General features: G+C 29.5%; 4 protein-coding genes and 2 pseudogenes across 11 annotated transcripts; 4 read left to right on the top strand and 2 right to left on the bottom strand.

Annotated features, from left to right (window-relative positions):
• The first annotated feature begins 6,384 nt into the window (after nucleotides 1-6,384).
• LOC111316134 (lanC-like protein GCL1) lies at nucleotides 6,385-9,883 on the top strand (annotated as a pseudogene). The gene is made up of 5 exons (XR_016333234.1): nucleotides 6,385-6,703; nucleotides 6,905-7,104; nucleotides 7,579-7,678; nucleotides 8,466-8,935; nucleotides 9,124-9,883. The product of XR_016333234.1 is annotated as a lanC-like protein GCL1 (transcript).
• A 20,487-nt stretch (nucleotides 9,884-30,370) lies between these two features.
• On the top strand, nucleotides 30,371-33,307 carry LOC111316984 (serine/threonine-protein kinase SAPK1-like). Of its 2 annotated transcripts, XM_022919264.2 has the most exons (9): nucleotides 30,371-30,730; nucleotides 30,885-30,959; nucleotides 31,708-31,809; nucleotides 31,908-31,961; nucleotides 32,059-32,151; nucleotides 32,230-32,322; nucleotides 32,420-32,524; nucleotides 32,612-32,710; nucleotides 32,797-33,307. In XM_022919264.2, the coding sequence occupies exons 1-9, from the start codon at nucleotides 30,611-30,613 to the stop codon at nucleotides 33,076-33,078; spliced, it is 1,023 nt and encodes a 340-aa protein (XP_022774999.2). In that variant the 5' UTR covers nucleotides 30,371-30,610; the 3' UTR covers nucleotides 33,079-33,307. The 2 variants fall into 2 exon arrangements, with proteins under 2 accessions (XP_022774999.2, XP_022775000.2); XM_022919265.2 differs by lacking the exon at nucleotides 31,908-31,961 and having other exon boundaries at nucleotides 30,455-30,730.
• Nucleotides 33,308-37,294: 3,987 nt separating this feature from the next.
• Nucleotides 37,295-39,116, top strand: LOC111316983 (small ribosomal subunit protein eS6-like). Of its 4 annotated transcripts, none has more exons than XM_022919262.2 (6): nucleotides 37,295-37,380; nucleotides 37,493-37,557; nucleotides 37,862-37,919; nucleotides 38,027-38,135; nucleotides 38,236-38,508; nucleotides 38,661-39,116. In XM_022919262.2, exons 1-6 carry the CDS (start codon nucleotides 37,375-37,377, stop codon nucleotides 38,897-38,899), a joined length of 750 nt encoding a protein of 249 aa, XP_022774997.1. In that variant the 5' UTR covers nucleotides 37,295-37,374; the 3' UTR covers nucleotides 38,900-39,116. The 4 variants fall into 4 exon arrangements, with proteins under 4 accessions (XP_022774997.1, XP_089609530.1, XP_022774998.1 ...); XM_089753404.1 differs by having other exon boundaries at nucleotides 37,998-38,135; XM_022919263.2 differs by lacking the exon at nucleotides 37,493-37,557.
• A 634-nt stretch (nucleotides 39,117-39,750) lies between these two features.
• On the bottom strand, nucleotides 39,751-41,829 carry LOC111316982 (peroxidase 17-like). Its single transcript, XM_022919261.2, has 3 exons — nucleotides 41,552-41,829; nucleotides 41,254-41,445; nucleotides 39,751-40,538 (listed from the first exon to the last, which is right to left on the bottom strand). Exons 1-3 carry the CDS (start codon nucleotides 41,750-41,752, stop codon nucleotides 39,945-39,947), a joined length of 987 nt encoding a protein of 328 aa, XP_022774996.1. The 5' UTR covers nucleotides 41,753-41,829; the 3' UTR covers nucleotides 39,751-39,944.
• A 5,517-nt stretch (nucleotides 41,830-47,346) lies between these two features.
• Nucleotides 47,347-57,667, top strand: LOC111316417 (uncharacterized; annotated as a pseudogene). Its single transcript, XR_016333120.1, has 11 exons — nucleotides 47,347-47,520; nucleotides 47,603-47,691; nucleotides 53,729-53,795; nucleotides 53,893-54,008; nucleotides 54,573-54,639; nucleotides 54,763-54,811; nucleotides 54,924-55,009; nucleotides 55,223-55,399; nucleotides 55,934-56,870; nucleotides 57,117-57,349; nucleotides 57,418-57,667. The product of XR_016333120.1 is annotated as an uncharacterized LOC111316417 (transcript).
• Nucleotides 57,668-58,116: 449 nt separating this feature from the next.
• On the bottom strand, nucleotides 58,117-60,332 carry LOC111284087 (ras-related protein Rab11A-like). Of its 2 annotated transcripts, none has more exons than XM_022872822.2 (2): nucleotides 59,880-60,332; nucleotides 58,117-58,767 (listed from the first exon to the last, which is right to left on the bottom strand). In XM_022872822.2, exons 1-2 carry the CDS (start codon nucleotides 60,110-60,112, stop codon nucleotides 58,353-58,355), a joined length of 648 nt encoding a protein of 215 aa, XP_022728557.1. In that variant the 5' UTR covers nucleotides 60,113-60,332; the 3' UTR covers nucleotides 58,117-58,352. The 2 variants fall into 2 exon arrangements, with proteins under 2 accessions (XP_022728557.1, XP_022728556.1); XM_022872821.2 differs by having other exon boundaries at nucleotides 58,117-58,797; nucleotides 59,880-60,330.
• Between the last annotated feature and the right edge of the window lie 11,757 nt (nucleotides 60,333-72,089).

The raw sequence follows: 72,089 nt of genomic DNA, 5'->3' as shown, positions 1-72,089 counted from the left end.
CTCGGCCAAAAAATGAAAAAAATTAATAAAGAAGGCTAGTAGCCATTCATAAAATTCTTGATAGAGTTTGGTATAAAAAAAAAGAGATAATATTTGCATGTGTGAAATTTCGGTAATTATTTATTATTATTATCATGTTAAATATCAATATTTGTTGGTCCGAATGATAAGGAATTCGATTCTCCTTAAGTAAAGTTTCAATTTCAAATCTTATGAATGAAAAAAATAAGCGCTGGGAGAGCTTGCCTTCTTATAGGGTCCAACTCGACTCGATTCCGAAATAGTAGGGACCTAAAGTAGCTATTGGACACCAAAAAATCCTAAATCAAAATGAAATGCATCCTAAAAGGGAAGCAGTTGAACCTAAAATTTGTAAAGACATCTTTATTGAATAATTCCATTAATGAAGCTTTTCCTCCTATGTTTCCACTTCATCTAAGAGTTCAAACAATGAAGTGAAAAAAATCGATGATAATACTTTTTAACAATTCTTTTTTGTAATTTTAAAAATTCATTTGAATTCAAATGAGCTCTTAATACAATTTGATCGTATCATTTTTTAATAAAATTGTATTACAAAAAATTATTTAATCCAAAATGAACACATTCAAATCTTATCATACTCGTTTTATTAGGGGAACCGTGCAAATAATGAGCAATCTTAATCTTTTTCATTTGAATGGATGTTAGATTTCCCAATAATGTATAGGCAAAATGGAAAGCGTAAATTGTTGCATTGGATGATAAGTACGTGAAAAAAACACCAGCTTGGAGAAAGGGATTATCAAGTCAAATCAAGAAACAATGTGCATGCGTCAAGAAAAATGATGTCAAATTTAAATAAAATACATTAATTTGGTTTTATCAATTCATTGAAATCTTACCTAATTTAACTATATTATTCTTATCCAAATAAATTATTTTCATTATTTATAAGTATTAAATTGCATATTCGGTTTATGTCCATATCACTTTATTTATTTATTTATTTTTTGTGTTCATTTCGTATCCTCTGGGATGCTTCCCCTAATTGGCAATATTAAATAAATCAAAAATAAAAAAGAAATGTCAAACATTCCAAACTTCTTGAGTTTAAAATAGTTGAAACCGTGCCTGATAAGGGAATACCCCTAACTTTAACAAAGTTACTCTTCTTGCCATTTGCTGTTTCTATTTTATATTTTTTTTACGATGAAATTAAATATAATATCTAAAAAAAACAACCACAATTAAAAATCCTTTTATTTTATCAAATTTATATTAAAACAACTAATTGCTGGTTCACTAATCGTTTTACCCTCTAATTAAAACTGAAATAACAGTAAATTTTTTTATTACCAAATGATAAAAAGAGAACCATGGGACTGGGTGCACGTTAAAGAAAAGCTCTCAGCTCACGTTAGTAGGACTTTTGATTTAAGGATTTTCTTTTTTGATCTCTAACTTTCATATTTTCTTTCTTCAATATTCGTGCTGTCTCTTTTCAAATTTTGTTGTAGGAACTAACTCCTTTTGTGGAATAGATACTGAGGATTCAAGGAAGAACAGATTGAGCAAAATCTAGAGGGCAATTCTCAAGAACAAAAAGGGACAAAGTTAGTTACAATCGTCGTAACCAACAAGGAGAAGCATTCGAGGGTTACTGATTGGAAGAGTCTATTTACTTCAATCCTTATAGTTTTTTCCACCACAGTGGGAGAATGGTAAAATATTGGTAAAGCCTTTAGATGATGTGTTTGAGGAAGGGGTTCTCCAATTGCAAAATTCCTTGGTGGCCCAATTCATAGGTAAGGTTCCAAATTTTAGCCAATTTCAATGACTTATTACAATGCTATAGGGAAAAAAAGAAACTGTTAACATCATACCTGCTGGGTCTAATTTGTTCATTATGCAATTTTCCTCCAAACAAGATCGTCATAGGGTTTTGGAAATAGGAACATGGCATGTTTAGAACAAACTAATTATTGTTAGGAAATGGGAACCAGGGATGAAAACTCTGAAATTCGAGATGAATAAGTTATTTGTTTGGATATAATTTGGTAATGTTCCGTTAGAGTTGTACTCAAAGAAAGGATTAAGCTACATTGCTAATGCTATAAACATACCTTTGTATATGGACAGAATCACAACCAATCGTGAACGGCTTGCTTATGCAAAAATATGTGTGGAGATGGAGGCTTCAGTGGAAATTCCAAGATTCATTAGGGTTCTTTAACATAAAAGAAGAGACCTCCACCATTGGTTTTTTGGCAAAAAGAAGTGCTTGAGTTGAGAAAAGATCCCAACCAGCCCTGACCTTTGTATTTTAAGCTATTAGAGAGTGCTGCACTTAGGGGTTTACAATCTTATCCCCCCTGTAAAATGAGGTCCTAAGCTGAATTTTTTTAAGCCTCTTTTAGGCTTCGGGCATACTGGTACAAGGCGAAGTCAAAGTTGTCATTGGTAGAGATCTCTGTAAAACTAAGCTAATAGTTAGATAAAAATCAAATTAAAATAAAATCATATGAAGTGACCTCAATCTTACCCCAATATTTCATCTCATTTTTTACTTCGAGGAAGGTCAATCTGTGGGCACTAATAATGAGCTCCCTTTACGAGTGTACTCTATTATTTTATCCCAATCTGACATATCCAGGATAGAGAGAGCCACAGTGCATCCACAAAAATGCCAAGCAAATTTATTATTTCTCATGCCTTGACCTTGGCAATGCCCTCAACCTCAATCGTGCTATCTTTGTTGAATTTTTTTAATGGCAAAAGAAGAACAACTTTTAATTTTTTATTGAGCTTGAACAATCAACGAACAATTTTTTATTGGGCCAAGTTGTTATATAATACCACATCTTATCATTGCAGTATGTTTTAATAAAAAAGAACTTCTTGAATAAAGAGAGAGAAAAAAGAATGTTTAGATGTTGATAAAAAATGATGAAAACAACTATATACTATATAGAGTTAGGAGTGAGCTTAGTGATAATCAAATTGTAAGAATTAAAAATTGAAACAAACCAGGAATGAAGTGGAAATATCAGACCAGCCATAAAGGAATCCCAATATACATAAAGTCAATATGGCTCTAGTTTATTAATAACTCGGTTTAAAGAGTTTGACATTATTATACTATATCCCTTTTTAGAAAAAATGAATGTTGTTAAAATATGGATGTGATAAGCTAAACACATGGTAGGATAGTCTTCAAGATATGTCTTACCCTTTAGTTCACCTATCACATCTTTGGGGATCATATCGAGGTCACAATGAGTATATACAGGGACTTTGGCTAGTTCATCCTCTTCTACAACATTTCTTTCATCGTCATCACTTTCTTAAGCTGAGGTATTCCTTTTTTTCTGTTCTTCCCTAAAACCTTCCACATTGCTAGAATCTCACTGCTAGAAGACTTTGACTCTTGAATAAGAACAAGATTTTGAGGCTGAACTATAGTTATGAGCAACTCAACTTCGAAGAAAGAAAGACGAAGTGGAGATCTTTTGAAAAAAGAAATGATCTAAAAAAAAATTGATTGAGGGGGAATGGAAGTGAAGATAGTAGCATTGATAGAAAGAAGAGTAAAAGTAAAAGAAAATTGATGAGATTAAACCCTAAAAAAGGGAACAACCAAAGATGAAAGAAGTTCGACCATAAAAGATAGACCAACTTGAAAGATGAAGAAAGGAAGTGGATTTTACAAGTCAAAGTCTATCTGAGCACATAGTTTTTCTGTGCTCAAAACTCATTCTTCTCTTGTCTAAGCATTTTTTTCATTTTGTTGCTGTCTTTCCTTGAACATCAAGTTGAACTAGAAAGCCATCTTCTCACAATTATGATCCCCGATGAATGGTGAAATCAGATCATCCTCGTTCTGCCTAAACTAACCTCTTCTAGGTTCCACCTTAAAAGTCTTGGCCTCCTTAGAACTTATACTAGAAGATATGGTTAAAAATACATATCGAAAAAAACAAAAAAAAACTTTAAGGCTTGAAAGCTTTTGAGATCGTAAAATTCAAATCGAACTGAGAGCAAAGAAAGTAGAAATGTGAAAAATGAAGCCCTACAACCTTTTATATAGTTATGTAGTAGATCAAATGAATGGTACAGACCATGCACATGTCAGAGTGAAGATAGGAATATGTTTTTTCATCTTTCATCTTTAAATTTTTTCGCTCAAACTACCTCTTTTCTTATTTAATGTTGTTAGACCAACCGACTAGATGAATCTCAGGTCAGACCGACCAAACCAGATAACCCCACGGGATAATTAGATGCCCAATTCATCACTATAGTTCAAAAGAGAGACTCAAATGCTAACTCCTGAAATAAAACACAAGTCTCACATTTACTAGATGAACTCCACCACTAATCTTGGACCATTTTGAACAATTAACACCTCGCTAAATTTCATACTGGCTATGCACTCAACCTAAGACATATGCACGAGATCAGTCCTCATTAGATGGGACCACAACTTAAGGCTAGTTATCTCTCAGTATCGATTTCCTCTATGACGTCAACTTCGAAGAACCAAGTTTCACGTCATTTTCCTTTATTTACCTGATCTATATGGAGCGCACTGAACATACATTCAATAGTTTGATACACAAACTACTTGATGGGAATACAAAATGTTGGGGGTATTTAGCTGTCAAAAGGACATAGTGATCTTTTTTAATGTTAAAAGCCTTCAGCAGACAATCATAAATAATTCTATCATTTATGTCGACTTGACATGTCAGATCAGTCTGATACATCCAGTGCCTAATAGCTTGGCACTATCTTTATTGTCTTTTAATAGTCCCCCATAAATATGAAGGTCTAGACAAATTAAGATAAGTTCATACTACTCATATTTCTTTTTATTATTCTCTTTTCGACCTCACCCATTTTGACTTATATGTCGGAGTATAAATGCAAAAAATACTTTCAACCTTTGCCTTTAACTGTCCACTTTTTTTGTTTTTTCAAGACCACCTTAAGATCAAGCTCGGCATAAATACCACCTTATCCTATTGTTAGATCTGATAATTTTTTTTAAAAAAAAGAATGAACCCCGTGCAAATCAACATTTAAATATTATAATCTTAAGAATTCCCTAAACGTAAGCAGCATCAACCAAAACTGTATCTAGCTGTTGTACCACCATTCCATATAACCACAGCCTAAAGATTTATATAGCGATTGGATAGCGATATAGTGGCCGCTATTTCGCAAGTTGCGCCACTATCTACTACCGTTATTGAAGAAAAAATGGAAAAAAATTTGAATCTTGTCTATAGCAGACGAATCATGGTCGCGAATTGTGACGTAACGTTGAATAATGGCAATAGCGATCCGCTATTGTCTGTTACTCTATTTTTCATTCAAAAATTGAAAAAAAATGATTTGATTATGTTTAAAAACTTAAAATAAAAATAGTAAAAAAAAAAAAATATTAATTTACAAATTTAGGAAAAAAAACCCACAAAGCTTAAACTTTAAAAAATATCAGTTTTTTCAAATTCAACTTTAATCAAGTCAAGAATATGCAGCTTAACGTAAGCAATTAATTCAACACTCAAATTATCTTTTTTTTTTTTTAATTTCCAAATTTGTCGTGATTTGTGTGTTTGGGATTGGATTGGGCTATGGTGCATTGGTAGAATAGGGCAGGAGTTGCTAAAATTTAAAATGATAGACAAGAGATGAGAGTGAGACTTGAAGTTGACAGAGACAACAGATAGCACACATAAAAAAAAAAAAAAAGAATTAAGAGATGGAGATGAGGATGAAGGGTTGGAGACAAAAATTATTGAATGCAAGGTGAAGAGTTGAGAAGTTGCGTAAATCTGTGTAATTTAGTCAAAAGGTAGAAGAAGTAGACTTGGGGTTATTGTTGTTGAAGATTGTTTACAATATAGAAACTGCCAAGTTTGATTTATTATAAGCTCATAAAAAGTAATTCTCTTGGCTCATAAATAGTAATGCTTTTACTTAATTTATAGATGTCTAATAACTTATTATTTAATTTATGCATAATATAATTTGATAATAATTTGATAAGTACGATAATTAAATAATTAAATATATCATTCGTTATGATTATTTTTTTCACATATTTATTTATCTCTTGTTTTTTTTATTATCATATAAATGATTTTTTAAATATGAATATTTTACTATAAATATTTTTTTAAATAAATAAAATATATGATATGATATAAATTATTTTAAAAGTTATAAAATAAAAAATTTTATAATTAATAATTAAAATTATTATGTTTTATAGTAAGTTGAATAAAATTTTAAAAAATTCATGATAATTATAATAACCACGAAAATTTTTATTATATTCATATTTGTGACAAACATAACGTAATTAAAAACGTGATTACTATCACAATTTAAATTTCTGTCACAACCCAACACAACTAGAGCAACGTTTTTTTTTTTTTTTTTCTCTCTCTTTGCCTACTTAAAGTCTTATACAGCATCTGCTTCTTCTTCCTTTACAATTTTGTCTCCTCTTTCTTTGCTAAAAAAACCAACCAAATTAAAGAAGAGAAAAAAGCCAGCAATGTCTTCGGTGGTGGAGTTAGCAGCTGCATCTCAAGAAGAGGGTAACAATGAACGGTTAGATCATTTGCTTAACATGGATCCAACGGTTTCCAATAATTTGTCACTCTCTTCTGATACTTTCCTCGAAGTTGCCATAGCTCTCAAGAACCAGGTAAGTCGGTTGTTTTGATGCTTTTTTTTTTTGGGTTTTTCTTATGACAAGAAAATTCTTACATTTAAACCTCCAAAAGATACAAATATCGTTTACTTGAGAACAAGTTTTTTAAGGTTGTCTTGATTTAGGGAGAACTGTGAAGTTTAAGCTAAAGGGGTTTTTTTTGTTTTTTTTTTTTTGGGGGAGCTGGTGGTGTAGGTGGTGGAGGTCACGTGGAAAGAAGAAGGTGATAATTGTGGCGGGTTGGGTACGGGCATAGACCCGAATGTGTACACGGGTCTGCTGGGGACAGCTTTCACTTGCTTGAGATCGTACGACGTGACTGGCAACCAGCAGGACTTGCTATTGTCCGCCGAGATCGTTGACACGTGCGTCTCTTTCACACGTGTCTGCACTAGGTAAAGTCTTTTTTCTTTTCTTCTATGTTGTACTTGTATTACAAAAGATGGAGATAATTTAGAAGGTGGAAACAACATCTGGATAGTGTTGTGAGAGTGACCGTACAGATTTTTCGTGGTCTAAAGAAGCTGAAAGTGTCACTTACTCCATTTACCCTTCTTTTATTATTTTTGTGTGAAAAATATCTTAAAAGAATCAAACTTATACGTATAATAAAACTTCAGATTTTTTTGTACGGTATTTTAAATTTTAATCTAAATGGGCTTTTTTTTTTGTTTAACTTCGGCAGCATTAATGTGATTTTTAAATTGTGCTTTCTACAATGAGTAGGGAGGACAATTTGTTCTTTAGGATGATACTAAAAGTGAAAATGGTCCATCAAAATCTTTTTTTTTTTCCCTTGAAGAATCAAAATGAAGAATCTTAAATGTTTAATGTGAAGAGATTGATAAAATAAAATCATGTTTATGCAGACATGTGACATTTTTGTGTGGTAGAGGAGGGGTCTATTCACTCGGAGCTGAGGTGGCTAATTACATGAGGGACTACCAGAGACCCGATTGAATGATTGAGGCATGATTGAGGGACTACCAGAGTCTGGGGATCCATGATTGAGGCATGAAGATTCGCTTTGATTGAATGTAGGGCGGTCCACTTGATTGATATTGTTGGGCCATATCTCTTCTGGACAGCACTAGATATTATCAAAGCGAATCTTCATGCCTCAATCATGATCCCCAGACTCTGGTAGTCCCTCAATCATGCCTCAATCATTCAATCGGGTCTCTGGTAGTCCCTCATGTAATTAGCCACCTCAGCTCCGAGTGAATAGACCCCTCCTCTACCACACAAAATGTAGGGCGGTCCACTTGATTGATATCGTTGGGCCGTATCTCTTCTGGGCAGCACTAGATATTAGGCAACAGACTAATACTGCAATTTCTTGTTTGATTGTAGTAGTTTCTTTTTTTCATCTCTAATTGAGTGATTGCCAAATTAAAATTGAATTGGACCCTAAGAAATAACTTATTCTTGTCTTTCTATTTTCCTTTTCTTACATATTAAAGAGCCACAAAACGTAAAAGCTTAAGCTGTTAAGTGAGAACCCAATGTTATTACAAAGTTCTTATATGCAAAAAGTTTAGTATTTTTTTACCCAAAGTTGTTCTTCTTGACACGAAAAATATACAACATTCACAAAGCCATTTCTTTATATTGATATATAAATCTGTAAAGATTATCTATAATCCCCATCTTTTGACTATGAATCTCTTAATTGTAATGTTAGCTTCTTTAAACATTGTGAGGTTTGTGGAATATAATAGTATCTAACTTCAGTATTTCAATTAACAAAATATAGATAGCACAAGAGAAAGCCCTGCCAGTAGGACGTGAAGAAGGTGGCTTTGGAATGTCATATGATCTTCTTTATGGGCGAGCTGGATTTTTATGGACTGCTTTGTTCCTAAACAAACATATTGGGAAAGAGACGATGCCCGATGATGTTCTTATGTCAATTATTGATGCCATATTAGCTGGGGGCAGGACAGGGGCTTCTGATCACCCAGCCTGCCCTCTTATGTATAGATGGCATGGCACAAGATACTGGGGTGCTGCGAATGGCCTTGCTGGAATCTTGCAAGTGCTACTGCACTTCCCTCTTTCTGAAGATGAGGCTGAGGATGTCAAAGGAACTTTGAGATACATGATGGGTAACAGGTTCTCCGAAGTGGAAATTACCCCTCAAGTGAAGGGAACCCAAGGGACAAGTTGGTGCAGTGGTCTCATGGTGCAACTAGCATGGCAATCACTCTGGCCAAGGCGTCACAGGTTAGCAACTCTGGCACACTTAATGCAACTTATTTCTGAGGTAAATTTAACATCAACAGCAGGGTTTTAAGTTATACTAATGAGGGACTTAAAAACTGGGAGAAGTTGAGATACCTGTATTCTTAACACAGTTCCAGCTTCAAGCTGTATATAATTGAGTTTTTGGAACTTTCACTTTGTTTGTGAAGGTGTATCCAAGTGATAGAGAATTCCGTGATGCTGCTATAGAAGCAGGGAGTTTGTATGGAAGAATGGGTTACTCAAGAAGATTGGACTAGCTGATGGTAATGCTGGAAATGCCTATGCTTTCCTTTCCCTTCTTCGCCTTACAGGAGAGACCATATATGAAGAACGGGCAAAGGCGTTTGCAAGCTTCTTGTTTCATAATGCTAGGAAGCTTGTAAATGTGGGACATGCCCGCGGAGCTGATCATGCCTACTCCCTTTTCCCAGGACTTGCTGGGACAGCTTGCCTCTGGTTTGATCTGCTTGCACCCCAGAACTCTAAGTTCCCAGGTTATGAGCTTTAAGCGAAGATGAAGGGATGTCAAATATTTTATAACTATGGCGGGTATAACTTTTAATTTGTATACAAGGGCATGACTTAGGCTTAACAGGAATGATGGAAAGGAGCAAGATTTGTTAATCTAACAGTCAAGCTATAAAGTAAAAAAGTTATTATGAATTTTAACCATTAAATTAACAAAATTTTCATTTTCAACTCTTTTCATCTTTCTTACAAAGCAAAGCCGTTAATGAGCGCCAGCTATAATGTCACGATATGATTAGCTATATATCTTTAATTACTAATTTTGCGTTGGGTAAATTGGTGGTGTTAGTGCTGAGCTTGACTTAAAGGTGTCTAATGCAAAAGAGAAGAACGGTTAGAGGTAAAAAGTAAGATGATGTTTTTTGTTTTCGTACTTTGACGTGTAAGTCAATAAAAATAAAGTCGGCAAAAAAATAAGAAGGAAAAAGATAAATTAATGAGATTTATAGTGCCTGAGTTTATAAATAAACTAAGGGTCGTAAGGAGATAATTAAGATAGAATCCAATAGAGATGGCACTTATAAAGATATCTTTGATTATTTGCTAAAAGTTTTGAGAGATAAAAAAATCACTACATTTTTTTTATCATTAAATGTCCTATCAGGTGAGAACCTAGATGGTAAATATTAGTTGAGGTAAAATAGAGAGTATAGATTGATTGAATTATGTAATTACTCTTAAAATATGATATTTATTAAATTTTGAGTTCCAATCTTAGTACTTGTAAACTCTATTTTTATTTTCATAACTGTAATTTCTTTGTAATATATATATATATATATATATATATATATAGTTGAAGTAAAATTTGCCGTCTAACATCTAGAGTGACATTCATTGGTAAAGTTAACTATTGTTGGTGAGAGAGGGGAAAATTGGACTGTTATCGAAAAGCAAAAGCTTGGTATACTGAAATACATTTCTGCAGGTTATGAGCTACTTGTGGACTCTTCAAATCAGGGAGTGCTTTTGTCATTTATCCTGTAACATAATCTGCAAAATTTATTTGGTTATGGAAAATTGAAAATCATACATTTGATAACAGCCCGAGTTAAAAGCATGCAGATCGGTTTGGTTTATTTGATGATGATTTGTCAATGACGTGATTGAGCCCCATGCCCCCATTTGAAAATCCTATTATCCATGTGGGCTCTAGTATTCTGATTACCAGGCAATGACTCTTGCTGGTTTGGGAATTGGCAGTGTGGTCAAGGAAAATGGCGTGACCGTGTCATTGATGTAAATGAAGAGCTAATCCCTGGACCATAATTATATCTTTTAAGATTGGAAAAAGCTAGAAGGCACACGATGTTAATGGCATAGCATATCGGCACATGAATGTGGTTAGTTATCAATCCAATTAAGGCTATCGAATCATCAGTCATGTAGCTAATCCAAAGGGTAAGTTATTCCATCGTAAAATTTAAATGTAATTTTTTAAGCGAAAATTATGAATTTTTTAAAATAAAAAAATTTAGATTATAGATTGATATAGTTTAATATGAAAATCAATAATATATAAAAAATTATTTAAAATATTTTTATAATTTAAAATTAATAAACATATATTCATTCATAAAAATTATGTCAAAATTTTTACTAAAAATATATCAAATTTTATTTGATTTTATTTAAAATTTTATACATTTAATCTATATAATTAGATTTTTTTAATCTATAAATTTTGATTTTAAATTTTAAATTTTATTTAATCATTTTTTATAAAATTTTTCTTTTATAAATTTCATTTAAAAAACTTAAAAAACTTTCATATAAAGCTTTTTCCATTTCCATCACCCTTGGCATCTAGCAAATCAATTGAGGTAGATTAGATTGAGCTGGCTATCAATGTTGTAGGGAAGTTTGCTAATGGCCGCACCAGCATGGCATCAGATCCAGTTTGATTTATCTGCTGGGGACGAAATAAGATCAATTGCCCAACCTACCAAAAGGGACAATATATATATATATATATATATATGCATTTCAGCCATGACTAGCAGAACCACACATGTTGATGTACTATGATCACTCTTAATTTTTTTTAATGTATTCAGAGGTTTTTTTTTTAATATAATCTTATAAAAAACTTCATTTTAGTTGGTGATTGAGGACATAAATACATTATTAAAGAATAAAGGTGTTTTGTAGGGTTTAAATATTCATTCAAATGTTTATTAAGGCATTTCTCTAACTCTATGATTGAATGATATTAAGACATGGCATCCATTAAAAAATTAATTCAAAACAGATGTTTGAAATTACTTCTCTAATTTCAATGGTATCAATAAAATATGAATTCAAAATCAATTATATCAACTTAATTATTATCATTGAATATCGATTATTGAAATTTGTTTTTTAAAACCCAAAATTTAATTCAATTAATTCATATTATCATTTTTAAAATATCACATATAAAAATTCAAATCTCAATCCAATGACTTTTTTTTTCTTTCTTTTCATAATGTCATTTCCTTTTTTTAAAAAAAAAGCTGTTTTTGTGAGGCTATTTTAGCTTTGTAGGAGTTTCACGCGTGTTTGAAAACAAGTTTAGGATGTCGGTAAGAGTTTAAAGATCCCTAATGCAATGGATAAGACATCACAACTTGCAAGTTTGTTAGCATGTCAAAAGGAAACACTAGTTCAAACACGGGAATTGAACTTAAGAATTTCTTTTCCTTCCTCATTGGAGACACAATGCCTTTAAAAGAAGTAAACTGAGCTTATTATAACCCTTCAAATCCTGCAACTTTTCCTTCTAGTTCGACTTCGCCAAAAAGTTTTGTACTTGAACTTAACCATGTGCTATTACTTACTATAATTTTCTTGGTAAATAATCAAAGGATTTCAATTCAAAGAGACTATATTTGTCTAAGTGAAAATTACATATTGCCATAAAATAATGTTAAACATATACTAATTAGGGTTACAATTATTGCATTAAAGATCACTTTTAATATAAAGGAAGCTCCGATTGAGGATAAGAGAATATCATATTACAAATATTAAATTTTGAATTCAGATTTGTTAGATTTCAATTTTTAAGAGTTATTGTATGAATTGATTGAATTAGATTTTAAGATTTTTTTTTAATTATTGAGAGAAAATCTTAATAATTACCATATAAAGATGTTAATTGTTGTCCAATATCAAAATTTTCAATTATAAGTAAGTACTATTAATTAAGTTAAACAAATAACCACTACAAGAAAATGAAAGGTTAGTGACAATTTTGTAGCGGAATTTTACTTACAAATGCCACTAACTTCTTTATTTTTATAAAACTTAAGGCGTTTATTATCAAAACGCCACTAAATATTCAAATATCAGCATTGTTACTTATAAATGTCACACAAGACTTGATATTAACGATGTTTATAGACTAAAACGCCTTGAATAATCCTATCTTAAAAATTTTAGTGAATGCTAAAGGCTTTTTTGACAGAAAATGACTTGAATAATCCAGTTAAAAAAATTGATAGGGAATTACTAAGGAATTTTTAGTGGACAATGCCTTGAATAATCCCCTCATAAAAAATGTATGCAATTATTTAAGGCGTTTTCTGTAAGAAACGCCTTTAATAATTCTAGGAAAAAATTTCAAAAAATTATTGAAGGCGTTTTTGATCATGTTTTTTGTCAAAAACACCTTCAACAAAAAACCTATAAAAATTTTAGAATCATACGAATGTTAACCATAAGGTGGTAGGTTCGATCCCTCCCTTTAGCCTTTTTTTTTAATTTTTGTAAGGATTATTTGTAATGGATTATTCTAAGTGTTTTCTTGGCAAAAATTTTCGCGAGAATATTCAAGACGTTTTCGACAGAAAAACACCCTTAATAATCCATAGCCAAAATATGGAACGAATTCTTGAAGGCATTTTTGGTCAAAATCGCCTTCAATAATTCAATCAATAAAATTTTTAGTTGAGCTTATTTAAAGCGATTTTTGTCAAAAACACATTCAATAATCTATACAAAAAAGTTTCAATGGATTTTTAAAGGCGTGTTTGGCCCTAAATGACTTTAATATTTCAAACAATAAATTTTTTGGTGGAATTATTGAAGGCGGTTTTGGTCGAAAATCCTTAAATAACATTTTATTAGGGATTATTTAAGACATTTTTTTGCTAAAAACGCCATTAATAATCCATAGGAAAAATATGAAACGGATTCTTAAAGGTGTTTTTGATCGAAATAGCCTTCAATAATCCAATCAATAAATTTTTAGTTTGGGTTATTAAAGGCGATTTTATAAAAAAATACCTTCAACAATCCATACAGAAAAGTTAAATGGATTCTTGAAGGCATTTTTAACCCAAAACGCCTTTAATATTTCACACATTAAATTTTTAGGTGAGATTATTGAAGGTGATTTTGATCGAAAACACCTTTAATAACATTTTGTTATGGATTATTTAAAGTGTTTTCTTGCTAAAAATGCCCTTAATAATCCATAGGAAAAATATGAAATAAATTCTTGAAGGCGCTTTTGGCCCAAAACGCCTTTAATATTCCACACAATAAATTTTTAGGTGAAATTATTGAAGGTGATTTTGGTCAAAAATGCCTTCAATAACGTTTTGATAGGGATTATTTAAGGCGTTTTCTTGCTGAAAATGCCCTTAATAATCCATAGGAAAATATGGAATGGATTCTTGAAGGCGTTTTTGGCTGAAAGCACCTTTAATAATCCAATCAATAAATTTTACTTGGGATTATTGAAGGCGATTTTGGTTTAAAACGCCTTTAATAACATTTTCTTAGGGATTATTCAAGGCATTTTCTTGCTAAAAACGCTTTCAGTAATCTTATAAAAAAACTTTTTTTTATTGTATATGTGAAGTCAGTTGTAAGTTTATGCCCAAAAAATATTTAATTTATATATGTGATACTATGAATTATATTTTAGAATTTACATTATGAACATTATTATATTTCAATAAATTGACTACTCATCCGAATTTAAAACTGATAATATTGCCATATTAATATACTTTTTTCAAATAATCGTACTCAATAATATATTGAGTACACAATGTATTCATATAAAACAAATATATACCAATAATATTAAACCAATACCCCAATCTACAAACTTAAATTATCCATTCAACATGGCATGTTAAAAGCATTATAACAATTTGTTCCTCATATATTTACATTCAACCAACAGTGTCCAACCTCAAAGTTTATCAACAAATGATAATACATACTCACACCATTCTTTATATACTTTATCTAGTTTTTTTACCGTGAAGCTTTCTTTACTCTCCCACTAAAAAAAAAATCAGAAGTAAATGTTAATAAATGGGAACATAATTTAGCTTTTCATTTTTTTAAAGATATAACGAGTTTATGAAATTTATACTAACATTGAATGGTGTGGTCATAAAATCATATAAAACTATTTCTCGTATAAAACGAAGGACATAATATCCACATTTAGTATTTTTGGGTTAATGAGGTACTTGAAAATTAAATTGAATGGGTTTAAGAAATATTTATCTACACAAACTCAACAGAAAAGAATAAATTTCACATTTATCAATAATGACACCCATTTTTTCTTTGTCTTCTTATCGAATGTAGATATTACTCTAAATTGAAAAAAAAATTAATTAATACATAAAGAAAATAACTTATGAAGAAACAGAGATATATAATATAATAAGAAAGTGTAATACTTCTTTATAAAAGCTTGAATTTTGGGGTTAGGCATCATCGTTGGATTAACTAAATTAAGTAAGTATGGCGTTAAGGATTTGCTATCAATCACAATAAGCACCCAATAACAACTGCAAAATAATAACAATGATATACTCAAATTAGGCATTATATCAAATTCGAGTAAAGTTAGAATAATTATTTGTATGAATATAACTTACTGTGCATTGTACAGGAGCAAATAATAATCAGTCGGTCTTTTTATGCATTCAATCACATGATTAGCATGATAAGCGATTGTGCCACTCTGTACTAATGAAATTAAGATCAACGAATCTAAATCTATTGGTCAACTATCTGGCTTTGAGCTCTTTATATAGAAAGCTGCATGATAACAATCAACAATACTAGTTAGTATTACACCATAATATAGATTAATACATATTAAGTGTGCATATTTTGTATTATAATCTAACATCATATAAGCAATAATATCAACAGCTGAAATTTCATCCAGTTCATAAAATTTTTTCACTTTATCCATACCAATGAAAGAAAATGATGGTTTATCAAATAACCCTTCTTCAAACTCAATGGTTATAAAGTTTCCTCCAGATAAATGCTCGAGTGAATACTTAGATAACTCATCCATGGTAGCCTAAGCAAGGATCATAATCTGAGTCCCAACATCCTGCTACAATATTTAATGAAATATAAGTATTAAAACTAAATCAAAAAATATAATAAACAAATTAATATTAAACTTATAAACAAAATCATACTTCATGGCTGGTATCGGAGGTTAGGTTCGCTGCCTAACTTGCAACGAAAGCTTGTCCTACGTGTACAATGCTTTCTGACTGGCCTACAGGTATGTTATGCTATATTGCTACTAATATGACCTCCAAAGTAGCGAGTATTTGCTGTTGCTCATTGAGGCGTAGCTTCTGATCATCAATTCATTGTTGTTGTTGCTCAATAATTGTTTCATATTGTGCATTTCTCATTCACATGTTTTGGGTTGATTATGCCAAAAGTTTGATGGCAACACAAATTTATCAATCCCACAAACTCGATCAGGCCTTTCTTTAGCGCCTAATGCTAAAGACAATGGATCTTCTCCATACTGGGTTATCAGTTCATCAGATTTAACTTTTTCAGCATAATCATCCTAAAAGACAATAATAAGATGGGTTGTAACAACAAATCTATACAAGCTAGTATAAATTCATTCATACAACCACAATGCCAATCATACATGATATTAAACTAGTTATACATACAATTTTTTTAGTCATTTCTTCGGTTGCTTCATCTACAAAGGATCCATCCTTCTGTAAATGTCTTTGTTTTAAGATATCTCATCTAGAAACTTCAATGCTAGAGCTTGCTGATTTCTATTAAATTATCACAATATAAGAATCAGAATGTAAGAAATGAATGTTCATAAATATTCATTAATGAGTATAAAACAAGTGTACGAATACTTACAAGCTCCTACTTCACATTTGCAAATCCCTTTCTCGCTATCAAATGGTGATATTATTGTTTGGCTTGAATGTTCCATTGTGTTTCTTTGATTTTCTACAAAAGAAAGAAATTATATCAATCACATAAGAAGATATCAACTATATTGCATAAAATCTTATACTATTTTTTTGGTAATGGGTCTGCATACTGAGAAATTTTTTGATAGCTGATCTCGAATAAAATTTATCCAATCTTCAATACTTATTACATCTGCATATGACATAGGTGGAATAACCAATACATCACCTTGATCAGCCATCGGTAAAATATATTGGGTTGTGAATCTGCTTTTAAAATCTCTGAATATTTTCCCAGTAGATTGCAATGCAATCTTTTTACAGTTAATTGGGATGTCGAATCATTCCTAAATAATTTAACATAATTAGTATGAACACATTAAATTTTAATTAAATGATCATTTAACAAATTTTATGAAATAGTTAAATAAACATACCACAACTGACTGCCATATACCATCTTTTAGATCATCAGAAACTCATTGTCAATTGGTGTATGCAATTAAAATCTTACTATGGACAACGACACCAATATGAGAAGCCAATTTGGCAACTCATTTAGACATATACTACCTACTTGAATTGAAGTTAACATAAATTTTTGTGTCACTCACTTTAATTTGTTTATTTCGTCCCCTTTTTTTTTTGCCTACAAGTATGTCTTGTGCATGTTCAATAGAAGCAAAATTATGTTGTTTGGAGTCTATAATACTTGTAATTTTGATCATAATTATACGAAATATACCAAAATGACCATATAATTTAACACTATACGTAATTAAATACAACCAATACCATACTACATACAAAAACACCATTAAGCAAACCAATCAACAATGTGTTTAGAAACACCATTCAGCAAACCATTCAAAAATACTATTTAGCAAAACATTTAGCATATAATTCAGCATACCAATATCATACAATACCATTCAGCAAAACAATATCACACAATATCATTCAACAAAATAATATTACACAATAACATTAAGTAAAACAATATAACACAATACCATTAAGCAAACCACAATATTTAAAGAAAACTACACAGAAATAGCATACATGCAATGAAAGGTGCTTGGATGACTATAGTTATGTTGAAATGAATAAAAATATATATATGCATATGTAAATAGTAAGGAACTGAAAAAAAAACCTCTATCGAATAATATAAATAATATAGTAAACAAAAAAAATAAACATATCGATAATAAAAAAAGGTGCGCACCGTTGATTTTTTGAAGGTATGTAGCAACGATAGAGATAAAGAAAACAAAAGTCTAATAGAAATGTGTTTATGGGTTTGGTTTGGTTGATTAATGTAGCTTTAATCATTTTCTTTACTAACAATTTATGATTTTGATATTCAAGACAGGGGAATGAATAACAAAATTATAAGTGAAGTCATTTTTTTGAAAAAAATACCTCTAATAATCCCCTTAAAAATTTAGTTGAAGATTATTAAATGCATTTTTTTTACTAAAAGACGCCTTTAATAATCTCAAAAAAAAATTTCAAATGAAATTATTAAAGGCGTTTTACCTCAAAAAATGTCTTTGATAATTGTGAACAAAAATTATTAAAAGCATTTTTAGTAGAAAATCACCTTCACTAATATTCTCGTGATAAGAATGAAGGAAATTATTGAAGGTATATTACGCAAAAAATATCTTCAATAATTTCCTTCAAAAAATTATAGCAAATTAGTTAAGGTGTTTTTCTGGTAAATACGCCTTCAATAATCCCCTTAAAATTATTAAAGGCGCATTCAGCAAAGAACGCCTTCAATAAATTTCTTAAAAAATTAAAACAAATATTGAAGGTTTTTTTTACTAAAAGATGCCTTTAATAATCTCAAACAATTTTTAAAAGAAAAAAATTAAAGGTGTTTGTCCTAAAAAAACGTCTTCAATAATTTTGTATAAAAATAATTAAAGGCATATTCAGCAAAAAACATCTTCAATAAATTTCTTTAAAAATTAAAATGAATTAGTGAAGGCATTTTTTTGGAATAAATGCCTTCACTAATCGTCTTGTAATTTTAGTAGTGAAATATTGAAGGTGTTTTTTACTAGAAGATGCCTTTATTAATCCCAAATAATTTTTAAAAAAAAATTATTGAAGGTATTTTTTTCTCAAGAAATACCTTCAATAATTATCTACAAAAATTATTGAAGGCCTATTCAGCAAGAAATGCTTTTAATAAATTCCTTCAAAAATCAATATGAATTTGTGAAGGCGTTTTTATGGAATAAACACTTTCAATAACCATCTTAAAATTTTAATAGTGGAATATTGAAGGCATTTTTATAGAATAAATGCCTTTAATAACCATCTTAAAATTTTAGCAATAGAATATTGAAGGCATTTCTACTAGAAGACGCCTTTAATAAACCAAAAAAATTTTTAAAATAAAATTATTGAAGGTGTTTTCTCTCAAGAAACGCCTTCAATAATTCTGTACAAAAATTATTGAAGGCATATAATGCAAAAAACACCTTCAATAAATTCTTTCAAAAATTAGAACGAATTAGTGAATGTATTTTTCTAAAATAAATGCCTTCACTAACCGTCTTGTAATTTAGTAGCGGAATATTAAAAGCATTTTTTTACTAGAAGACGCATTTATTAATCTCAAATAATTTTTAAAAAGAATTTATTCAAAACATTTTCTCTTAAGAAACACCTTCAATAATTCTGTACAAAAATTACTGAAGGCGTATAATGTAAAAAATGCCTTCAATAAATTCCTTCAAATATTAGAACGAATTAGTGAAGGCGTTTTTCTACAATAAACGCCTTCACTAACCGTCTTGCAATTTAGTAGTGAAATATTAAAGGCATTTTCTACTAGAACATGCCTTTAATAATCTCAAACAATTTTAAAATAAATTTATTCAAGGCATTTTTTCTCAAGAAATGCCTTCAATAATTTTGTACAAAAATTATTGAAGGTGCATAATGGAAAAAACACCTTCAATAAATTTTTTTAAAAATTAAAACAAATTAGTAAAGGTATTTTTCTGGAATAAACGCTTTTAGTAACCGTCTTGCAATTTAGTAATGGAATATTGAAGGTGTTTTCTACTAGAAAACGCCTTTAATAATCTCAAATAATTTTTAAAAGGAATTTATTCAAGACGTTTTTTCTCAAGAAATGCCTTCAATATATCTGTACAAAAATTATTGAAGGCGTATAATATAAAAAAAAGCCTTCAATAAATTCTTTCAAAAATTAAAAAGAATTAGTGAAGCTGTTTTTCTGAAATAAACGCCTTCAATAACCATCTTGCAATTTAGTAGCAGAATATTGAAGCGTTTTCTACTAGAATACGCATTTATTAATCCTAAACAATTTTTAAAAGAAATTTATTCAAGGTATTTTTTTTTTCAGAAAATGCCTTCAATAATTTGCTTTTAGAAATTAGAGAAAATTAAAGGTGTTTTTAGTAGCAAATCGCCTTCACTAACATTCACTGATAAAAAATGAGGAAATTATTGAAGACATATTATGTAAAAAATATATTCAATAAATACACCATAAAAATTAGATGAAATTAGTGAAGGTATTTTTGGGGCTTAAACACCTTTAATAATCACCTTAAAATTTTACTATGACTCTATCGAAGGGGCCTATAATATATTCAAAAATTATTTAAGAGAAAATTATTGAAGGCATTTTACTTAGTAAACACCTTTAATAATTCGATCTAATTGAATAGTCCTCAAACTTGGTGCATCCAATCACAAACTTTAAGTTTCATCTTCATTATTATACTATTTCTCTTTCCAAACTAACTACAATTTACTTTTCCTTTCCTTCAACTTTTAGTATTTAAGCTTTGTTTTTTAAAACACTATTCCTACTATCCATTAGTTATTTACTTTAGCTTTTATTTCATTTTACTATTCCTTTAGCTTTTGCAATTTGTGATTTTTTTTTATTTAAACAATTTTCTTCAAAACCCACATTCCTCAAATACCTATTTGTAACCCATCATCCACTTCCCTTTCCCTTTCATTATTTTTTTATGAGTTTTCTCTGTACCTGGTTTACCTTATTTCAACCCCAACTACAAATACTTTAAGGTACTGTCTACATTAGCAATAGAGTTTTAACATTCATAATATCAAGTAGCTGATAAAATACTTTACAACAAAGAGTTCTGGTATTCGTAAGTACTGGTCTTATTATTATTTTTTGTTTAAAATATAGTAAACTTAAGTATTTTACATGTTAATTTTCATATAAATTATTTATATACATTTGGTCTGATAATGTAGCAAGTACATAATAGATAAGAGTTGGATACAAAAATCAAGATTAAGTCAAAAATACAGAGATAGAGTAAAAAATTTTCTTAATTTTGCATTTGAGAATACAAGTGAAGATAACATGATATTATGCCTATGTCTGAAATATGCTAATATTGATTGGCAAATGTGTGAAGTTATTTTTGAATATTTAATTTATTTTAGATTTATCTCAGGATATGTTAATTAGTATTTTCATGAAGAGTTTGTACCTTCAAGGTCTTCCACTAGAGTTTCTTCATCTTCAAGGGCTCCCTAATACCAACATAATCATTTTATAGCAGATGACATTGAAGGCATATTACGAGATGCTTTTAACATTTATAACCAATATTTTCATTATCCGTCTCTCCAAAATGATAAATTTAATCAGTCCAATATTGAAATGAATGAATTTGGTGAACTTAGGATAGGTGTAAGTCACCAATAACTTAGAGAAGAAGCATTAAAGTTTTATAGATTGCTTAAGAATATGAATGAAGAACTTTATGAGGGATCGAAGCATTCAAGGTTATCTTTTTGTGTTCATCTTTTTCATTTGAAATGCTTATGTGGATGATAAAAAAACTCTCTGACTTTATTATTAGAGTTTATGAAAAAAATATTTTTTTTACAAAAATTTCCCAATCTTGTAAGGAATCAAAAAGATGATCAAGGATTTGGGTCTCGGATATGAGAAAATTCATAGTTGTCTCAAGGATTGCATGTTGTATTGGGGTGATAGAAAAAATCAAGAATCTTGTCATTTATGTGGTATTTCTCGTTGGGTGGACAAATACCCCGATGAAAGGTTGAATGAGGATAGTGATGAGATCTATGTCAGAAGAAGTCTATTAAGGTTTTACGCTATTTTTTATTAATACTAAGACTTTAACGACTCTTCAAGTTTTTTAAAACTACAGATTCAATAAGGTGGCACATAAGAAATGGATGAATGATGGATCATTGAGGCATCCTGTAAATTCTTTGGCATGGAAATCATTTCATTCTAGGTTTTCAAACTTTGCATTTGATCCTCGAAATGTTATGCTTGGACTAGTATCTGATGGATTTAACCCGTTTAAAATTATAAGTACTTCTTATAGTACTTAGTCAGTTGTATTGATTCGTTACAATTTGTCATCATGGATTGCTATAAAGCAATAGTCATTTATATTATCTATGATAATTCTTGAAAAAAAAAGGTTCGAGTAATGATATAAACATCTATTTACAACCTCTTATTGAAAAGTTAAAGCAATTATGGGAAGAAGTTGAGACCTATGATGCATAAAAAAAAAAGAACTTCAATATACATGATATTTTATTATGGATTATCAATGATTTTTTTGCTTATGTGAATTTATCTTGTTAAAGTACAAAAGGTTGTTATGCTTGTCCATGTTATGCTACACAGACATGTTCGAAATGGTTATCTAATGGGGGGAAGTTCTGTTATATGGGACATCGTCGATGGCTAAATGGTAATCATCGATTTAGATTCTAAAAACATCTTTTTGATGGAACGGAAGAGTTGAAGAGATCATTTTTACCAATTAATGGGTCAATATCTTGTCAAAGTTAAAAGATTTCAATTTCATTTATGAAAAAAATGACTCCATCAAAGAAAAGAGTGAGGGACATCTTTGAAGATGTCTAGCCTCATATTATGTAAGTTAGTGATACTGATACTCAAGTTGATGATCTTGAAGTTTAAAGTGATAAAAAAGATGATGAAAAAGATGACCCCAATAAGTTTGAGTTATGAAAAAAAAAAGAAGTATCTTTTTTTTATTTGCCTTATTGGGAATATAATTTATTACGCCATAACTTTGATTTGATGCACATAGAGAAGAATGTTAGCAAAAATTTTATTTGGACAATTCTTAATATGAATAGAAGATTAAATGATGACTTAAAGAGTTGGCTTGACCTATTTGATATAGGGATTCGACTTGACCTTCATCCGAAGTTACTTTCTAATGGCAAATATCAATTGCCTCCTGCTGTTTTGAGATTTCTAAAGCTAAAAAATATATGTTTTGCAAGGTTTTTAAAAAATGTCAAAGTTTCAGATGGCTATGCGTCAAATATATCAAGATATGTGAATCTGAATGAGTAAAAATTTTCTTCATTGAAGTCACATGATTATCAAATTTTGATGTAAGACTTACTTCTAATTGCTTTACATTTATCAATGTCAAAACAAGTCACTTCTGTGGTAATTGAATTAAGTAACATATTTAAATCTTTATGTGGGAAATGTATGAATGTGGAAGGGCTTGACAAACTTCAAGATCGAGCCATGATTATTTTATGTCATTTAAAGAAGATTTTTCCTTCAAACTTTTTCACTATTATGATGCATTTGGTTATTCACCTTTCATATGAAGCAAAAGTTGGTGGGTCGATTTATTATCGATAGATGTATCCTATCAAAAAGTATTATTTGTTAATAGATTGATTAGGTTGTTATTAATGATCATGCCACTCTAATTAAAAAGATATACGACTAATGTTTTATGCGATAGGTTTTTTGGGAGGTTAAAGTCTTATTGTCGCAATAAACGCTGTCCGAAAGGTTCTATTGCTGAAGGATATTTAGTAGAATAGTGTATGATATTTTGTTTTCGTTATTTGGAAGATGTTGAAATGAGATTTAATAGACCATCGAGAAATGTTGGTATACAGCATACTGACTTTGCCTATAATTATTTTTTTGAAAGTTTTGGACAACTAATAGGTAAAGCTAAAATGGTGGAGTTAGATGATAAATCTTAGGCATAAGTACATCGATATTTTTTTTTTTATCATGACTCAATTGAATCATTTCGCATGTAAGTTTTTTAGCAAGAAAATTATTCATTCCATTAAGCATAAGTTAATGTATTTTTTTAATTGTTAATACTTTATCATGATGTTTTATAGTAAGTATAAAAATAATTTGAGAGCTCCTACACATTATCGATGATCAAACCCTTGAGAGCTTGATAAGTTATTCACCAAAAACTTTTATGAATGATTAGGAGCAACTGTAAGTAATGTCATACTTCCCATTATGAGAAATCTACATAGAATGCTTATGGTATAACTAATATTAATAATATATATTTATTCTACCTTTATAAGTTTAGAGTGAAAAGGCTTGTCAGTGAAGAGGTGAAGTGTCTTTCATAAGATCCATACAGGATTGTGAAACGATACAAAGGTTTCATCATCAATGGATTTGGATTTCACACTAAATCCCATGAGAGATTTAGAATTACACAAAATTCATGAGTTGTTGTTACTTTATCAACTACTAGCTATGCTAGTGTTAGGGACACAAACTCTTTAGAGAGAAATATTAACTATTATTGCATGATTAATGACATCATTAAGTTGGATTATTATGGCAAGTGGAAAGTTATTTTATTTCGGTGTGATTGGGCTAATGTGAATAGTGCGATGGATATTAAGAAAGATTAGTATAAATTTACAATTGCCAATTTTTCTTGATTAATTCATACTGGACAACAGCTCATTGATGAACTTTATGTTTTTTCTCAAGCCGAACAAGTTTTTTTTTTTTTAAAGATCCTAAAGAATTTGGTTAGTTTTTTGTTTTTTGAAATACACTTAGAGACTTATTTGATATGGGGTTAGATACCAGAGATGATGTTGAACATGGAATTGAATGTTATCCTTTTGTTGAACAAAACTTGAATAAAAATATCTCCAGTACCTATGCTCAGTGGGTCCGCGAAGATGTTACTAAAGACATTTATGAACCATGATTGATCATCTATATTTTATAATTCGAGTGTTAAAGACATAATGTAGTAAATGCTTGTATATAATTAATGTCGCATTTGTTATTGTATATTTATTGTATTGTAAATCATACATTATTTTTTGATGTAATTAAATCGATATGTTCTTTATATATTGTAGGTTATGATTTTTTAACTTTTCAATGTCTTTACATATGTTCTAAACTAATATATTTTATATATTCAACTTTATGATGCAGGTAAGCTACAATGTGAATGAGTAGATTGAAAGGAATACATATAAGATATATTAGTTCAAAACTGTTTATGGCACCTGTTGATATTGGCTATGGATTGAATCTTTTGAAGATGAATGAATGTACTGTCAGATCTAACTCAGTCACTTATAATCCTTCAACAGCTATTGGATCTGATAATACAGGAGGTCTAAGTTTAGATAGTATCCTGTCAATTGATTATACTTTAAATTTGAATGCAGGTATCATATACCCCATATTTAGAATTCAATTATAATGATTAAAGTATTAAGATTTTACAAATTGATTTTTTATTTTTTTGGTAGTTGATAACAATGGTCAATGGAAGACCAGAGGCCAGACAATCTTGAAGGAATTATTTGCACTACCTTCGAACAAACGTATTATAGTGTCTGCAAATGCGAATAGGCAACCAATTGGTGAAAAAGCTCAATTGTTGGCTGGATTTCTAGGTATGCTTGCCCGTAATGGAATGAAATTGCCTATTCATTATAAAACATGGCATAAAGTTTCAGCAGAAGTTAAGGCCCATACTTTAAACTTTATTGAGGTATTAGTATAATTAATCATATATAAAAATATAATTATTTTACATTTTGTTTACTTATTCAAAATTTTTTTATTGTTTGCAATCAAGATTTGTACTTGAAATACCAATTTCATTTGTGCTTAAGTCATTAGGAAAGAAATGGAAAGATTATAAGCATAGTTTGAATAATAAGTATTTTATCGAAATACTACTGTAGAGGCGACAATAAAAAATCTACCTCGTAATGTGATTAGGTAGCAATATGAATAATTAGTTAGATTTTGGTTCTCAAGAAAAAGAATGATACTACTTTATAACTTTATATAGTAGAAGGAAATAATGAAAGTGTTTTATGCTTTAAATTGGTAATATTTGTATTTCTACTATATACCCAATTATTTTTTGTGACAAGAAAGAAAACAGATTGGGATTGGTAGCAGAAAGCAACAAAAATATATCCATACAAGTGGATCAAAAAATTTTGCAAGAAAGCAAAAAGAAATAGTAAGTTTATGATTTTAAACTTATTTCAATGAATGAACTTTTTATGTCGTTAAAAGATAAATATACAAATTAACAATTATTGTTCTGTTTTAATAGTTTCAATACAGGATATTAAACTTATTGAAAGTATTGAACTTAGTTGACACGAATGATATGTATGAAAAAGATATTGTTTACATCTATTTAGGTAATAATATAGATTTATTGTTGTTGTTCTATTTTAACAGTTTGGATAGCTTCAATACTTGATATTAAACTTGTCCGATAGATTTAACTTGGTTTCTACTATTGATATGAGTGAAAAAGTTATCATTTATATCTATTTGGGACTATTTTTGCCTTTAAAATCCAAAAATACAAATTAAGCGTTTGGATGGCTTTAAACAATTTGAATGGCTTCAATCCATGATATTAAACTTGTCCAAATAATTGAATTTGGTTTCTATGATCGATATATGTGAAAGGTAAAAATGCTTTTATTGTTTGCGTTTGTTTAAGACTATTGTATTGTTAAGGGCCCAAAATATAAATTTACGGTTATATTTATATTTTAACAATTTTAGATAGATTAAATACATGATATTAAAATTGTTTAAAAATTTTGAACTTGATTGACAGGCTTCATATGCATGAATAAGTTATGGTTAATATGTATGTAACAATAATATATGTTTTTGTATAAGATATTAAGATGGGTGGTAAAATTAGATCTGTGAAATTTTTTTGCTTAACACACACAAAAAAAGATAAATCTTACATGAATGTCAAAACATAAGAAATTGTGATAATTTGTAACATCTATTTTAATAGAAAGTAAATATTTAGTCTTTTTAACATATTATCAATTAATCATTAAACTTGATAGTGGTATATAACTAATTTATAAGAAAAAGCGAAAGAGAAAATGGTTGCTAAAATTGAAGTAGTATCTGAGGTTCTGTTAACATGTAAGAACTGAAAAATTGAATATTCATAGAAGTTGTTAGAAAAGAAAGGCATGGACGAGTCCGAGGCCTTAGATTAGGTTCAACACCATCTACCTACTATGGATGTAGCTCTCAGCAATTTATATTCTTAGCAAGTTAGTCTTCATGAGATATTTCGATATTGAGAGAAGAGTTGCAAACTATGCAACAAAGTTTCTAGCAAATAGAAGCAAAAAGAGAATAAGAGTGTGTCAAAATTGAGGAAAAATGTGCTAAAATTGAGTAAGAGCGTGCAAAATTTCAGCAGTTGCATGATCTATTTGATAATTTTATGAATTTTGTGCAACAACAATTTTCAGGAACTGATTTCGGTGGTCCACCAACTCAGGTATTATATTTACTAAATATTTATATTATTTTAATATAAAAAATGCTTACTATGAAGTGTTAAAAATTATATAGTATTATTTAGTATGTTCTTGAGCACGCTAGTGACTAAGGTAAAAAAATTCTTTCATCAATTGGCAGCCTTCAAAATGTATACAGTCATCAATTTCATACATTTTAATTTTTTTTGTTAATGTATTAAAAAAAATTGAATGTTATTATACTAATTATTAAACTTTGTGTTAATTAGCTGCATATTTGAACGTGAATTAAGTGTTTATTAATTTCAGTTTTTGAATTTAAGTTTATTTTTATTTTATTAACATTTCTTGTTAATGAAAAAAACTAAATATTAACAAGAATTTTTTAACTAAAAAGAAAAAATAAATTTCTTAATTTCGTGGTGTTCACGTTTTAAAATGTCGCTAAATGAATAATTTAGTGGTGTTTGTATCATAAAACGCCACTACAAGTAACGACGATCTTATCAAAAAATTAGCGGCATCTTATCATTTAAACACCACTATAATAGCGATGTTTTTATGATAAAAACGTCACTAAATTAGCGGCATCTCAAAGATATAAACGTCATTAAAATAGTGATATTTTTCAAACACAAACGCTGCTAATTTAGCGGCATCTTATCATTTAAACGCCACCATAATATCGATATTTTCTTTTATAAAAACGTCACTAAAATAACGGTATTTAAAAGCTACAAATGCTGTTAATTTAGTGACGTTTATAGAAAACACTGCTATTTTTTTTACGCGTGTATAACGAACACTCTGACTAACGTTTTTCATAAATACTGTAAATCTTTTAGTGACGTTTATAAACGTCGCTAAACGTTAAAAAAAAAGTCATTAAAAACCTAAATCCCTGTAATGAACAATCGTGTTAAGTGCAAGTATTTTTAAACTTAATCAAGTATGAGTGTGCATTTTAAATTGAATGTAATTAAATTATTTATAACAAACTCAACCATCTACAAATATTTTGTCAATTAAATTCATATATTGTAGAGCTTTTTTGTTGAAAATTTTCTTCTTATAACCCAATAAAATTTGTTTAATGTGATTAATCGTTTGTATTTTCATTATTTTTTATTTGATCTTTGTAATTGATTTTTAGCAAAATTTCTTGCTCATTTTTATGAATAAATAATTAATTCATTTATTAAAAAATTTTTGTTTAATGTTCATACAATCAGTTGTCCAATTAATTTGATTAAAACTTGATCACCACAATCAACTTATTGGAATGCTTAGATAATGTACACCTTGATTGTCACATTGTTAGTACTTAAAGAAACGGCTTGCCCTTTGTTCAGAGAAGGACTTGCCCAACATTCTACTGACGTCGCATCAAAACATCATTTCAGAATTGAACATATAATTTTTAATTTATTTAAAATTATTAAATATAACTTATACATATTCGATATCATTAAATACGATTTATAATTATTCACGTGAATTTTTTTAATATATATATCCTATCAACTGTTAATTATTTCAATCAAATTATTATTTATTATTTTATACATAAAAAAAAAAAAAACTTAATTACTAAAGAGAGAACACTTTTACTTCATACTTTCCTTCAATTGAAATTTTCTACATACAGTTTTATCTTAATCCTCATTCTTCCTCGTATACTTTATTGACTTTGAAAACATATCTTGAAAAAATAACTTGGACGCTTTCTAATCATGTTTTCTAATTACAGGTTGAGGCTACAAAACTCTCGACAACTTTTTCTAGTTAAAATACCCAAAACACCATAATAAATCTGATTAAATTTAATGTAGAGAGCCATGGGGAATAAAGTTATTTGAAAGAAACAAATTTTCGACTTATCCCATAAAAAGAACATACCGCTAATTAATAAATTCAAAGGGCAATCACAGTCAATTATAATTGATGGTTGATAGATACTTTGTTTTTTGTATCCTTTTTCTTTGCTATCTTTTTCAATTATTTTCTTTCTCCCAAGATGAAAATGAGACCTAAAAATAAAATAAAATAAAAAATAAAAAATGAGAGTAAAAACCCAATCAAGATGGGGACCACAATTCCAGTTCTCTCTATCATCCCTCCTCCACCGTCCACGTCATTCTTCTGTTCCACCCTCTGTCACTTTTCCTCTCCTCGTAATGAGAAAGAATTTTCTACAATTTCTCTTCTAAATTACACCCCTACTCGCCTCGATTATCAATACATCATGTACTCGCTGTGTTTATCCCTAACGATAATGGGTTTTGTATTTTTCTTTTTTAGAAAAATTAAACCATATCAAAATTTACCCTTTACACTCCACGTTGAAAACATTTAGCATCAATTATAAAATGATTGAATTTCAATACATAAAATGCAAAATAAATTCCAAACTTTACAAATGATTATTATTATTAAATTTTAAAAAAATTATAATTTATATATTTTTTCAATCCAATTTATACTTTTGTATTTAAAAAATTCTATCAAATCTGGTTGAATAACTACTATTCTAATTACTAAAAAAATTATATTAATAAATTCATACAACTATTTAAAAAAATAACATTATAAAATATAAATTTTAATATTTATAATTATTCTTTATTTTAAATTATGATTTTTTTATATAAAAAATAAATTTTTAAAAATTTATATATAAGTTTTTAATTGAGTTCAACTCAAAACTTAAAAATGAGTTTTAATCTTTTGGATATTATTAAATTATTAGGATTTTTAAAAAGATTTTAATAAAGTATTTAATAATTAATAGTGATTTTTTTAATATATTTTTACCAAGAAAAAAGGGCGACGATATTTTGCCACGATACAGAAGCAGGAAGCAAGTCGGTTGAGATAACCTAAACGAGAGGATAACCCAAAAAGCAAGCTACGTCCTGTGTACAACTTGTTCCAGTTCTGGTCCAAATTCTGACCTTTAATTATGTGCCACGTGTAATGTCTGCTCTTCTTGTCTCTGTGGCGTTGACACCATTTTGACAGGCTCATATCATATCATCGTGGCCTTGGCCTTTGCTTTCAGCTATCCCACATAATCAAAAATAAAAAAGGCCTTAGAAATCATGGAGATTCTCCAACTCTAAACCAAATATATATTTAAAAAAACAACACGAGAAATTTTATTCCAAGTTATAAGAAGAAGAAGAAGAAGAGGAAAAAAAATAGAAGATTCATATAACTGCTGCTTTTTTATTTATTTTCTGGGAGTTGGCTTTGGAAAATGGAGCGTTACGAGATACTAAAAGATATTGGATCAGGGAACTTTGGTGTTGCCAAGCTGGTTAGGGATAAATGGAGTGGGGAGCTTTATGCTGTCAAGTATATTGAAAGAGGCCCCAAGGTACCAGATTTTGTTTTAGCTTCATTTCACTATTGATCTCCAAGGTTCATGTTCATGATCTTGTATCTGTTGCCTTTGTTTATTCATAAGCTAATTTGGGTTGTGTCTTTTTTAGTTTGTGGATTGATTTCATGAGGTTTTTTTGGCTATGCAGATTGATGAGCATGTACAAAGGGAGATTATGAACCATAGGTCCTTGAAGCATCCAAATATAATAAGATTCAAAGAGGTAAATATATACTGCTTTCGTACCTAACATTTTTCAGTTGTGTGTAGTTCCTTGTATGATTCAGGTGTTCAATACAAGCATTACTTGTATAAGTTTTATAGCTCCTGAATAGAGGAGTGAAGGGTTTTACTTTTTCTTTTCTCCTCAACTAATAGAATGAACTTTCAAAGAAAATCAGTTGTCTCTGAACCCTCTCAATTCTAATATATGGCCCTAGTAGAAGTAGGACGGTTGAGATAATCTCCAGCTTGTAGATTTTCCGTAGCTTTGCTTGAATAGCAACCTAGTTTCGGAGATTTAGCTTTCAATTTATCTTTGGCTTCATTCTGTAAATTAGGTAATTAAAACTGTAAAAAAAACAGTTGATCAGAATCTCATTCTTCGCCAATGTTTGATTGAATTTAAGTTTACTTGACAAGATTTAAAGAAAGGACATGGGGGTTTGTGATCTACTGATAGTGGAACAATGTCAATTTTTTTGCTCTGCCTTGGCAAATGAACAGGGCTAAAGTCAATGGTTTCTTTATATGATTAATGCAATCCCAAACAGAAAAGATATATTTGAATGTTTCAATAACTTTCGAAAAGTAAAAAGTGTAAGATAAATCAATTGCTTGGAGTGGTCAAGTTGAAATTGTTTTAGTCTTGCTGTCTATGACTGAGAAATCATTTCAAATTACTTCTTAATTCTTCTATTAAGCAGCAGTTCTAAGTGAGCTTCTTCCTCTTCTTTTTTTTTTCTTTGCAGGTCCTGTTAACTCCAACTCATCTTGCCATAGTCATGGAATACGCTGCTGGAGGAGAACTTTTTGAAAGAATCTGCAATGCTGGTAGATTTAGTGAGGATGAGGTATATTTTATAAATAATTTCTGATTTTCACATGTTTAGTAGTGTTTTATTGAATTGCATTCTTTTTCTTTTTTACTGTCATTACTTTACTGCATCAGGCAAGGTTTTTCTTTCAACAACTGATATCAGGAGTGAGTTATTGCCATGTAATGGTATAGCCTTACTGCCTACTGGATCCCTCTAATTCTGAACATAGTTTGCCATTTTTGCCTATCTAGCTAAATTGAGATTCTTCCCCCATTTACACAGCAAATTTGTCATAGAGATCTTAAGCTGGAAAACACACTATTAGATGGGAGCACTACAGCGCGACTCAAAATATGCGACTTTGGCTACTCTAAGGCAATGAACCTACTAATTATTCAGCATCTGATCGACTTACTATAAAGTCAATTATTAACTTTCTACAACATGTTTCAGTCAAGTGTGTTTCATTCCCAGCCCAAATCAACTGTAGGAACCCCAGCCTACATTGCACCAGAGGTCTTGTGTAGAAAAGAATATGATGGGAAGGTAAATTCTTATTCCCTTTGTGAGGTTGGTATCACAGTAAGACCTAGTTTTGGGCACAAGAAATCCATGATCAGTGATTTATCTTTGAAAATTGTAGATTGCAGATGTTTGGTCTTGTGGGGTTACTTTGTATGTCATGCTGGTTGGGGCTTATCCTTTTGAAGACCCTGAAGATCCAAGAAACTTTAGAAAAACAATTCAGGTTAGTTGGTAGCAACCCTCTTCCATAGCTTGTAGATTTGATAGTTTTTCATGTTCAGATTAAAATATGGTAATTGGATTATGACAGCGGATTCTGAGTGTGCACTATTCAATTCCCGACTACGTTCGAGTTTCAAAGGAATGTAGACATCTGCTATCCAGGATTTTTGTTGCAAACCCTGAAAAGGTAAATACTGTTTTTCATGTTTCTGAATTCAAATATTTTAACCATTTTTCTTTGAGTATATTCACTTTCTAGTGCATGTGTTGTAGAGAATAACCATACCAGAAATCAAAAACCACCCCTGGTTTTTAAAGAATTTGCCTGTAGAATTCGTGGGAGGAGAGGATGGCAACGTGAAAACTGAAGAAGAAAATGATCAATCTCAAAGTATTGAAGAAATATTGTCTATAATTGAAGAGGCTAGGAAACCTGGTGAGGGTCCCAAAGTTGGTAGTCAATTACTTGGTAGCATGGATCTTGATGACATTGATGATGCAGACATAGATGACATAGAGACAAGTGGTGATTTTGTCTGTGCATTACAAGTGTGAGTCTAAAAATCATGTAAATTTTACAAACCAATCTTACTGAAAACTCAAAAGAGAAAACAGTTCGAAGATAAGGCATTCTTTTCATGGCTAAAGGGAATCTGTTCAGTGGATAGTGTTGCATTTCCTTGGCGTGAAAGCCTGCTTTCTGTAAAGGAGTGGAAGGGGATTAGAAGTTATGTTGGTTCTTCTAAAGTTTAAAGTCTCCGAAGTTCTAAATGTTTCTGTTTTCCATTGTTGATTAACATGTCTGCCCGCTGGCTTCTGCTCGCCTGCGACACAACCAATTCCATTAACAAATCTCCAATGCGTTGACGTTTGATTCTAACCTAAGTAATGGCAAATATTGTAATATAGATTATGTAACGAATGCCATGATCATTAGAAAAAGTACGGGCACATACCTCCAATATAGACAAAAAGAGTGATATAATTGTCAATTGTTAAATGCTGTCAAGCTTCAACACTGCTCGGTGGATAATATTTCAATTCATAGTTGCGTTTGGTGGGATATCGTAGGATGAATGAAATTTGAAAGAACTTTTTTTCTGTGTCTCATCTATGTTAAATATTTATTTTTTTTTTATTTTTTAGTTTTATATTCCAATTGAGATTTTCCATTGTTAATTGGTTTTAATTCATAGTTAGAGTTATCAAAAGAGTCGTGTTATACTGACATAATCAATTTAAATGTTAACTCACATGTTAATGAATTGTGCTAATTCAACACTAAATTTTAAAGACACGTGTTAACATGGTCAATAAAAACTAAAAATATGACCCAACATGGCACATAACATGTAATTCACATAAGTCGTGTTGAGCCAGGTAGAAAGAACACTATTGTTGAACCGTGTCAAGCACGATCTATTAATTTTTTTTTTAATTTGTATTATTTTTAAAATTTTTTCATCTATTATTAAAAATAACATGTAAGATAAATAAAAGTAAAATAAAATAAAAATTACACATAATCGACATAGTTTGGCAAAATGTCTACATCCACATAGAAGAGTAATAAAATTCACTAAATAAATATATTAAAATTTAACAAATATTTCAAAACATACAAAAAAGAGATTATAAGACACAAGATTCTTTTTCTATTTCTTATTTTTATCATCTAATAATTCACTTATATAAAGTAGGCTTGTGCTCCGACTTCTTCATCTAACCAATCTTTAAGTAATATGCAAATTTTGATAGTATTTTGCTCTCATCTTGGTCCTACCAAAGAGGAAAAGACTTAGATAAAATTCTTAGGTAAATTTCATAAAATTTTTTATTAAAAATTATTAAATAAAAATAAAAATCGAAAATCAAAATTTATAAGTTAAAAAGTCTTATTATATAGATCAAGTGTGTAAATTTTGAAAAAAATTAATAAATTTTGATATTTATTTAGATAAGTATTTTTAGTGAAAATTTTAATAGATTTTTTACGATTGAATAAGCACCGATTAATTTTGAATTATTAATAATATTTTTAAAAACAATTTTTTTACCTATTATTAGTGTTCATGTTGAACTCTGTCAAATTATTAGTTTTAATTTTTATTTAAGTTTTTGTTAAATCAATTTTCTAAAAAAAATTCACAAACTTCGCTTAAAAAATTTCATCTAAGTTTTTTTCTACCAAAGATATCTTAATTATTTTTACTACCTATAGATCAAGTGCCATTTTTTTCTTTTTTACTTTTAATAGTTTTTTTTTAATGAGTTTTAATTAACTAGTTGTGTAGCGTTTATGAAATCTTTTTTAGTAAAAAAGTGAGATATCATATATTTTTATATTCAAAATGAAAATATTATAAATTCATCTAATAATAATTTAAATATTAATATAATTTTATTTTTATAAATTATCAACAAAATATCAAAAATAAGTATAATTTCACCGTCAGATTAAAAATATGAATAAAATTCATTTAGACTTGTGTGTTGTGTAGTGCTTGCTAACGTGTCATTTGGGTTTATGTGTCGTTTCGTGCTAACCCGCGTGTTGTGTGCTGATACTGCCTTTAATGAGTTGTGCCGTACCGAACCATAGACTTAAAATCCTGTGGCCTAGCATGGCATGTGTATATGTGTTGTCCGTTGCCCAAACCAGTCACTTAAAAACAAGCCATATCATGCATGGCTCACACTATATCAAATCGTATTATGCCATGAGCCATTCAACCTATTTTACACCTTTAATCGTAGCTCAAGTTTTGTTCTATGATTCCTGCTTTCTACCTCTTCAAAATTTGTCACATGATAATTACGATTATACGTGATGGAATCTTGCCTTATACCTTTTCAAGTTTATCAAATGTTAGGTTTATCTCTACATTTAAACGAGATATAAGCATGATAAAGTTATATTATTTTTCATTTATTAAATTATAAATTTTTTGTGATCTTATATTTAAATTAAATTTTTTTATATATTATCAAATTTTAAATTGAAAGTTTAATATTATGCACAAGAAAAAAGATTTTAATTTTGTGAATTACCTAGTAGGATTTTTCACTACTTATTAAATTACTTCAGGTTTAGAATAACATTTAGCATAAGTTGGTTGGCTTGGCAGCCTAGAACAATTATGTTGGTATAGATTTTTTTCATGAATTGAGCTAATTTTAATATATTTTTTCATGCATCATCAAGGACCTTTTATTTCCTTTATATGCTTCAGTGGTGAATTTGAATTATATAAAAATTTGATAGTCAGGAAGATGAGGGCAGAGTGAGATGGGTGGGCACTTGAATTGATAACATTTTTATCAATAAATTTAATAGAGTCAATCCCATTTAAAAATTATATCCTTTGTGGATTCCATAACTACACACCTGTTGAATTTGTTGGATTTCTAATGTACTTTTTGTGTAATGGGCCTTAAGAGTGCGATGAGGAGTCACATCCAATATTTTTTTTTTCATTAATTTGATCTAAATTTATCACTTTTATTTAAAATGAAAGATTAAATATAACACTTCTCTTTAAAGTGATGCACATTTGTGATCAAATCCTACGTATTTCGCATTAGATGGAGACAAAACAAAAGGAAATTATGCACTAAACACAAAAAACTAGTAGTAGTAGTAGGTTGGAAATAAAAATATAATCGAACGAGTTTGAATCGATATATTATTAAATTTAAGTTTGAGTTTAATTTTAAATTTGGGATTCAAAATTCAATTCGAACTCGATTATTTTTTTTTTTTTTAAATCGAGCTCGACTCAATATAAAAATTGAGCTATTCGAGTTAATTCTATTAAGTTTGATTAACATGTGAAAATAAACTTAATTTTTTTATTCAATAAAAATTTAATTATTTGTACTTGAACTTGAACTTGAGTTCGAGATATTTTATCAATTAAAATACTTAAATTATATTAAATTATAAAAATTTGATTAAATTCATGAATTTAATGAATTGAGTATAAAAATATTCGAATTCAACTCAATCGATAAGTTAAGCTATTCGAATTTGAATTACTCGAATTTTCGAATTCAAATTTAAGCTCGACTCGATAATAATTAAATCAAATTTAAATTTTATTTGAGTCAAATTTAAATAATTTATGAATATTAATGTATTATTTACATCCTTAATTAAAAACCAATACAAAAAGAAAACCAAAATTTGAGCCATCTATAGTCTATAACATCATTTAAAATTCAACCCAGTTGACACTGTTTATAAGCCGATACTCTTTTACCTCACACGTGTGACTTGTCTTGAACATTTAGATGATTTTCAAATGCTTTTTACCATTTTCGTAATTTGAAAATAGATTTTGACCATTTTGATTAATAATTTTTTTATTGCATAATATTTAAAAAAATAATTGTCTTTGCTCCCATCGATTTTTCTTTTTTGACAAAAAAAGCCATAGCTTCATAATTTAAAAATAAAAAATAATTATATATATTAAATTTAAATTTCAAATCAATTAAATATTATTTTTACAAAATATTATATAAATCTATCAAATTAAGTTTAGTTAAGAAATTAAAAACCATTGAAATCTTTTTTGGGCAATCAAAGATCTTGGACCATGCAAGCCCACTTAACAGATAAAGGTCAAGCCCAAATTACAAAATCTGAACCACAAAAATCCACGTGTATGAATCCAGTTTGACTCAGACAAACTTATATTCTTCCTTAGCAACACCAAACAATTCCCCTTCTATATATAATATTCGTAAAAACCCTAATCGCTCTTTTGCGAGGAAGCCTTAAGCCAGCTAGAGAGCAGCAGCGGCATTTCTCCGCAGGGCTATAGCCTAAAGACCCATCTAAGAAAAATGAAGGTTTTTTTTTTTCTTCTCTTTCTTTCTTTTTAATAAGGAAAAAGATATTTCAATCCTCTTTGGGCTTTGTTTATTCTCTTCATTTTTTGAAATTTTTTGTTTGTTTGTTCAGTTCAACATTGCAAACCCTACCACTGGTTGCCAGAAGAAGCTGGAAATTGATGATGACCAGAAACTGTATTTTCCTTTCTCATCTACTAAATTTTATACTGATTATTTTGTTAAGTAAGGTTTTCTTTTGGCACCTGTTCTTTTCAAAATTCCCATCTTTGTTTACCCAATGCAAGGAAAATGGAATGGGAGTTCAACTACACAGTACCTTTTCACCATAGTTGTTTCTTGCTAACAGTGTGCTTATACATTTTGCGGCTTGGTGTGACTGTGATTGTATTTCCAAGCATTTATTTATTCTCTCGATGCTATGCTAATTGTAATGTTTCTGAAGAAGAAAAATTGCTGACCTTGAACTTTGAAATTGCAGCCGAGCCTTTTTTGACAAGAGGATCTCCCAAGAAGTCATTGGTGATGCCCTGGGTGAGGTATGTTTCCAAGTTACTTCTAGCTTTGCTTTCTCTATCTCAAATTTATGCTATTGCATCTTTCCTTCTTAACTGCAGTTTGCTCTCCCTTTATTATCATATAATAGGAGTTTAAGGGCTATGTATTCAAGATCAAGGGAGGCTGTGACAAGCAAGGTTTTCCAATGAAGCAAGGAGTTCTCACCCCTGGCCGTGTTCGTCTTTTGCTTCACAGAGGTCTGTCAACTGCAAGTTTGTTTGCTTTTTGTTATTTGTGTTGAAACGTTTTTCTTGTCTGGATTCTCGGTTCACTGAATGACTGTTTTTCTTTGAACAGGTACCCCCTGCTTCCGTGGGTATGGTAGGAGAAACGGAGAGCGTAGGAGGAAGTCAGTTCGTGGATGCATTGTTAGTCAAGATCTTTCAGTTCTGAACTTGGTTATTGTGAAGAAGGGTGAAAATGATCTTCCTGGATTGACTGACACTGAGAAGCCAAGAATGAGAGGTCCAAAGAGAGCATCAAAAATCCGGAAGTTGTTCAACCTCTCTAAGGAGGATGATGTTCGGAAGTATGTTAATACTTATCGCCGAAACTTTACAACCAAATCTGGTGAGTACAAAATATTTATTAGTACTTTATTAAGTTGCCACGGGAAGGAAAGTTTTATTTGGTTATTTACTTTTTGTAAAAATATTCCCCAATAAGTTAATGACAGGAGCTGCCCCCAAGTTGAAGATAAAGATCACTTTTTTGGAATGCAGGTAAGAAAGTAAGCAAGGCTCCTAAAATTCAGAGGCTGGTGACTCCTCTGACCCTGCAGAGGAAGCGTGCCAGAATTGCGGAGAAGAAGAAGAGAGTTGCAAAGGCCAAGGCTGATGCTGCTGAGTACCAGAAGCTTCTTGCCCAGAGGTTGAAGGAGCAGCGTGAGCGCAGGAGTGAGAGCTTGGCCAAGAAGAGGTCCAGGCTCTCTGCTGCTTCTAAGCCATCCATTGCAGCTTAATTGTGCCTCTAGGTTTGGTATTTTGGTCAGTTGTGGATGCTGATTCTAAAATCTTATTATAGGTTGAGATAATTTTAATTTTTCAAGAGTCAACACTGTCTTTTTGGGTTATCTCATGAACAACATGCTTTAAATTTTTTTTGACATGTCGTGGGTGTTTACCTGTTTTCTGTTTACTTTACGAATGGTTAATTACCGATCAGATTACATTCTGACATTTCATATCTTAATCTGCAAAAGCATGCTAACTCAAGGTTCCCAGTAGCGTTGGATTTTGTGGGGGTTGCCAAATTGACTTTCCCATACCGTTCGCCTCTAATAGTTTTACTACGTTGGTCAAAGCTAACGGGTTGAGTTTTTAGCATGCATGTGAAGTTGCTGATCTTGTTTTCTTTGGCTTTTGAAGACACCCTTTATTAGGCCAAATAAATTAAGAAAATTTTAATGGTACTTTCGGTTTTGCTAATAAATGTAAATTGCTCTTGCTTGTGAACACAATTTCAATCCTACATTCAAGCTCGGTGTTTGTGCATCTTTTCCTAGATCATTAATTCTGCAATTTCCCCTGAAATCGGCAATCAAGTGATCTTGGTTCAAATTGTGAGCAATATGACACTTGGTCGTTGGTCATTTGATAATTATATGATTTAGACATGGAGATAGAGGCTGATCCAAATTTTACAATTGATTTGTGTCGGAATATGGTAGCAAGTGCAATACATACGCTTGTATGTCGGATGAAGGTTGCCTCAGCGCACGTCCTTTGCCTTGGATTCGTTGAAGTGGAGTGCACGAGTGTTGATCACTCCAAGTTTTTCTAGGTTTTTGGGTGGAAATGAAGATGGGTATCCTTCATCAGCAGGGATTATTTGATTGGGCATGAAATTTTCCATGATAGGCGAGGAAACCTTATCTATAAAACAGAGAAAAGCTACACGTGATATGACAAGTTTTGAGTATATGAATTCTCTAGCTGTGTCATATTCTCAATTCTCGAAATTTTCTATTTCTATTCATGGCGTCAAATGCAATAAAATTTCTTCTTTCAAGATTCAAGTAATACATCCACAGCCCGGCTATTGACCACCCTGCAATTGGTTCTTACCTCACCAGGCTGCCCGGACTGCAAGTCACCCATCTTCAACATTCCCTCGACGAAGGCATTGAAAAATTCATTTTGGTCATTGCTAAAAAGCTTTACATATTCTCTAGTCTGAGGAAATGTGAAAAGGGTTTGATCCGAATTCAGAAATCCTCTTCCTGCAACCAAGTCTCTGAAATATTGGTTATCAAACAATCTAGGTGTCGCATCAAGATCTCCGGTTACATTCTCGTCTCCACAAAGTGGACAAAGCTTGTCAAGCTTTTCTCTAAACCCTGGTTCGATGGCAGGGTCTGGCTTGCCTGAGCCAGATTGGTTGTAGAGCCTGAACATGATTGAGAAGCACCTTGCTTCGCCAATAGAGTGTGATCCTGACAGGGCTACGAGATCCTTGACAGATAGATTGAATTGGCTGAAGAGATCAATGAGAGAACTTGCATTTGCTCTTGGGCTTGGCATTATATTGTTTGAGTCTTCTTGACTGGCTGTTAAGCTATCTTTTCTTCCTAGCCTCACTACCCAATCTGGTCCTCCAGTCTGGATACAAAGACAATAAGAATCACATCACTTTTTGGTAAATTACACAAAAAGGAAACACTTAATTGTAAAGCAAAGCCTTTTAAAACTTTTAAACAAAGTAAGCTTAAACAAAACACAGTTAATTAATAATATCTGCTGTCGAAAACCTCGAAGGGTTTTACTCTACCTAGAACTAGAATTCATTACTTGTAACCCAGAAAGAAGGATTAAGAAGAAAAAGCACAATAGCAATTAGCAAATAAAACATGGACTTAACAGCTGCAACACTAATAATTACTTCATGGCCGACAACTTTGATGAATAAGTGAAAGAAATGAATGCATTACTATCATTTTTTAAGCTTGGTTGGACCAGCCCGACGGGCAAGGCGATGTGTTTGGCAAAGCCCAAAAACCTCATGCTGCTAAATATAAACATATATGTCTATATAATCATCATTTTTCATTTTATAACACTGGTAATCTATGCACTTTTTGAATATTATGGGGAGAAATGTTCTTTTTAGAAGCTTGGATGGGAGAAAGAATAAAATAATCTAGGCAAATATTATAAGTTTATAAACGGTCCTAGTTGACAGACAAAAAGCGTCCATTCTGAATTTGAAGCGAAGAAATCACTCAGCAAATGAGTATCCCAATTATGTATGCTACCTTATGGCAAAATGTTGAATATAGCTTGTTTTTGAATTGGAAATAGAGCTAAACATAGTTACCAAAGCAACGGCATCTCTAGCGGCCATGATTATGATATCTGCACAAGAAACTATTCCTGGACAGGCCTTCTCCAAGGCTTCCTTGACCTCATCGACAACCTCGAAAGATCTTAGCGAATTTATATTAGAAAGAGCTAGTTTTTCCCCAAGCATGTTTGGTGTATCATCTAGCAGCAAAGAAGCATCACAACCCTGTAAAAAAGGTAAAAAAAAATAATAATAATCATGTACAAAGTGACAAGAAAAGGTAGACATGGAAAATATATGAGCTAGGTCTTTGCTTTGTTAAAAAGTATACATTAACAAAGCAATCATGGAATTGAAAGCGCATGACCGAAGCAACGCTTCTTGGTTCCCTAATCATGGCCTTCCTCATCACATCTCTGACTATGAATTCCGCTGGTGGACATGTTTCAGAGTAAAACCCTGGCCGGAGTGGGTCTGCAGCGGCCATGGTCATTAGTAGGAGAAAGAGTAGTGAAGGAAGGAGAGACATCATTTTTGGGGGACAATGGTGGACGGGGTGTGTGAAAATATACCAATTTAGGCTTTTTGATGGGTTTTTAAACTTGTTGGATGTATTCCTAGATGGGATATCATATATAGTGTGTTTGGTTGGTTTCCAACACTAATTTTAAGTTGTCTGAAAATTTAAATAATTTAACAAAAAGACAATATTCAAGATTATTAAATTTGTGTTTCATTAGAGACCATTTCTAAATCATTTTCATAAATTTCACACCGCAAAACATTTTTGTATCAATAATTGGCAAATTTGTCAAACTTCTAATTGCATTTATTTTAATTGTTACTATTTTAGTCAAATTTTGTAGCTAAAGAACCTTTCATTTGTTCAACTTTAAAAGGCTTTGATTTGAAATATATACGTACAAATCGTGGAAAACAAGTTTATGGAGTTTATGGAAATACAAATTCGTTATTTGTGTAAAGTAAACTATTAGAGAATTTTTGTATATGTAAATACAAAATATTAGATAATAATTTGAATAATCTTTAAATTTATCATTTTATTTAAAGTGATAAATCAAACGTAGTTTCATCATAATTACTTTTTAATTTTGTTAAAAATTTATCTGGAGGTAATTAAAGATAAAAAGGTTTTGCAAAAAAATTAATGAAATATTTTATAAATTTTTCTAAACTTTTGATCATTTTTAATCAAATTAAAAAAGTGTGATGATGTTTTAATCACAAGATGAGATTCTTGTGATTGCATGGGTGTCAACAAGTTACAAGGCTTCGTTATGACAAAAGGAAGCAAGAGAAACCAATCGGTTAATAGTGTGTGTGAGAGGGATGGTTAACTGAAATGGTGCATAGGTTGTTGTGGTTGCGGGGGTGTCCCCAATGAGTGGGTCAAACAATTGCGACATCCACCATGCCATCAACAACAAATATCCTAATATATCTCAAAAACCAAAATTATTCATCAATCCACTTTTCTTGGTTTTGAACATATTATTTATCGATGATCACTCTTTTTCGTCATTGTTATTTCATAATAAAATCTAAAATTAATGTGTATATCGCATGCAAATTTGTTGAAAAATCCTAAATGGCTATTTTGCCTTTATGTATACTACATCGAAAATGGTTATAGAATTGAGGCTTATATTTTGCCAACTTACGACCTATTCAAAGTTATGATTGGAATAGTTTTTTATTAAATTTGTTTATGAGTCCGACAAGATTTAAATTAGTCTAATCTGATTCAATTTATAAATATTTTTTTAATCATAAATATAATATTAAATAAAATAAAATTTTATTATAAAATATTATGATTAAAGATGGATTTGACTGCAAAAGTAGGTAAAAAATTACTTTTACCAACTAGGCATGAGGTAATTTTGCCTCCCATTATTGATGATAATGTAGTAGGCAAGTCATCTAAAGTTTTGGCCATAATTGAAGGAGAAAGCTTTGAAATGACATGTAACAAGAAAAAAAAAGGTTTTCATTGACTATACCTTGGAATGTGGCTTTAATTAGGCATTTCATTGGAGTTAGAAGGGGGAAATAAACATTAGTGGATGGGCTAAATTATGGTTTACAGCCTTGTGGTTGGTCCCCTTCATCATGTGGTAAGCACTATTTCAAGGTCGTTCATTGATATTATAATCACCCTTATTTGGCATTTTGTCGAAGGTTTTGGGTTTAAATTCTTTAAATTAATTCTGTCAAAAAAAAATCTTTAAATTCATTAGTCGATTTAACAATATACTATTATCATTGGATCAAGACGGTAGCTCTCCATTGAATCATTGAATCATTGATTCAAGTGTTAATTTTCACTATATATAAATAAAAAGATAAGCCTATTCTCACATATATTTTAAAGGTTAATACAATGAATAATCTTTAAATTACAGCTAAATGTATAATATAATATTTAGATTTAAAAAATTTTTAATATAATATTTAAATTATAAATATGTTAAATAATATAGTATTTGAAAAGTTTTTTTCGTTATATATTATTATTTAAAATTAATTATATTAGAAATGAGTAATATTATATTAATTAATAAATTTATAATTCAGATATTATATTAAATATTAGTAAAATTTCAATGATATTAACCCATATTTTAATTGAATAGACAGTGGTAATTTACAAATTAATAATGTAGTTGATTTGCGTGGAATACAAAGAAACTGTGAATTGAAAATAGAGCTATCTCAATTAAGTTAAAAAAAAAAAAAAAAGGATAAAATTAATTCAGCGCATTTTGTATGGTACGTATCCCTCTCCTCATTGTCCATTGCCATGTTTGAGGGAGACAAGTTGCAAATCCCTCTCGATTCCATTTCCAAACAAGTTTGACATGTGATTGATAATATGCAGAATAGGATAGCTTCAAAAGATTATTGAATAGAAATCATAAAGAAAAAAAAAAGGATTCGGCTGCCTTTGCTTTTAGTCACAATCTATTGTTGACTCGAACCCCACACATAAAGTTTACTTACAAGTTGAGTTTACGTCAGAAAAACGAAAAGCAACGAAACTGGGGTTGGGGGGGGGGGGGGGGGGGGAGAATAGTGATCATCTTTGAACAAAATGGAACCCACGTTTCAATCACTATCGCTCCATTTGAATTTCACGGCACCGAGATGCGATGCATTCAAACAATTTTTATCTCCAATTACACTGTTCATTTAAATTTTATCGCATGCTGATGGGATGGAATTCAAGTTACTGCCTTTGATGGGATAATCAGTTACGAAATTCAATTTCATTGTAACATTATATTTGTATTTAAATATATTTTTATTATTAATTTTAGTTGCATTGTTATAATAATTAATTTTTAAATTATTATTATTTTTAATCTCACCAAAATTAATTTCATTATTCATTTAAGTTAATATTAATCATTTGAGTATCTACCATACTGACAGTGACCAAATCCTAAACAGTGAAATAGCAAAGGCTAACTTCTTACACAAACGAAATCGATAATGGAATCAAAATTGGATGCCTATTCTGATCAATTGTGCCACCTTTTTGCTATATTAGAACGTGATCCCTGCAAAGGGAAGCAATCTTTTTTTGTTTTTAATTTTCGATTTTTGTACAAGAGGAATATTAAATGTATGGGAACAGAGAAAGAAGAGGTTTGAATTCGAACTCAAGCTTACATGCCTCACAAAACGATCTCGATGCCACCCGGCCAGTTAGTGAAGGGTAAAAGTTACGTAAATTTTTTAAAAAGCTTTCCTTAGGATTTTCATTAATCAAGAGGATTAATTAAAAGACATAAACATTCATTTAGATTTCAATATATATATATATATATATAAATCATTTAGATTTAAAAAAAGAACATTCCGATTTGGTCAATAGATGTGAATATTTAATGAGAATGTGAAATCTTATAATCTTATCAAAAGCTATAGGAATTGTCCAAAAGAAAAAACTTTTAGGCTAGAATGATTTGTATATATCTCTTTATCAAGAAAATTTAAGGTGTTATGATTTTACGTCTAGCTAGTGATTGGAGTTGGATGGATATGGCAAAATGAATCACGGATTTCCATTCTTAACTTAGAATTTCTGGCTTTCATTTTCATTTTTGGTTTGGTAGATGCCATTAAAAGGCTTATCTCAAGATATTATATCTTGCCAAATAATGCATATGGTGATTGCATGACAACTCATTTTGATAATTAATTAGACTTATGTGCTTAATGAAATTGCAAATGCATCTCAAATGTGATTAATTGGACTAATTTAATCCTCGGTGTATATCTTACTATTTTTTTTATTTGAAAAAATTTCAACTCATTCTTTAAGCATATATTTTTCAAGTACAAAAAATACTATAGTTTCAAAATAAAAGAAAAATGGTAGATATTAGAATTTGAATATCAAATTTATCCAATATCACTTTTTAAAGATGATTGAATAAATCAATTGAGTATATATATATTTTTTCATGTTTGTCTTTATTTTATGTACTTAAAAAAAATCATAAACGTAAAATATTTCAAACAAATCTTTCATAACATAATATAAAATTATATATACACATGTCAAATTTTACCATCCAACAAACATCTAATGAATGAATATCAAATCAACTGTTAAAATTTATTTTAAACCATAGACAAATAGAAACCGTACTATCCAATAGGCTAAACATGTTAACTAGCCATTATTTTGGTTGATATAAAAATTTGTTTTAGCACAGATTTGAACTTATTAAACCAATGGTGCCATCACTTTTTTGTCAGTGAGATAATTTCAAAGGAAGATGGGATAAAAATATGATCAACTTTCTCGAAAGTTGGAAGAATCTTAAGATGAGGTGGGCTAGTGGAAGCTTTTTTTTTTAAGTGAGTCTTCCATAATGTAGATGATTAAGGTGGCATTGTTTAGTTGAAACTGTGCTTAGTTTTAGAAGTGAAAGAGAGCCCTAGTTGGTCTGTCTTTTTGGCTTGGAGAGAAATTTTTTATATGAATCCTTGAGGCTTTTAACATGGAATTCTTGAGGGACATATGGTTGACAGAACAAGAACTGACAGTCAGCTTGATACATTTGCACAATGGGCATTTGTATTACTTATTTATTGAACTATTGGATTTTTTTTTAAAAACGAATGATCCAAAAAAAATGAACATTCAATTCAATTTGAAACGAAAAAAATTACTTTGATCTTGCCAAAAGAAAGAACTAACAGAGTGCAGGCATATTATATATGGATATCCAGGTAGCGCTGGATATGTCAGGAATGGTCTTGGAGCCCGACTTCAATGCTCAGCATGCAATGCTGTTTTTCTTGAACTCAATCCAACTTTCTAACTCTTCGGCCCTAGGCGAAATACAAAAGTAGGTTGTCACAACCTACCAAAAGTACAACAACACACTCCACAGTTGCTGAATTTGATTTCAGACAGGACAGGACCAAATCTGGCTCCTGAATCCTAAAAAACTGTCATTCCGGCCGTTGAAGGATACCAATTGGGCTATGTTCTATAAATTCTATAACTTTAAAGCCCATGTTTTATGACAAAATAAACACGTACACATAAATAAACAATCTCAGTCTCATCTCCTCTCGGGTGGCGGCCACCGTTCAAAAAGAAGTAGCATATATAGAGGTGAAAATGATTCAAATAAGAAAGAATTTGATTTTATTTTTTTAGATAATATATAATATTATAAATTTTTAAGATTTGATTTGAGTTAAAATTAATTTTTTTAAAAAAATTAATCTAATTCAAATCGAATTTTATTAGTTTAATTTATAGATTTTAATTTTTTAAATTTTTATATATTATTTTAATAAAAATTTTAATATATTTATATAAATTTATATAAAATAATTATTTTTAATAAAAATTTAAAATATATAAAAATTAATAAAAATATATAATTTTATTTAATTTGATTTTTATTTTTATTTTTTACATTTATTTTAAAACTTAATTCGAATTTAATATATATTTTTAATGTTCAACCTTAATCTAAATCTTATAAAAAAAAAACCAATTCAAACCAAGTATTACAATTTCAAATCCAGCTTTGAATTTTTTTTATTTTTTACTCAACCCTGCTAGCAGAAACAATGGGAGGTCGAAGAGGGTCTCTTACTCAAAGAAAACATTTCAAGCAAAGCAGAGGAAATGTTTGGAAACGACAAAAAACTGATTCTTCAGCTGACCCCTATAACCCAAACTCTGATAACCCAGCTTCGCAGCCTTTTGCCACCCAAAACCCTTCCTTTGATGAATATTACAAAGTGAAATATTTATTTTTATTAGCTTTTTATTTCATCTATATGTGAAAAAGGGAAATGTTATATGTAAATTTTCTTTTGGCAGGAACAAGGGATTGTTTCTTCCCAAGAACGGGATGTTTTCATCGAAATGCTTAGAAAACCATTACCTGCTGTTTTCAGAATTAATTCCACGTAGGTTTTTCTTTTTTCTTTTTTACTTTTGGAAGATTTGGGTTTTGAATTTTGCTTGTAAATAATTTATTTGCTTAGTAATATCTTTAATCTTTACTAATCTTTTACAGTAACCAGTCATTCAAATAGCGGTGCTATAGCGGAATAAATGTTGTGAAATTGAGGTCGCGCCATCACCCGTCATTGTTATCGAGAAAAATATAATTGAATAATTTAATTATATTCAAAATAGTGTGTAATGGCCGTTGAAAAATAGTGTAACAGGGAATAACAGCAATAACGATCCATTATTGCCATTATCCTATTTTTTCATTATCAGTACAAATTAAAAAAAAAAAACTTCCAACACAATTTGCCAAGATTCTCAAAAATTAGATTGCAAAAGTAAAAACAAAAACTAAAAGAAAATATAACTCAGTTGTATAATCATATTCTCAGTTTTAACTTTTAAAATCAATCTAAAAAACCTTAGAAAATAGTATTAACCATTCCATCGTCATATAGCTACCCAAATTTAAATTAACCTCAAATTCTTAATTAACAATCAAAATAAAAAAATAAAAAAAAATTAAATTACCTATTTTTTTTGTAAAATTTTTGTAGAATAATGTTGATCTTTATGTTTGTGAAAATCTGAGTGAAAGAGATGAGGGTATGAGAGAGAAAGAGAGAAATGCAGAAAAAAAGTAGAAAAAGAAAACTTGAATAAGTTTGGTTGGGTGATTTGAAAGAAGGCTGAGGCGATTTAAAAGAAGGCTGAGGCAACGCCATAAAAAACCAGAGGAAATTTTGGGAGAAATTTAAGGGTGTCTGAGAGTGAATTGTAGAGTGTGGGTGAGGGGGGGCTATTGAGTCTCGTCTCAAGGTAGGGTGGGGTGGGATGCGTTAAGGGGTAGGGTGGGTGGGGTGGGTAGGTGGGTAGTTTTTATTTAATTTATAATTAATTTTATTAAAATATAAATTTAAAAATTTGTAATTTTAAAAATAAAATTTAGTTAGAGGAATTGAGATTTTATAATTGAAAAAAATTAAAAGATTAATAATTTAATATGATATATATAGAGATTTTAGATGAAAAATTTTAATAAATTTTTTTGTATAAATTAGAAGAAAAATAATTACAATTAAATATTATATTTTGATTTTATTGCTGATTAATTTATAATTTTATATTTGAACTTTAATAATATTTTTGTTGTTTTGGTATTTATATTGTTGTCAATTCTTTTGCTATTAAATTAATTCTTATTAATTTATTTTTATTTTTGTGTAATTATTTAATATTTTATTTATTATATAATATATTGAAAGTAATTTGTGATAATTTTTTTTTACATCATTAGTATATAAAAAAGATTAAGTTACTTAATAAATTTAGCATTTTATAATCTATTACTCTTAAGATTAAAAATTAAAATTACAAAATTTAATGTAGATTCAATTTTTTTATGATGGAATAAATAACATTAATATTTCTAAATATAAGTTTATTTTGTTTTTATACAAAATAGCAAGCATGCCACCATGTTATTTAATTTTGTAATTAATTTTATTAAAATATAATTTTAAAAATTTATAATTTTAAAAATTTTAAAAAATTTTTTAGATAAAATTTAGTCAGAGGGATTGAAAATTTATAATTGAAAAAATTAAGAGATTAATAATTTAATATGATATGTATAGGGATTTTAGATTAAAAATTTTAATAAAATTTTTTTATAAGTTAAATAAAAATAATTAAAATTAAATGTTATATTTTGATTTTGTTATTTATTAATTTATACTTTTATATTTAAAATTTAATAAATTTTTTTGTTATTTTGGTATTAATATTATTGTCAATTCTTTTGCTATTGAATTAATTCTTATTAATTTATTTTTATTTTTGTGTAATTATTGAATACTTTATTTATTATATAATATATTGAAAGTAATTTGTGATAAAAAGCTTTTTACATCAATTAGTATATCAAAAAGATTAAGTTACTTAATAAATTTAGCGTTTTACGATATATTATTTTTAAGATTAAAAACTAAAAATTAAAAAATTTAATGTAGATTCAATTTTTAATGATGGAATAAGTAACATTAATATTTCTAAATATAAGTTTATTTTATTTTTATATAAAATAACAAGCATGCTGCCACGTGAAGAGTTTTCAAGCAAAGGAGTAAAGGGCACACTAAGTGATAATATAGGTTGGTATTTTGAAACACCTGTGTCAAATATAAAAGGAAATATTTTATGCAAACTTTGTGGTAAAGTTGTAAAAAGAGGAATAACACGTTTCAAGGAACATGTTGCTCATAAAACTAGCAATATTACACCATACCCTAACGTTATTGGTATCTTATGTTTTCACAATTTCTTTGAAAATATTATTGTTAATTTCTCAATAAAAATTATAAATTTACATAAGCATGTGTAACTAATTTTTTTTTCTTAACTATATTATTAATAGGTATAGTAAGAGAAAGTATGATGAAACTTCTTTAAGAAAGCAAATCAAAGAAAGTTGAGAATGAAAGGAGAAATGATACATTCTTATCATAATTAAGAGGGGAAGACTATGACTATAAAGGTTTTATTAATGAAGACATTGCTACTAGACAAGCCATGCGAGATAGTATCGATCACAACATGAGTGGCACAGAAGACAAAAATTTATATAAAGAATTGGTGGTTAAAGTAACATACATGAAGAGGGACGAAGCACTCATGGCTTAGTTGCTAAATATTTTAGGAAAAGAACAAAGAAATCAACTTGAAATGAGTCTGAATTTTTATTAAGAGGAGTTATACTTGAATTAGTTAGAACTAAGAGTTCAAAGCAACCAAAAATAAGAGATTCATTTTTAAAGACATTAAGAAGGAATATGGATGAATTAGTATCAAATTTTTTATATATGATTGATTTCCTTTTCAGTTAACAAACTTTCTATGGTTGTATAATTTGATTTTCATAACAGCAAAAATTGGCCAACATGTGAAACTTTCAACACCTTATGAGGTTTCAGATATGTATTTAAAGTCTGAGTATCAACAAATTCATAAATGGGTTAATGGATTAAAAGCTCATTGAAATGAATTGGGTGCCACTTTGATGTGTGATGGTTGGACCTACAGTTTGAATCAAATGCATATCATTGATTTCCTTGTTTACTGTAGCAAATGGACCATTTTTTGGAAATCTATAGATGTCTCAAGTGTTCGTGGTAGAGATGTAAATTTTTACTATAGATTATTAGATGAAGCTGTGAAAAAAATTGAGAAAAAATACATTGTTTAAATAATCACTGATAATGAGGTAGCACTTAAGGCTACATGAAAAGACTAATAAAGAAAAGACAACATTTGTTTTGGACAACATGTTCAGCTCATTATTTGGACTTGTGCCTTGAAGATATTGGTAAAAAAAAAAGTGGCAAAAATTTTGGATGATGCAAAAAAAGTGACTTGTTTTATATACAATTACATTTAGACTATTAATTTGATGAAGAAATATACATAAGAGACGTAAATACTTCATTTTGCTCTTATCCGATTTGTCACTTATTTTATACAGTTAGAAGAAATAATAAAGTAAAAGCAAGGTTTGAGAGAGATCCTCAATTCAAAGGTTAGTACTTAGTAATTAGTAAAACTATTTAAATCTAGCATCTTTTTATAATATCATTGTTTAAAATATTAATTTAAAATATATTACTTTAAAAATTTACTGATGAATATGTAAGAATTTAAAGAATCAAAATAGAGATAACAACAATAAGGGTTTGCTTATGAAGCTAACAAAATTATTTTAGGAAAATATTTTTGGAAAAAAGCAAGTGATGTAATAAAAGTTTATGAGCCTTTGATAAAAGTGTTATGCCTTGTGGATGGTGATGAAAAACCAACAATGAGATTTATTTACAAGACTATGGATAGAGCTAAACAAGTAATTCAGCAAAATTATCGTTATTCTACTGAATATGAAAAGATTATTGATAATACATGGAGTTTCATGTATTCTGACTTACATTCAGTTGGTAAGTAAACCAAGAATATAGATTGTATTTAAAAACATATGTTTATTTTTTATGCTTAAATTGCTTATATATTTATTTTTTATTACTTTAAAATAATATTTTTATGAATATGTTTAGGTCACTAATCTAAATGTACAATTTCAATTTGGAGTGGAGCATTCTGTAAATGTACTTAAAGAAACATTAGATAGTATAAGAGCAGTTATTGAAAGATTAGAACTTTATATAGATATTTAAATCAAAATGATTAATCAAGTTAGTATTTAATACTATTTTATAACTTTGACATTTATTTCATGTATTAAAAATATAATTATTTTTTATTTATTCATTTACTATTGTATTTTCAATCAATGTAGTTGCTATTATTTCGAGACAAGCATGAAACATTTGGTACTTCACAGGCATAAAGGGCTTAGAAGCAAATGAATCCAGGTAATTAGTAAATTAAATAATTATAATTTATTTATGTTATTCAATTGAATAGCACATTCAAATTTAATTTAAATAATTTTATACAGTTGAGTGATAGATGATATATGACACTTGTGTTTCTGAATTACAAAAACTAGCAATTAAAGTGCTTAGTGAAATATCATTTGCAACAAATTGTGAACGTAACTGGAGTATATTTAGCTATATTCACACCAAAGCAAGAAACAGATTGAAGTTTGAAAAACTTCAAAAACTTGTATATACCTATTACATGAGGCTGAGGATGAGACATAAAAAAAATGAGCATTGACGAGATAAATAATAGTTTTAATCCTATTAACCTTGACCATATTTTTTATGATGATGATCTACTAATAGAATGGCTGTAAGAGAAAGAAAATCTTTTGTTAGATGGTCAAAACTCTAATTGGTTATCTGCAGATAATTTTGATAATGAAATAAATGTTGAACAATCATGCCGATCTTAAGAAAATAATGTGTCTCATTCAAGCTCAAGTCCAACACTAAGTCAAAATGATGATGGTGGGGGTTTAAGTCCAGATGATGGTGATGGTGATGGTGATGGTGATGGTGATGGTGCAAATTTTTGTGGTAATATAGATGCAAATCAACTTTACTGCCCACTTGAAAGAAAACTTAGGCTTGTTGCTACTGGTGGACTTTTTATTAACATGGTAGAATACAGAGTAAATCCAGATGCTGAATTTAGTGGGGGTCAAAGTGCACATACAGCTCGATCAAAAAGAAAAGCCAATAAGCACTACTATGATATTTCTAGAGGTTTTTCATCTTCAAGTAGGAGATCAAATTTTAGTAATTTTGAGTATAGTGAATCATCTGCTAGTATTCAAGGACGTTACTATCTACCGAAAAAATCTAATTTTCAATCTCCTCATGATTATCCACTTTTATGTGGTTATTATCCACCTCAAATGTATTATTTACCACAAACTCCACCACAAATGTATCATCCTTAAATATATCCTCCACCTCAAATGTACCAAGAATGAAGGTGACAGGGATGGAGATGGAGTCAACTTAACTCTCAAAGTGAAAAATAGAGAATTTGATCATCCTTGTCATTCTACCATATGGTAAAATTTGAAATATATATCAATAGTTATAATTGATAGAATTTGAAATTATTATATTTTTAAGTTTGTAATTTTATTAAATATAAATGCTTGGTATTTAACAGATTATGTTTTGTTAATATCTTGATTTGTCTAGAATTAATATTGAATATGAATTTGGCTCAAGCAAAAATTTTGTTGCTAAACCAAATATGAATATTTTATCATAATCTAAATAAAATTGTGAACAATTTTTTTTTAAAAATAAAAAATATAGTATCATAAACTATTTTTAAAATTATTAAATAAGAGTTTTTATGATTATAATTATTACATTTTATAATAAATTATGTAAAATAAAAAAAAATTCACAACTGCAATGATCTCGATGACAGCAATGATCTCTGTCATATCCGAAAATACGATAAATGCGATACAACAAAAAACGTAATTGCAACCGTTAGTTAAATCCCTGGGAGTAGCCAATTTTATGAAGGTGTTCGTTCGCAGTTGGAGAATGACTTTATGAAATCTCTTCAATCTGAAGTAAGTGACAGTTTTTCTTTATGTTTTGGATGTCTTAATTTTAATGCTGTTATAAGTAACTGTATTTTTTGGCTCTTGGCAACACCCTTACCTGCAGGCAATTGAAGGGGCTGATTTGGAGCCTATCAAACCGTTGCCTCGGTGCCCTGATAATGTTGCATGGCAATCAAATTTCTCACGCATGCGGATAAGGAAAAACCAAACTCTTGAGAGGTGCGTCATGTTTTATTCGGCGATCCCATGTAAAAAACTAAGGTGTTCCTTTACGGTCTGGGTATTTGTGTGATCTTGAATTTTGTGGTGTACACAATGGGTTCAGCTGTCATAGAATCCTATGATTATTATATACATCTATATATTAATTGTACCTATTGCTAATTCTGGTGAGTTAAAGTGCTTCCAATGTTACAAAGACTAATCACTTATGTTCTTCTTTTTGTATCTGTTATATATCTGTAGATGAAGACATTCTTATTTTATGTGGGTGAATGCTTAGGGAAAGATCTACTGTTGGGAAACTGCCCAAATGGGAAAAGAAAAGAAAAACAGGAAGACTGAAATGGTGCATTTGCAACATTTCCTACATTTTACTGGTAATATGATGTGATTTACAAGTGCTTGTTTTATCATGTTGCTGCCTCGTTGGTTTTCAGCTACTAAGTATGTACGAATTATGTGCAAGCTGTCCAGTATGCTTTCAATGGTTTACATACTCAACTGATTTTTTATTATCATATAGTCATTAGTCGGTTAATGATTTGGTTAAATAACTTTCAGGTTTCGTGAGTTTTTGAAACTTGAAACTGAAATTGGAAATATCAGTAGACAGGAGGCTGTCAGCATGGCAGGTGGACTCCACTTACTAGTTCTTACTGTTTATGCAGTAATTTGCTGCTCTATGTTTGGCAAGTTTCAGTTACAGAGGGTCTTCTTTTTAACCAAAATTTCTCCATTGTTTGTGGTGCAGGTGCCTCCTCTCTTCCTTGATTTACATCCAGATCAATTTGTTCTTGATAGTAAGCAACATATGATGCATTCAGATAGCCTTCATTGTTTATCTTCTTTTCAGAAGCTGTATCTGATCTACATTGAAATATAGTTACTATTTCCTGGTAATTCCTTATGCAGTGTGTGCAGCACCTGGTTCAAAAACATCTCAGTTGCTTGAGATTATACACCACTCAGCCAAAGGAGGATCTCTACCTGATGGCGTGGTTCATTTGCTTTTGTTTATATCTTTGTCTCCCTCATAACTTTAGGTTTTACTTAGTTTTGTTCATCTTCACTTAAAATTGATCTATAGATTATGAATTGTTAGATTTCTATATACTTATTGATTTCTTGAGTAGCTTTTTGGCCTGCTCTGATAACAACTCTTACCCTTTATTCTGTATGCAGAATTAGTTATTCATTTTCTTTTTCTTCAGGTTCTAGCAAATGATATTGATGTACAACTCTTACCCTTTATTTTCTTTTTTCCCCTTTTGACCCCCATTTCCTATTTGCTTCAGATTTTACGGAGATGTGGAGGGTCTGTTGAACTGGTTAATGTCTCAGATCAGCTGCCTCAATTAATTCGCCACCCAGGTCTAACAAAATGGAAGGTTAGTGACCATTTCACCTAATCTATTCTTGGGTATTCCATTCTACTTAAATTTTAGCATGTTATTGTTATACAAGTAGAAATTCTGTTTTTGCATAATTTTCTATGTTCTGCTGTGTGCATATGCATTTCATTTTTCATTTAGGATGCAAATAAGTTTGACATATGGTGCCTCATGTCTGAAAAAAATGTTTCATATCTATTCCTAGGTTATCGCTGGCAATAATTGGTTTCATTTGATACAGGGTCAGGGTGGTTATGTTTGATATGTACTCCCAACCTTTATCTAGACGTGAAAAATAGACCTTCAGAACCACATGAAACCAATAGAATGTAACTATCAACTAATATTAATAATATAATACTTGCATAAAGACCTTGCCTTGCAACATTTCATTTTCTTTTTTTTGGATAAGCTATATTTTTATTTTATCCAAGCTAGCAGAATTCTGCTACAGTTCAACTAATTAGCCTCCTTTACAACATTTCATTTTCTTCTTCTCATGAAATGTCCAGTTTTTACCATGTTCATCAGGTACGTGATACAGAAGTCTGGTTAGCATCAGACAAGGATGTTCTCAAGTTCCGCAGAAATGGGATTGTTCCCACCATGTTCCCTTCTGGCAAAAATTATGTGGATGTAACTGACAATAACAAGAAGAGTGAGAACGGTGAGAATGTAAATTTTGAAGACGGAACTCAGCCGGATGGTTGTGTTTCTTCTACTGATAATTTGGAGGAAGAAGTTTCTGATCTCCAACTAGAACGCTGCATGAGGATAATGCCTCATGATCAGAACACAGAAGCCTTTTTCATTGCTGTCTTCCACAGTTTTTCATTTGCCAGGTTACTCAAAATTATCCCCCCCCCTCTTTTATGGCTATGGGTGGTTTATAATGTGGCACATAATTTATATGCCATCCATAAGATGCAACTCCTGTACCTTGATTCATATATGCTATTTACTGAACCCATTGTGAAAACTATAGTAGCTTCAGAGGCAGATGAAAAAATCTCAGAAGTTGCTTCAGAGTCTGATGAAAAGATCTCAGAAGTGACTTCAGAGGCTGATGAAAAGATCTCAGTAGTGGCTTTAAAGGCTGATTGGTTGATGGTGGACTGGATGGAGTTGTTCCAGAGACCAATTCTCCTGGGACAGCTCAAGCACCTACTGATAAGAAAATTAATTCTGCAAAAGCAGGGGAGAAAAGAAAGTTGCAGATTCAGGGCAAGTGGAGAGCAGTTGACCCTGTTCTTTTCTTCAAAGATGAAGCTATAATAAACAGCATTAAGATACTTTATGGTATTGATGAATCCTTCCTATTCAGTGGCCACCTTGTTACAAGAAACAATGAAACAAACCATGTGAAGAGAATTCATTATGTTTCAAAGTCAGTTAACGATGTTTTGGAATTGAATTATTGAGTTGTGACAGCAACTGAAGATTAACTTCCTTTGGGCTGAAGATGTTTGCGAGTATATTTATATTCTTTTAATCAGATCCTGTTGTGTGCTTTTTACCTCTAGAAACATTGCTCTATTTCCATCTTTTAGGTTATCCTCTTTTACCCTTTTATGTGCTTTTAACTTTTTTTTATAAGACAAATTATAACTATTTTGCCTTAAAATTCATTTCATCAGAAATTATATATCCTGAATTGCTTCTGAATCACCTAGGATTCCTTTTCTTATTTTAGTTGATTTTGTTCTAAAAATAGGATCGCCAATCATCTAGAGAAGGTTCCTCTGCACCATGTTCATTCAGGATATCATCAGAAGGCTTGGCTGCGATTCTCCCATATGTTACCAAACAAATCCTATATGCTTCCCCAGCAGATTTCAAAAATCTTTTGCAATATAAAACAATCAAATTTGCAGAGTTTGTTCATTCTGAGTTTGGTCAGAAGGCAGCAAATCCGATGTTAGGCTGCTGTGTAATTGTTTTGAGAGAATAACTTAATTTAATCTGCCATGCCTGTCAGAATGATTTGTATACATGATCCCTTACTAACCAAAATCTTTATCAGATCATATCCAAGTGGACACATCAAAAAAAGTCATTGGCTGCTGGAAGGGTAGGGCAAGTTTGAGTGTGATGGTTACAGCAATCGACTGCCAGGAGCTGATGGAAAGTCTTTCAGCATGCATGCAGACTGAAAAGGGCACTTTGGCCCAAGAAAACCATGAAATGAGTGGTGAAAACGGAACCTCAATGGAGGAACACAATGTTGAGGCGGAGAAAATACATGACATGGATGCTACTGAATAGGACACCAAACATTAAATGCCAACTCATAGATGAAACATTTGAGGGATCCTATATGTACTCTTAAGCAATTGAGTGACTTCTGGAACTGGCATTTTCGCAGACCTGAGCTTTCAATCATTCATACAAGTACAAGGTGCTGCAATTTCTGCAACCATACAGTACGAGCTCCTTTTCAAAATCCGAATTTCTTTTCTCTAAATAATAATAATAAAAAAAGTGCTGCGTATGAAGTGATTCAAGTGATTTACAATTCAAAGCCAGAGTTGTGAATAATAATATGCTAAATCACTCACCATACCCCAATGCAGCTTCTGCCAACCATTTTGGCAGCCATCTTAAAGCAGTAAAATGGCCATTAAACCATGACCGAGACGCTTTTAATATCTTCTTATTCTGAAAGTAACTCATTATTTTTTCTATCAACCAAAATATTTCAAAGACAGAGGAACTTTAACAGGACAAACGGATAAAATATATTGCTTTAAGAACAACATTGAAGCGATCTGCAACTCAGCTTCAAATTTTAGTTTTCTATTCCCCATCTCAAAACATGCAATTAATTAGCTGCCCTTGCAAATTAAACTAATGCAACGTAAATATACAAACAGATATACCACACCCTTAAAAAATTGCTATTAAGAATGTAAAAGAAAGAAACTGACATTAGGAGAGAAATCCAATTAAATTATGATCTACAGCAGACGTTGCTTTTTGCTGGAATTTCTTGTGCCGGACCTGGAATGAGGATCTTCTTGCCTGCTAGTGATGTGGGGTTGCCATTCCCCTGATTCTCACCAGCAACTAGATTCTTCTTGTTCACAATGTTGAATATCTCCGTAAGCACAGTTAAGAAGGCAGTCTCCACATTAGTTGCTTCAAGAGCTGAGGTCTCCAAGAAAAATAGTCCTTCCTTTTGAGCAAATTCTTTGGCATCCTCTGTTGGAACTTCCCGTTGGTTTTCAAGGTCACTTTTATTACCAATCAAAATAATAACAATGTTCTTGTCAGCATGGCCACGCAACTCTTCCAGCCAACGTGGAATGTGATCAAACGTCTGGCGTTTTGTTATATCATAAACCAGCATTGCCCCAACAGCACCCCTGTAGTATGCACTAGTAACAGCTCTGTATCTATTCAATACATAATAAGAGAAGAAGCAAAATCACCAATTTGCTCATATAACAGTATTTTAAGGTTTACTCAGATAGGTAAATAGTATTAGTTGACCTAGATGCTAGAGGTGTATATCCAGACAGGAATATGATAAGGCAAAAGAATCCATGTAACCAAATAACAAGTGTCCTAGATGGAACCAGCAAGTTAGACTGTACCAAACGAAGTTATATACCTTATTAAACATAATTGTCAAGAGTTGGATTCAACTGCTTTAACCATTACCAACTGGTTGAATGATTAAAAGCTAACCAAACCCAGGCAGTTGATCAACCACTTATTTAATAAGGTAAATATCTGAAAAGTCTTCAACTAAAACGGTTCAATTCAAGATGGATGATATAGATCACAGCCCTGCTTACCGACATAGCATGCTTACTTAACAAAGAACCATTAACATAAATACGCACTACCACATGCACAAATATTCAATGTCTAGGCCAAGATTTGTGGCTAATGTGATGATATCAAGAATCTAATAGAATGGGATGCTTTGTACCAAACTATTTCATCTTAAGCAGAAAAAGTGACGCCATCAAGCATTAAGATTCAACTGAGGTCCCGATTGTCATTTGAGCACCATGTAAATTTTTATCAAGCTCATCATTAAGCTAAAAGCAATAAATAAAGATCAACAGCAATTATAGAATTCATCCATCAAACATCCAATCCAATCTTGTTTGAAATTGAAAACCTTTTACCACCCAACGATCTATTTATACAGTTAAACACAATCTTGTTAACTAACTAAACCATGTCTTGTCAGTCCACAGTCAATCCAGCAAATAAAATATTACTATTACCATTCTGAAATTCTGATCTTGGGTTTTCAATTTCAAACAGCTTCTTTTTGCAAGTTTGTAATTCTGTCTACAAACTTCAGATCTAAGGAAGAACAAAAAAAAAAAGAAGCAGATGCACATAAAATAAAAAATCCAAAAAAACTTTAACCAAAAAGAACAGAACAAGAAAAAACAAATCTTTTTTGCATGAAAAGTTAAAAAGCAAGGTACTAGTAACAGAAGTAAAAAGAAAGTACCGTTCTTGACCAGCAGTGTCCCAGATCTGAGCCTTGACACTCTTGTGTTCAATAACAAGAGTTCTTGTCTGAAACTCAACTCCAATGGTAGCCTTAGAATCTAAACTGAATTCATTTCTAGCATACCGAGCAAGAATCTGAGACTTACCAACAGCAGAGTCACCAATCAAAACTACCTTGAAAACATAGTCAATCTTCTGGCTCGGGTCTCCATACCCTCCTCCACTAGCCATTTTCTCGTCTAGTTCTAGCCTTTTTTTCTTCAACAGCTTTGTTTTTCCACTTGAATTTTGTTTTGTTTTGAGTTGTTTCTCCCCTGAAATATAGCGAAGAGAAAGAAGGGGATAGGGGATATTGGTAAAGTTGAGATAAAGATTTTGGTTTTGTAAAGGCTAAGGGAAGTCTAAATCATTGATGGGAAGAAAGAAAATTTGTTAATGATGTGGGAAAGGAGGAATGGAGGGGATCAGGGTTTAGGGTAAATAAGGAATGATTAACCAATGAATAGCTGACATTTGTTTCTTACTAAACTTGATTCTTCTATTTGACTATTTATTTATAAATAAGGGAGTATTTATATATACTTATTAAAGATTAAAGATAGTTAAAATATTGCAACAAAAAACAATAGTTAAAATATTATTATTTAAGGAATGATTTTTAAATGGTTAAAATAATAAAAATTTTTAAATTTTTTATTTTGTTTAAATAAACTTTTTATATTTTTGTTATATAAAAAAATAAATTCTTAATTTTTAATATCATTCAAATAATTTTTATTTTTTATTTTATATCTAAATAAATTCTTAAATTTTAATTTTTATATAAATAAGTTACTAATATAAATTGTTCTCTCGTTTAAAAAAATTTTTATTTAAACACAATTCAAAATTTTATTTTGATATAATAAAAATATAAAAATTTATTAAAAAATAAAATAATTTAAAAGTTTTTTTTAATATTTTAGCCTTTTAAAATTTAATTATGTACTGTTTTTATTAAATTAGAAAATAGATAATGCATTAGTTATATATATTTAAATAAAATTTTAACCAATATATTACTAGGTCATGATTAATATTTTTAGATCAATATATACACTTTAATTTTTTAAGTTTAATTTATGGTTATTTATGTGACTAAATATTTTTCTAATAAGATCAAAATTCAAAGATTTTGACATATGATTAAAGGTTTTTCTAATTTATTCAAATAAATACATTAAGAGTTCAAAAAACCCTTAAACAAAAATTGAATAATCAATTAATCCTTTATTTTTTATTACAATCAATAAAGTTTTTATACTTTTATTTTTGATCAAATGAGTCATAAGTTGAATGGAAACTGTTTAAGTTTTTAAGTTGACATACGTGCCACATAACATGGCCAATTTGGCTCTTGGCTAGCTTTTTCCCACCATTAAATATACATGTGGTATTTTATGATTGATTGTAAGATAAAATTAAATATATATATAAGTAAAAAAAATCGAAAACTGAAATCCTTACACCCAAAATGAAAATCCATTCATCCTCTCTCCCTCTATATCTTCATCATTTATTTTTAACCGCACACAAGAAGCAAGCAATAAGTAATTTCGAGCGATTAACAAGCAATTTGATAATAAGTTTTTAAGCAAATTCGATAGCAATAAGAAATTCATACTGCAATTTCAATCGTAGCAAGCCATTAGCATCACAGAGCAATAAGACGTAGCAATTCAACAACAGTCAGCACACAGTAGAGAACCAAAACCAAAATCCAAGCTCACAACACAACCCAATTTCAAGAAGCAATACCTAAAATTAACCCAAAAAATACCCTAAATTCCCAAAAAACCTTAAAACTAAGTTCAACTCAAAACAAGCCCCAATACCCAGTTAATCCAAATCCATACCCACAAAATAACCACAAATCCACATTACAGCCATAACAACTCATCAACAAAGGTTTTTTCTATGGGTTTAGGTTTGAGTGTTTTTTTTTTTTTTTTTGGGGAATTTTTGGGCTTTAAGATAGAGATAGAAAAGAGAGAAAGAAAGAGCTATTGATGAAAACTAGTGGTTGTGAATGGCGATAGTAATGACAAAATACCAACGAGTTCTGGGTTAAAGATTTTTTACAGAGAAGTTAGGAGGATTTGAAAAGCTAAAAATCAAAGAGGAGTTGTGTCAAAATGTATAAATCCGTAGAACTATCTATCGTTAGTTATGAATTTTAAGAGTCGTCTCCAATAATTTTTTATTTAGATATGATTGATCATCTGACTGAATTTGTCACATTTAAAAAAGAGTCCCAATATTGACCTAGGTATATTTAAATAGTAAATTATATTCCATAAAACCAAAGTTTAGGCTCAGGAGTATAGTTACGTGTAAGAAATATTATAACATTCTTATAAAGCCCATCCAAAAGATAGTATTAATTTGATTTCAAGTTATCCAAGCCTTAAAATATTTATAATTTACCAAATAATTTTAATATAAAATTTTTTTCTTAAATTACTTAAATATGTTGGTAATAATTTAAAAATATTTTCTCACCTCAGAAGCATTCAAGGAGACTATTTATCACATTTTAAAGAGATTTCATCATCGGATTCATTTAATTTTACTTATAGAAATAAATTTCTATAAATCGAGTTTATAGTAAAAAATATTCTCTAATATGTTGGTAAGACTTTTCTGTTGAAGATTATCCTCTAATATATTGGTAAGATTAAAATTTTTTTTATTTTTTTCCACAAAAAATAGGTTATGAAATTCTTCAATAGTGTGATAGAATTCATAAAAAAAATTAAATTTATAAAAAATCTTTCAATAATTTGATAGGACTCACGAATTTATTATTTTAAAAAAAAATTATTTTGAGGAGAAAAAAAGAAAATAAAATGAACAAAAGTTATCATATAAAAATTATTATGCAAATAATATCATGCAACATCATGCAATAATATAATATATCATACAATTATAATATAATCATGCAATAATATAACATATAAATTATCATGTAGTTAATATAAAATATCATGCAATTAATTAATAATCATGAAAAAATATAAATAAAAACATCATAAATAATATAACAAATTTTTTTCTTTTCTTTATTTTTTTTATTAATAACAACAACAACAATAATAATAATAATGTAACACATAAAAAAAAATAGAGAATGGAAATAAATAAAGAGAAAGAAAAAAAATAAAAAACAAAAATAAAAAGAAAATGAAAAAAAAAACCTGCAAATCGAGTGGGTTTCAACTAGGTTACGCGGGGGTCTCCACATGTCAATACAAGATCCTGTCCTCCACAAAACGGCATGTTTGGCTTTGCCATATAAATAAAACATTTTCACTTTTTTTTTTCATAAACCTTTAGTTCCCTCTTTTTCTAGAATTATTTCCTTTAGCCTCTCTTTAACTCCTTCACTAGAAACTGCAAAAGCCTTCTAGATCTCGGCCAAAAGCCCAGTTTCTGGCACCGTGAAATTCAAATGGCCACTAGAAACTTCAAGTTTTTTTAAAAACCTTTATGAACCTAGAATTCGACAACTGTAAAAATCCTCCAGCCATCATGAAAGCCATCTGAAAATTCAAGCTTCCACTGTAAAAATCAAACAAAACCTAAAAAAAATCTAGAAATTCAACAAATTTAATCGTAAACCCATAAATTCAAAAAAATTTCCAACAATCTAAATTTTAGAAATGAGATCCAAATCTAAGAATTAATTCCAATGGTTTTAAGATTCAAATAGAATACTAAACCCAAAAATTCAAAAGAATTTCAACATTTCCAAAAATCATATCAAGACTTAAAATTACTTTCAAGACACTAAGAATTGAATCTTAAAAGTAATTTCAAAAATTTCAAAATTGAATACCTAGAAGCCTTAAAACTTAAAAATCCCAAAAATCCAAAAAAAAAAATTGAGAACCCCAAAATATTTCCCATGTTCCCTTTCAGAATCCAAAATAAAAATTCCCCAGAACTGAAAACTTAACCCAAAAAACTAATTCATGAAAACATTTTTCTCCCTCTGTTTGCGTATGGTTCATTGTTTTTATAGGAATTGAATCCCTTTTAGTCTAGAAAGTAAATCAAACATGAGATTATGATTTTATTACGATTTTATAATCTATGATTTGATTTTGAGTTTCCCCTTTTACATGATTTGGTCCGTATGAATCAAGCTAGAATCCTTTTTTTTTTAGGTTTTTTAATTTCTTTTGTTTTTTTTTTGTTGAGGAAAAAAAAGTAAAATTAAACCACAAATTAAATCTAATCTAATTAAAATTTCTATTGGACTTGAAGCTTTCCAATCGGGCCTAACTTACGGTTGAAGACCTGTTTTTGATCCCAAAAAAGGTTTCAAATAAAATGGAGTGTTTATAGTTGCCTTTCTTTGTGCATTTTCTATGAAACAAGAATTGCCCAAAGATATAGACAACTATCGTGTTTAGTTTAACTTAAGGATCCTCTAAATAAAAGCATGCAATTTAAAAAAAAATAAATCAAGCAATGGACTTTTTTAAACAGAGGCTTAATGGCTTTAAAACTTTAAAATATAAAGTACACTTCTCTAACCAAATGCTTAAACAAAATGGACTCATCTATCTAGAGGCCAAGTAACTTTAAACTTGAAATAGGAAATGTCAAAAGACATCAAAATTTTTAGCTTGAAATCCAAAGATTCACAATTTGCAAATTCAAGGATTCACAAAACTGCAAAGATTCATAAGGTTCTATAAAAGAATATTGAAAGATTCCAAGACTTTAAGATTCATAAAAAATTTGTAATGATTTCAAATTTTGTAAGGATTCAAGATTCACAAAGGTTTTTAGATTCACAAGAATTCAAGTTTCGTAAAGATTTCAAAGTTCGTAAATGACTCAAGATTCTCAGAAGTTTCACATTCACAAAGATTCCATATTTGTAATAATCCAAGTTTCGCAGAGGTTTCAAATTCGTAAAGATTCCAAATTCATAAAGATTTCAAATTCGCAAGATTCTAACTTTCACAGAGGTTTTAGATTTGCAAAAGTTTCAAATTCATAAGAATTTCAAGTTTCGCAAAAGTTTCAGATTTGCAAAGATTTTCAGATTCGTAAAAATTCAAATTCACAAGAATTTTAAAGATTCGTAAGAGGTTTAGGTTCAAAAGAATTTTCATCATTATAAAGATTTGTAAATTGCAATTTGTATTCAAAAGGTTCTTTTAGTGATTCACATCCAAAATTTAAAGTTTCATATAAAAAATTCATGGATTCACATCAAAGATTTCAAGGCTCACTTTAAAATTCACTTGCTTTCATTCAAAAATTTTATAAATTTACACCAAAAGGTTAAAGATTTTCATTTAAAAAGTTTAAAGATTCACATCCAAAATTTCAAAGATTCACATTCGAAAAATTTTAGATATTCACATTCAAAAGTTAAAGATTTTTATTTGAAAAACTTAGAGATTCAGATAAAAAATTTCAAAGATTCACATTCAAAAAATTTTAGATTCATATCCAAAATTTAAAGGTTCTTTTTCAAAAACTTCTTGGCTTCACAAAAAAGTTCTAATTCTAAAAAGTTTTAGGGTTTTACATCCAAAGTTTCAAAGATTCTCATTAAAAATTTCTTAAAATAAAGGCTCTATATTGTCTAAAATTATTAACATAAAAGATCTTTCTCATTCAAGAGATCAAAAGTCAAACATTTTCTCCCAACAAAGATAAATGTCATGCTAATAATGCAAATGCCTTCTAAATAATGCAAATGCAACAATCCATATTCTCATTGAATGATGTAAATGTAAATGTCATACAATGATTCAAATGTTCCCTACACGATGCAAATGCATGCCCCAACCATGATACAAATATAATTATCAAATATTTAAGTACAATGTAAACACAATATATGTAATGCAGATGTCACTAAATCAATGCCATGAAATTCTAATAAGGTTCTCAAGACTTCAGCATCTCATATATTTTTTCTTAAACTTCTCAGTATTAATGATCTCACAATAAATTTCATCATTTTCTCAATTAATCCATGTTATTTTCTTGGTTTGGTCAAACTTACAAGTTATATTAACCAATTCATCATTATATTGAGTCATTACATTTACCTCTTTCAAATCATCTTTCTAAGCTTCTTTCACTTAAGTCATTTGGATTTCTTTCAAAATGATGAAAAAATCTTTTACGAATATTGTCATTCACTTATTTATCATCATTATAATTTATGACAAATATGATATATTTTTTCAATTTATTCAATGGATGCAAACAAGAAAAATGTGTATTCATTATCAAAAGGAAGTTTGGTAAATACCAAATCAAATGTGAATAAAAACAAGATACTGTGGAAATGGGATATTAACATCCAGAATAATAATTGTTTAGACAATTTTAAACTCTAACTTAGAATTCTTTATCAAAAACATATTTTGTTAATATTCTTAATCTTTGATCCAAACATTATCCACATTCTTGGGATCCTCAAATGAAGTTGTTTTCTTGAATCTCTATTTTTACTTAAGTCGTCATTTCGGATTTTCAGTTTTAAATCTTTATTTTTCCTTTTTACCTTTTTTATTTTTTTTGCACATCTTTTTTTCTCATTTCTCCTTTTCTTTTGATTTATTGCTGACACCTTGATCAAAATCTCAAACAATCCAATGGTAAATTTACCTTAGTTTAATTCATGATTTTTCAATTCAAGTATTCATATTCGATCAAAATAAACTTTTAAGGGATGTAATGTAAGCTAGAATGAAGGCTTATAAAAGAAATATATAAAATAGACCCGAATTATATTTGAAGGATAATTAATCCAATGATAATTTCTTTTCATGTAGAGCACTTTGACGTTTTGCCTTATTAATTTCTCCTGCATTTTTTTTCTTTTTGCACTTTTCATCATTTTTTAAGAAAAATTTGAGCATAAAAGGGATTTATCCCTGAGATTATTAAACATCTTTACTTTCTAAGCTTTTCAAACTTTGCCCCCTAGTGTGAAGAATGATCCTTGCTTAGAGTTCCTTGAAAAAAAAGTTTTAACAAGCTCAAATGGGGTAGTAAAGGCTAATTTTACTATTTTTGTGAAAAGGTAAAAAAAATATGGCCATTTATCATTCCAAACATGAATACTTTCAATAGTGAACATTGATTGACTAATAATAGACTTGTGAATGAACTATTGCAAAGATAATTTATTATATCACTTTTAAAATTCTTCAGAGATTCATCTTTTTTTATTCAGCAGTCTCAATGAATCAATAATCTCAATTTATCAATTAAATCATCATGAATGATGTTTTTAAAATTGAATCTTGAATTATTGTTATGACTGTTTGAACATTCATTATTTGAAATCAAAGAATGGATATATAAAAAGATATAAGAAGCTAAAAATATATAATAGTGATTCAAATGAAAGAGAAAATATCATGAAAATGCATTATATCTGTCACTATTATTAAAATGATGAAAAATAAGATGAAATTCAAATGCATAAAAGAAATTCATATTCTAAACAAATCTTAATATGATAAGTAATTCTAATAAGCTTTCCCAAAATTATACCCCTTGGTGATTGTACAAAGGGTCTTTATTGACATTCAACTCTTCTGATTTATTCAAGCTCATTGAACTTGCTCGAATCAAACTTTGCACCTTGTGTTTGAAAGTAAGGCAAGTTTCTATAAAGTGACCCACATTTTCATTATGATAATCACATGTGATATTAACATTATACCATTTGAGATAAGATGGCTTTAATGATTTCAAAAGAACTAGAGATATTAAGTCATTCTTAACAAATTCTGAAAATAGCTCAATATATGTTATAGGGATAAGATCAATATAAGCTTTCTCTTTGTTACCCTTGGATCTTTTCAAACCACTCACTGATTGTTAGGCTTTGAAACTAGTGTATTGATAAAACTAAACCCATATACAGGTGTTTGGTTGATAAGGACTTGGGGAGATGTTATTCACGATTGGGTAATGAAGTTGGTAAAAGAATTATGCAATATTATTGATTGTAGGGTAGTAAGCAAGATAAATAGGTGGTGGATATGGAGTATTAACTCTGAATTGTTACCCCTCAAAACTTACAACTTGAGTTTCAACTTTTTTTTTAGGCATCCTTTTTTTTAGTACTATTGGCTTCTTATTCTTTAAGCTTGCCACTATTGATGTTATTTTCAATAATTTTTCCTAAGATTACTATGTCAGTAAGTTTTTAGTTGCATTCCTTATAATTTTTTTTATAATAAGGTGACTTTAGAGTACTCACAAATAAAATTATTATCTTTTTTTTTTATCATTGGTGGCTAGACCTGAGCAGCTATGTCCCACCATCTCTAAGCATATTCTTTGAATAAGTTAGTCACCTTCTTCTGCATACTTTGTAATGAAAGGCAACGAGAAGCCGTATATATAACATGATGATATTGGTTGATGAAGGAATAGGTTAAATCCTTTTAGGATTGGGTGCAGGTCTTGTCCAACTGGACATGCCACCTTGCAACAAAATTAATTAAATGATCTTGGAATATATGCACGAGTAACTTCTCATTATTGATATAACCTATCATCTTATGACAGTACATTGTAACATACGTAATGAGGCATTTTATAACATCATATTTTTTAAACTTCAGTACCTTAAACTTTAGGGGTATCACCACATCTGGTATTAGATAAAGCCTAACAACATCTATAGAACCGTAAAAATTAATGCCTTATACGGCTCGTCATCGCTCTTTGAACATGTTCATCATGTGATCAGCTTTAGAGTCCTCAAAAGACTCAGCTACCTTTAATTTCAATTTCTTTTTTAAATCATCCAAATTGAAAACTTGAATCAATTTAACTACCCTTTCAGTGAAAGCATGATTAATGTAATTTTGAGCATTCCCTTGGCTGAGAGTAGGTGGCATTCCCGAATAATTATAGCTTAGAAATACAAGTTGTTATGATGGAAAGCTTTGAGTGGATTAGGCTTGATACAAGCCATAATTCGAAGAATACATTGGATCAGTAACTTCATGCGAAATGTGTTCCTCTACTGTCTTTTCCTTATTTAGATTACTCAAAGCTTCAAAGATCTTACTCAATTCTTCCTTGATTTTCTCTTGAGCTTTTTTCAATTTCTCAACATGGCTCGTATGATCTTAGTCCATTCTTCTAACTTGACCTTGGATGTTGCAATAGTGTTGAACTATCCTTAAACTTTGATTTCTCACAATTATGGTATAAATTTAGAATAATGTTTATAGAACCATCAGATTATGTATAAGAATGAATGCAAAAAACACATGAATGCAATGAGAGAATTTACCATATAACAATTGTTATAAAAAACATCTTTATTGAATTAAAAATTATTTCTAACCAAATCCAATATTACATTCATAAAAAGTCTAAAATTTACTGAAGAAAGAAATCTATAATTTATCGATACTGGCTTTACACTTCATCAAGAAAATCTAGTAGTTCTTGGCTATGTGTTCCTACTAGTGGCACCTTTATCTTCCATTTTTCAATCATTTTTACCATGTTTTTAGCTTCGTAAGTAGCCATAGTGATTTGGTCAAGTGGGGACTCCAACTAGTTATGTTTTCTCATATATGCCTCTTTTAATTGTTCACATTTTTTATTTACAGCCCTTACTTATGTTTCAATTTTCACCACCACTCTATTCAACATTTGGATGTGTCTTTGTGCTTTAGAGGGTGTTTTATCTTTGTTTTTTTGTAGCTTTGCTTGCAACTGTTCATTTTTTTTTCAAAAGTTAAATCAGTTCTCGATTAATGGATGACCGTGTTATGTTAAGGTCAATGAACAAACTCTTTCATTTATCCTTTCCTTGTTCAAATGCTTGAACTTTCCTTTTTAGCCTTTTGTTTGCATGTTTCAATCTTCAGACTCTCTTTTTAAACCAATAGAAGACTTTGCTAGGCTTTTCATGGATGTAATTAAGACTTTCTTTGTTATAATTATTTTGTGGCAATTATTCTTTATGATAGATCTAATGGTGTTATGCATGCATAGTAAAAAAAAAGTTAGTAGGCATAATATATATATATATATAAAGAATAATATATAAATACAAAGAACAACATAAAAGGGTTAGTATGCAAATAATATATACAAAAAAATGCTATATAAATTTACAAACAAAATAAACATCCTATCATATGTCCAATTTAGGATTTTTTAACATAAGGGAAGGCATGACTTTAACCTAGTTTTAGACCTTTAGGGTTTATTTACATGCCAAGTTCAAAGATTTGACAATCTAAAGGTTCCCAAATTGTTCCTTACATCATTAGCCATTTTAAACTAGTAAGGCACCACATCTTCACCCATTATAGGCTATAAGCGAAAATGATTCAATTTGAATGAGAGTTTTTCACTAGCCCATGTAGAGACATGAAATCTTATGAAGGTGTGGGTACTTTACCCTTTCTTAAGGAACAAAACTCGAGTGTAAAGCTCATGTTATGCATGTGCAAATGAATTATAGATATAAATAATAAATAAATAAATAAAATACAAAAAAAGGAAGATTATTAAATTTATTAATTTGGGCTTGGATAACAAGAAATCATTTATTAGCCTAACTCTCAATGTCCCTAATAAAGTCACCAAACTGTCATAATGTATAAATCTATGGATCTATCGCTAGACCTGAATTTTAAGAGTCGCTATCAATCTTTTTTGTTTAGGTTTGATTGGACACCTGACTGAATCTATCTCATTTAAAAAAAAGTCCAAAGATTGACCTAGATATCTTTAAACAATAGATTCTAGTCCACGAAATCAAAATTTAAGTTCAAAAGTACGATTACATGTGAGGAAGGTTATAGGATTATCATAACGCCCATCCAAAAGATAGTATCAATTTGATTTCAAGTTATCAAAGTCTTAAATATATTTATAATTTACCAAATAATTTTAGTATAAAAAATTTTCCTTAAATTACTTCCAATATGTTCATAATAATTTAATAATATTTTCTCATATAAGGAGTATTCAAGGAAACTACTTATCATGCTTTGAAAAAGCTCCATCATCATATTCATTTAATTTTACTTCCAAAAATAAATTTCTATAAACCGAGTTCATAGTTAAAAACATCCTCTAATATGTTGATAAGATTTTATATTGAAGATTATCCTTTAATATGTTGGTAGGATAAGAAAAAATTTTTATTTTTTTCTTAAAAAAATTAGGTTATGAAATTCTCCAATAGTTTAGTAAAATTCATAAAAAAAAATTAAATTTATGAATAACCCTCCAATAGTTTGATAGGACTCATGAATTTATTATTATTTTTTAAAATTTTATTTTGAGGAGAACAAAAAAAAAAAAAAAAAACAAAAATTATCATATAAAAATTATGATGCAAATAATATAATGCAATAATATAATATATCATACAATTATAATTTAATCATACAAAAATAATATAATCATGCAATAATATAATATATAAATTATCATGCAATTAATATAAAATATCATGCAAGTAATTAATAATCATGCAAAAAATATAAATAAAAACAACATAAATAATATTACCAAATTTCTTTTTTCTTTTCTTCATTCTTTTAACTAATAATAATAATAATAATAATAATAATAATAACAACAACAACAACAACAACAACAATAACAATAACAACAACAACAACAACAACAATAATAATAATCAAAAAATGGAAATAAATACATAGAATGAAAGAAAAAAATGAGTAAGTTTTTTTTAAATTAATTTTTTATATATTTATTTTAAGAATTAATATTTACTTATTAATGGATGTTATCATTTGATTCATTGACATTATATATAGTTTATACACTGGTATAGTGCATCAAATATAAACTCATATATTAAATGAGTTAGGCTAACATTTAGATTGATTTTTGTTGGTTTTGAGAGATAAATGAGTTATCATTTTATATGTTAGATTTGATTTTAAAAAAGATAAATAGGTTAAAATTTTATTTGTTAAATTGAAAAAAATCTCTCGAAAAAAATGTTGGTAAAGGTTTAGTTCTTTTTAAATAAATAAAATCCAAAAATAGATCTTTAACTCATTTTATGTAAACAAGTTAAATCCAAAATATAAGTAGTTTAATGTTTTTTTTTTTACAAACATTTTCACTCTTTAGGTATACATTTTTAAACTTTTATTTA

Source organism: Durio zibethinus, chromosome 24 (assembly GCF_047325235.1).
Source record: "Durio zibethinus cultivar Kanyao isolate XHJ-2024 chromosome 24, ASM4732523v1, whole genome shotgun sequence".
Classification (NCBI taxonomy): domain Eukaryota; kingdom Viridiplantae; phylum Streptophyta; class Magnoliopsida; order Malvales; family Malvaceae; genus Durio; species Durio zibethinus.
The sequence above is the reverse complement of the archived record's forward strand: the minus strand, read 5'-3'. Positions and strand labels throughout refer to the sequence as shown.

What these genes read in the sequence shown, in the direction of transcription:
- LOC111316984 (XM_022919264.2), top strand. Translation starts at nt 30,611, where the DNA reads ATGGAGCGTTACGAGATACTAAAAGATATTGGATCAGGGAACTTTGGT. An exon ending in ATATTGAAAGAGGCCCCAAG is followed by an intron (nt 30,731 to 30,884) that starts GTACCAGATTTT and finishes TTGGCTATGCAG; the next exon opens with ATTGATGAGCATGTACAAAG. An exon ending in TTGTTGCAAACCCTGAAAAG is followed by an intron (nt 32,711 to 32,796) that starts GTAAATACTGTT and finishes CATGTGTTGTAG; the next exon opens with AGAATAACCATACCAGAAAT.
- LOC111316982 (XM_022919261.2), bottom strand. Translation starts at nt 41,752, where the DNA reads ATGATGTCTCTCCTTCCTTCACTACTCTTTCTCCTACTAATGACCATG. An exon ending in TCCATGATTGCTTTGTTAAT is followed by an intron (nt 41,446 to 41,551) that starts GTATACTTTTTA and finishes CCTTTTTTACAG; the next exon opens with GGTTGTGATGCTTCTTTGCT. An exon ending in CTAGAGATGCCGTTGCTTTG is followed by an intron (nt 40,539 to 41,253) that starts GTAACTATGTTT and finishes CTTTGTATCCAG; the next exon opens with ACTGGAGGACCAGATTGGGT.
- LOC111284087 (XM_022872821.2), bottom strand. Translation starts at nt 60,112, where the DNA reads ATGGCTAGTGGAGGAGGGTATGGAGACCCGAGCCAGAAGATTGACTAT. An exon ending in GACACTGCTGGTCAAGAACG is followed by an intron (nt 58,798 to 59,879) that starts GTACTTTCTTTT and finishes TGTATTGAATAG; the next exon opens with ATACAGAGCTGTTACTAGTG.
- LOC111316983 (XM_022919262.2), top strand. An exon ending in ATTGATGATGACCAGAAACT is followed by an intron (nt 37,558 to 37,861) that starts GTATTTTCCTTT and finishes TTGAAATTGCAG; the next exon opens with CCGAGCCTTTTTTGACAAGA. An exon ending in TTGGTGATGCCCTGGGTGAG is followed by an intron (nt 37,920 to 38,026) that starts GTATGTTTCCAA and finishes ATCATATAATAG; the next exon opens with GAGTTTAAGGGCTATGTATT.